Source organism: Henckelia pumila, chromosome 3 (assembly GCF_033568475.1).
Source record: "Henckelia pumila isolate YLH828 chromosome 3, ASM3356847v2, whole genome shotgun sequence".
NCBI classification, from domain to species: domain Eukaryota; kingdom Viridiplantae; phylum Streptophyta; class Magnoliopsida; order Lamiales; family Gesneriaceae; genus Henckelia; species Henckelia pumila.
The window spans coordinates 28,289,469-28,350,416 of record NC_133122.1 but is presented as its reverse complement, the minus strand read 5'-3'; the positions used below and the strand labels follow the sequence as shown (position 1 = coordinate 28,350,416).

At 34.2% G+C, this 60,948-nt stretch overlaps 1 pseudogene; it reads left to right on the top strand.

Annotated features, from left to right (window-relative positions):
* The first annotated feature begins 12,897 nt into the window (after positions 1-12,897).
* Positions 12,898-40,022, top strand: LOC140888336 (uncharacterized; annotated as a pseudogene).
* Positions 40,023-60,948: the final 20,926 nt, after the last annotated feature.

Genomic DNA, 60,948 nt, shown 5'->3' with positions numbered 1-60,948 from the left:
ATTGTTTTAAAACTTTCTTAGAAAATTAATTTTCGATATAAATACAAAATTTTATTTTACATTATTATTATTATTATTATTATTATTATTATTATTATTATTATTATTATTATTATTATTATTATTATTATTATTATTATTATTATTATTATTATTATTATTATTATTATTATATTTGATCTTGGTAAAACACATTTATATATACAATTGAAATAAATATTTTTCCAAGGATTAATCGTGTAATGACCGCATAATAATACTTATTTGAGAACTTAATAATAAAATTGGAATATCAAAATATTTGGATTTGAAAATATATATAGAAAGTGTCGCAAAGCCAAATGTATAAGAGAATAAAAGCATAGTTAAATGGTATAATGGTCTGGTATACTACGTATATAAACCTAATTTACTAAAATCAAAGACTCTTGCAATATCATCTTACGATTTAATTTTGTGACACGAATATCCTATTCTACTCATTAAAAAAAATATTTTTTATACAAAATATTATTTTTCACTTTGTATAAATAGATTCGATCGGTCCCACGAATACTATCTCAGGAGACCTCTAAGATATCAAAAATTTAAGCCTTGAGTTCCTTAATAATACTCTGTCGGAGTTTCTACTCTGTTGGAGTTGAGAAACACACATCTAAATATATAATCACATACAAATTTTCTTTTTGAGTATGATTTTTTTGAAATGTCTCATTATCATATGAGACGGATCCTTAGTTTTATTGGAGTAACTAATTTGATTATTTTAATTGATTTACAAAAAAATACGTTACTTTATTCAGTAAAAGTAATTATAAGACTCTTTTTAGTAAATTCCAAAATAATTAAAGTAGTGTTTGAGATAGTTTATAGGAAGTAACCTCAGCTTTTCCTTCATAAGATTTTAAAATTTTGTTTATGAAAACTGAGAAGTGCTCTCTAAAAGCTATCTCAAACACTACCTAAATGCAAGAGTAAAATCTAAAAATAACTAAATGATTTGTTAAATATTAGCAATCACTTCATTTAAAAAAAAAACTAATTAATCACTTTTAAAAACAAAAGATTTTAAAAACAATTAATCAAATTATAAAAATATATATACGCAGTGACTACCGAAAGTAATGATTTTCGCTGTCCTAAAATGATTTAGGGTACCGTGTGCGCAGGAGATACCCAATCCCTAAACCCTAATTTCATGAGCCAAATCGACATTAGGGTTTAAGTATTCACCACACCTTCGGAGTTCAGTCATGGCGTCAATCGTAGCTGCCCCCACATCCTAGATTCCGCCACACTTGATCGACAAAAATTACGAATTTTTTCTCAATAACTCCCTTCAAGCACTCTTAGCTTCCCTTCAGCTCCCGAATCCCCCAAACTCCTCTGATTTCATCTCCAATTTTCAAGAATTAGTGCAAGCTAAAGTTGACCCTCCACTAGAATCCATCTGGGTTCTTACAACATTGAGCTGTAATGGCGACGTTGCTCCAAAAATTGATTCTTTGAATCGAATTTTAGCCATAAAGGATTTGTTTCAGCTTATAGTTTCTTACACTGCTTCTTGCAATCTAGTAAAGAGTATAGTTTTGGTTGCACCTGTTCTATGCAAGTTGCATTATTGCATACTTGATGTGAAGGACAAACATTTGGGTTCCAAGAAAGAGAGAAAAGCTGATAGAGAGATCAAAAGTCTGGTGGATTCAATCCTTGCATATCTAAATGTTTGCAGTGAAGGGTTGGATAACAAATTTGATGATTTGGAAAGTTTGATTTGCCCACTAGAGGATTTAGTTAGTTTATGGATTTCAGATAATGGGGTGCAGAACCAAAACGTTGATTCTTTGAGAGCTTTTTTTCCTCTCCTGAGCCCTGAGAGTTGAAAGGTGTGGCATTATGGACCTTGCAGGGTTCGTGGTTGCGGAGCCTATTTTGTTAAAGCTGTTCTTGAAAATACAAGAGGAGGGTTTTGGAGAGAAGTTGCAGGATGAGCTCAAATATTGGCTCGTCGACTCCATAACTGGATTTCAAAGCTCATACATATATTGTTTGTGTTAAATAATAGTACTCTCTAATGAAAATTGAGTAGTGACACCCCTCAAGTTTACTCTCACATGCTTGTGTGCAGTGCCTTGAATCTGCGGTTTGCCCTTTTCTGTAATGTATTAGGTTGCCAAGGTCCACAACCACTGGCAGCTAATATCTATGGGTTTCTTGCAACATTTCTTTTGGGTCTCTTGTTACACTAACTGTATTTTTGGGGATAGTTTTATTTTGTTAATCACATCTGGCATAGAGATACTTGATTTCTGGTAAGTGTAGCATCAGTTATTTATGCTTGTGCTTGTAGGAGCCCTGATGATCATGTTGCAGGAGCCAGTGTTTTCTATAACCTCAATTGTGGTTAGTTGGCTTGCCACATATCTGTCCTATTTGTTAATATTAAAACAAGCAAACATTATTGTGTGAGTTTATTTGTTGAGCACAAATCGCTTCTTGTATTTGCTGACCTTTGCTCATGGTACTGGAATTGTTTTTTTTTTTTTAATGAATGAAGAATTCATTATAGGTAAATGGGTATAAGTACAAATACATCGGGCATCTCCGGGTGATTACAATAAACCGAAATGCAACCTAACAAAGCCACAAAGGCAAAACATCATAGTTCGAATACATACAACGTAAAACCAAAGCCTTAATGCGCCGAACCATGTCTTCAACGTCCGGAGTTTCATCTTCAAACCATGCTCTATTACGTGCACTCCATACTTGGTATATGCAAGCTGCCAAACCCATCACTCTCAAGCGGGTCACGACACCCGCACCCCTATAGACTACTCGAAATTCTTTCAAAATTGTAGTAGGTGATCTCATACACTTCCTCATATGAAGCCAATCTCTGATGCGATCCCAAACACGACATGACACACGACACTGAAAGAACAAGTGGCCAATAGACTTATCACAATCCTTACAAAGTCCACAACTCTGATCTTCCATAAAGCCAATTCTATTATAGGTAAGTAATTTCCCGTGAGCAAAGAGCCAAAGTATAACTCTATGTTTTGAAAGAATATACGACTTCTAAACTAGAGGTTTCCATGGCCAAACACCCTGATTTTCCGAGAAGAAACCATACGCCTTCTTCAAACTGCCATTACCCTCAAACCAATCCTCTGACCCACGACAAGCTAACTCAACCGTCCCCATACGATCCACCATAACATCCCGAATAAACAGCAAATTCTTGATCAAAGTGGACTCTTCCTTGTGCCATCTCCAATTCCACACATCTCCAAATACTCGATATTTATGATTCACCCATTTAATCCACAAAGATTCTTTACAAGAATGGATCTTTTAAAGTGTCTCGGCAAGTAAGGCTCGATTTCATATTAAAAGGTTCTGTAATCCCAATCCATCATCCTCTATCGGCTTACACACATCTTTCCAAGCAATCGGCGGCCATTTAGTGTTCCAAATGAATTTCCAGCAAATAACATAGATATCATCAATGATATTGGCCCAAAAAGGCAAATTAGACATCAAAAAACAATCAACCCCTTGGAGAACGGATCTCACCAAATCAATCTTCCCCGCATAAGATAAAGAGTGTGAAGGCCATCGCAACACACGATCTCCAATAGCATCCACGAGCAAACTATAATCCGATGTCCGAAGTCTAGCCGATGCTATCTGTGAGACCTCGATTCTAATCATCTAATCTCAGGATAAACAATAATTAAGCATACAAGATCTAAGAATAAAAGTAAAGAATTTTTTTTTTAAACAGGGCTGCGCTCGATCGCATGTACTCGTGCGATCGAGCGCACCAAAATTTCCTCAAGTTATGCCGGGAATTCAAGCCATGCGCTCGATCGCATGAACTCGTGCGATCGAGCGCATAAGAAAATTTCAATTCTCTGCCTCGACAAAAAGGAGGGCTGCGCTCGATCCAACGTACTAGTGCGATCGAGCGCACCCTCTGCCCAGAAAATAAGAACAGAGCAGGCTTGCTTCCAACTACAACACCATTAAAACTTCAATCTAAAACATGCATTAACAATTTCAACATGCATATAACAACACAAGATAGTTCTAAAGTTATACATCCAGTCCAAACTAATAGAACATGCTCCAATTCTAAGTTCCATAACCGATACAAAATGAGTTCGAAACCAATCTAAGTTCGATTACAAAAATCAACTTCTAAAACGCCAAGGCCTCACTCTATCAACTCGACCACCTATCCACGCGATCTCTGACTCAGTCCTGCCCCACCTGTTGCCAAGCACACATACAAAGACAAGACAACAGCCGGATAATCCGGTGAGAATAACATTTCCAGTAAACGAGACAAACATGCATATCAATTAATATATCACAACATGATATATATATACAAGACAAGCAATTCCAAAAGCATGTCAAAACTCAATTTAAATGCATAAAATGCAATGCATGTCTTTAAAATCTAGGATTATCAAGTCTGGATAATCACAAGGTATGGTTCTCTGCTCTTTTCCTCTATTGGGATCCCGAGGATGAAATATCACACAAATCACACCGACTCTCCCCTCGAGGTGGATAGTGCATATTTCAATCCTATAGACTCTGAAGCAAATATATAGAGTTAAGTCGGTCATTGCAGTAAATCACCTGTCAATGCCCCCTATTATAGTTCTCAGAACGTATAACTCAAAATGAAATAAAATCCATTGGCTCAATATGAATGCAATGCAAATCATAACTCATTCATTAAATTCAAGTAAAACTATTAACATGCAAGTATGTGATTTTCCCTAGGACACTCGAATCAATCCGGATTCGAGTTAATCGTTCTATTCCATTCCAAAGTCATCTTTTACCTCTTTTCAACAACGTTGATGCTCCAAACCTGGAAACAACAACGATTCCTCAATTCAAGATTCAATCAACTTCTTAGTCAATAATAAGAAAGTCGATACTATACCGGTTACAATCTTCAAAGCGATTCAACTCCTGAAATCTCACAACTCAACGGTCTTCGAACGAATATGTATGGAGGCAAGAGAAGATCAGCAATGACGATCAAACTCAATAGTAAAATATCATCAACTCAGAATGGTTCAAAATCCCAATTTTAAACCAACGGCATAACGACTATAATCTGATCAAACCGGAAATGCAGACAGCATAACAACATCTCAAACAACTCAAAGCAATGCTAAAACATCAAAAACAATTCCAATCTAATAAATCTCAAAATCCTCTCTTTTTCAAAAATCACTCCAAAATCATAACAAATCCGAACGACGCTCTATTTCAAAACCGACAGATAATAAACGATCAGAACTCTGTCAAGATCAACATACTCGAATCTCGAACGATTCTAACAACATCCAAAAAATAGAATGAATCTGATCGTAGAAAAACTTACGATAGAACGAAGCTCTCGCAGCCGTGATCGCTAATCTGCCTTCAGAAATAAATTCTAACGGACGGATCGAGCTCGGGGTGAAATCTGGAAAGCTTGGGAGGCATTTTATCGCCTTCAATGGAGGGAGAGACGATGGAGGAGGAAGAAAATGAAGAAAAGGAATCAATCCCAAGTATAAATATCTATTAAAGTCCAAAATTGCGTTTTAGTCCCCAAAAAATTCGAAATTTACAAAAAGGACCCTGATCAAAATCAAGTCGGCTCTTGAACTCTGCAATCTCCAATTATCTCAAATAAAGTCAATTAAGATAAAATCGGGGCGTTACAATTCTCCCCTCTTTAAGAAAAGATTTCGTCCTCGAAATCAAACATGGTTCCAACACGAACTCTGTCTCTCTAATACTCCTTCAAGTCCGTCAAAGCAAAAGTCGACTCATTTTTGTCAGAAATCTTCCTAAGCTCCGTCACAAACGAATCATCTCTGGTTCCAATTCAAGACATAACATCTAAAGTTCGACTCGTCTGATCTGGCTGTCCGTCGTTCTGAGGATATCGAACTGAAAAAGTTGAAATCAGACAAAAAAATCTCATCAAAGTCTATGCCGAAAGAACGAGTGCATCAAGGATCTCTGTTTAAACTAACAAACTTCGGCAAAACAGACATCTGATGACCTCTGACAAGATATCAATCCTCTAGTCTTGACTGAAAGTCATTCTGTACCAAAAACGATAGCAGATTCCAACAATCGGTCAATCGAAGTCATATAGTAGATAAAATAAGAACAAATCAAAACATCAGTTGCTGCATATAATTCCTCAGATAAAGATTCGCAGTCAGAAATCACATACAATCTAATCCTCTTCTCTGTCCTCAAAATCGGTTCCGTCTGCGAAAACAAATACTCCAACTCCTAAGATCAGAACAGATCGCGTGAATTTCCTCATAAGACAATAGAAAACAGATCTTCTAATCAATAAGATCGCTGCGAGTTCAAAGTCCAGATTCAGACATTGAGTCTCGAGCGTCTTCAGCTGTCTCGATGTCTAGACTATAGCGCGATTCCTCTGAATAAGAATACATCCCCAAAATCTCGATAAGAAGAAAATAATGAGCACTGAAAGATCATCCTTACCGAATTCAAGAATACTGGAGTGCTGATCAACAAAAGTCCATCACCAGATCATAAAGTCGAGGAAGACAACTCGATCCAAACATAATTCAGGCATCGAAGAATAACATACAACTGCTTGGTACCACAATCTGCTATACGATTCTCAAAAGCTCTGAAAGATCAATACAATTCTAATTCCAAAAAGATAAGATATCAACGATAAGAATTTGTAGTCTCCACTAATTCTTCTGAAAGATCCGGTTAATAGAAAAAAAAATTAACAACACTACAGGAGTGTTCGTCAATTTGAGCGATTCAACAATTGTTTATAGGCATGATAAACATTAAACAGATTCTTCAATAAGAAGGCAAGAGACTCGCCAGTATCTAACAGCCCAATAAGAATAGAAAACCCAAAATCGAACGTTACCTGATCTGTCAAAATCAGGTGCAGCCTGAGTCTGCGGATCCTCAGACAGAGCAAAAACTCGTGTCTGCTGTCTGGGAGGCTGGCTTGCATACTGATTACCTTCCTGTCTATTCTGCTGCTGAGGCTGAGCTGTCTGTCTCAAAAAACTTCCACTCTGCGCTTGCTCAGGGACACGCTGAGGACATGCTCTGGCAAAGTGCCCCGTCTGGTTACAGATATAGCAGCTTCCAAAAATACCTCTACACTGATCACTGGAGTGAAGACCTCCGCAATTGGCACAAGACATGCCTGACTGACCCGAACTCTATCCCGCTCCAAACTGCCTCGAGCCACTAGAGCTCGAAGAACTGCTTCCGTGCTTCTTAAACTGCTTCCCCTTCGGATGATGGTAATCCTTTCTATTACCTCCACTGCTACCACCTTCAGAACTCGGTGGTTGATACTGAAATTGAAAAGACTGATTCTGGAAATGAGATGGTTGGTTCTGGTATTGAGAAGGTTGTGCCTGAAACTGTCCTTGCTGTTGTTGAGGCACAAACTGACCTCCTCTCTGTCTCCACAAACCTGCTTCAGCTCTTTTTGCGTGATTCATGGAATCCGCAAAATTATCTGGCCTAGCAGTGTTTACCAGTGTGAAGATATCAGGGTTCAGACCATTAATGAACTGGTCGACTTTAGCTTCTTCATTGTCGGCAATGTGCGGTGAAAAACGCAACAAGCTGTCAAACTTGGCTACGTACTCCTCAATGTTCAAGTTCCCTTGCCTCAGATTGGCAAACTCTGCTCCCTTGTCCTTTCGGTACGACACTGGGAAAAACCTCTTATAAAACTCAAACTTAAACAGATTCCAGTTAATAGCCGTACCTTGGTTCTCCATAGATCTCTTCGTCGTGATCCACCAGTTCTTAGCAACACCACGAAGCTGATGAATGACCAACCTGGTTCTGCGGTCATCAGAATAGTCAAGGCAATCAAACAACTGATCAACGTCATCCAACCAACTCTCACAGTCAACTGGATTCTCAGTACCCATCAACAATGACGGATTAAACGACTAAAACCTCTTCAGCAAGGTTTCCATTGGTGTCGCTGTAGCATCCAACTAATCGACTTCCGTACTAGCTTGCTCAGTGGAGTAACTGGTGATGGGTTCCTGTTAATAACTCGTCGAGGACCCATCTGATAATCAAAGGTTAGGACACAAGATATCTCAATCGCTGCAATTCGGTGGCCTTACAACCTCTCAGAATTCCGGGTGCAGGTGAAATACAGTTCATATCTCAAATAATTCATGCTTTATAAATTTAAATCACATAATCATGTAACTCAAATAATTCTCAACAATAAAGCATGCTCGCATGGTATTTAAATACATCAATTTAAATAACTCAATCACATGCGAGAATTCAATTCATGCGGACTCGATCTTCCCCGCTCACTTCTAAATTCAGTCCAAGAATCTTATCTCTCTGATACCACTTAATGTGAGATCTCGGTTCTAATCATCTAATCTCGGGATAAACAATAATTAAGCATACAAGATCTAAGAATAAAAGTAAAGAATTTTTTTTTTAAACAGGGCTGCGCTCGATCGCATGTACTCGTGCGATCGAGCGCACCAAAATTTCATCAAGTTCTGCCGGGAATTCAAGCCATGCGCTCGATCTCATGAACTCGTGCGATCGAGCGCATAAGAAAATTGCAATTCTCTGCCTCGACAAAAAGGAGGGCTGCCTCGATCCGACGTACTCGTGCGATCGAGCGCACCATCTGCCCAGAAAATAAGAACAGAGCAGACTTTTTCCAACTACAGCACCATTCAAACTTCAATCTAAAACATGCATTAACAATTCCAACATGCATATAACAACACAAGATAGTTCTAAAGTTATACATCCAGTCCAAACTAATAGAACATGCTCCAATTCTAAGTTCCATAACCGATACAAAACGAGTTCGAAACAAATCTAAGTTCGATTACAAAAATCAACTTCTAAAACGCCAAGGCCTCACTCTATCAACTCGACCACCTATCCACGCGATCTCTGACTTGGTCCTGCCCCACCTGTTGCCAAGCACACATACAAAGACAAGACAACAGCCGGATAATTCGGTGAGAATAACATTTCCAGTAAAAGAGACAAACATGCATATCAATTAATATATCACAACATGATATATATATACAAGACAAGCAATTCCAAAAGCATGTCAAAACTCAATTCAAATGCATAAAATGCAATGCATGTCTTTAAAATTTGCGATTATCAAGTCCGGGAAATCACAAGGTAAGGTTCTCTGCTCTTTTCCTCTATTGGGATCCCGAGGATGAAATATCACACAAATCACACCGACTCTCCCCTCGAGGTGGATAGTGCATATTTCAATCCTCTAGACTCTAAAGCAACTATATAGAGTTAAGTCGGTCATTGCAGTAAATCGCCTGTCAATGCCCCCTTTTATAGTTCTCAGAACGTCTAACTCAAAATGAAATAAAATCCATTGGCTCAATATGAATGCAATGCAAATCATAACTCATTCAATAAATTCAAGTAAAACAATTAACATGCAAGTATGTGATTTTTCCTAGGACACTCGAATCAATCCGGATTCGAGTTAATCGTCCTATTCCATTCCAAAGTCATCTTTTACCTTTTTTCAACAACGTCGATGCTCCAAACCTGGAAACAACAACGATTCCTCAATTCAAGATTCAATCAACTTCTTAGTCAATAATAAGAAAGTCGATACTATACCGGTTACAATCTTCAAAGCGATTCAACTCCTGAAATCTCACAACTAAACGGTCTTCGAACGAATCTGTACGGAGGCAAGAGAAGATCAACAACGATGATCAAACTCAATAGTCAAATATCATCAACTCAAAACGGTTCAAAATCCCAATTTCAAACCGGCGGCATAACATCTATATTCTGATCAAACCGGAAATTCAGACAGCATAACAACATCTCAAACAACTCAAAGCAATGCTAAAACTTCAACAACAATTCCAATCTAATAAATCTCAAAATCCTCTCTTTTTCGAAAATCACTCCAAAATCATAACAAATCCGAACGACGCTCTATTTCAAAACAAACAGATAATAAACGATCAGAACTCTGCCAAGATCAATATACTCGAATCTCGAACGATTCTAACAACATCCAAAAAATAGAATGAATCTGATCGTAGAAAAACATACGATAGAACGAAGCTCTCGCAGCCGTGATCGCTAATCTGCCTTCAGAAATAAATTCTAACGGACGGATCGAGCTCGGGGTGAAATCTGGAAAGTTTGGGAGGCGTTTTATCGCCTTCAATGGAGGGAGAGACGATGGAGGAGGAAGACAATGAAGAAAAGGAATCAATCCCAAGTATAAATATCTATTAAAGTCCAAAATTGTGTTTTAGTCCCCAAAAAATCCAAAATTTGCAAAAAAAATCCTGATCAAAATCAAGTCGGCTCTTGAACTCTGCAATCTCCGATTATCTCAAATAAAGTCAATTAAGATAAAATCGGGGTGTTACACTATCGGAATCCCAAGGTACCTAAAAGGCAAGGTTCCTTCATTAAAACCCAACAACTCCAAGATTTAAACTTTTTTCGGTGAAATACCCGCCATGAACAGATTAGACTTCAACAGGTTAATCTTCACCCCGTTGTGCCAAGGCTTTTTATTAAGCTTTTCATCCAAAACTTTTTAGCGTTTTCACCACGTTGGAAATCAACTACTGTGCTCCTTAATTAATCTTGTCTTCGTCTAGTATTATTTTACAGAGTACGTCTCCTGTGAAATAGTGTCAATATATACTCTTGACAGGGTTGATCAATCCATACATGTAATGAATATAGTAAAATATTATTTTTTGCATAAAAAATTTTTATGGGTCGGGTCGAATATTCGTTTCACAAAATTGATCCGTTATTTTATTTTCAGAATAGATATTTTTTTAGTTATTAACAAATATAATTAATTAATTAATTCATATATATATATATATATATATATATATATATATATATATATATATATATATATATATATATATATATATAAAACCATTACTCGACGTGCATTCTATGTTCCAGTCTCATTTAATTGTGTCATGTGAACTTTTGACGAAGAAATAAAAGTTCAATCCTTTCAAGCGTTTCTCTTAAGTTAGAAAATCATGACACACTTGTGAAGACTTGATGGGTTCCTCAATATTTGATCAGTGTTCCTCAATTGAGGATCGTAACAATGATCATCACTCACATTCATTCCACGAATATATTATGTTCAAATTAGGATGGCTCATGAATTTTCTTCGAAAATAAAAAATCGCAAATCGGTCCTGTAAATTGGTCATATTGTCGTTTTAGTCCTCCATTTAGTCATGTTTCATATATATATATTTTTTCTAGGAAAAAGAATTGAATGCAAAGGTATGAGGATCAAACTTCTTTGGGCTCTTTTACTTGAAAGGGATTTTGATGAATGGGCTGACTTTTAACCAACACCCATAATTTTTGATAAAGACTTTTAAGCGTTTCTCGGAAGTTAGAAATATTGGAGTCTAGTAAATGCTTGAGCCTTGACTCACTTGCCAAGACTTTTAATTATTTAATATCTTAAACAATAATTGTTATTTTTGTTTCATCTTTTTCTTTCAATTTTTCTACACGAATGATATTTCATTCTTATAGTTTTAAATTTTTTTATTCCCATGTCTCCTTAACTTTTTGTTATATATAACTTAAAATTTAAATCCATTCAAAAATAAAAAAAAAACTTAAAATTTTAAAGGAATTATCTATATTATCTATACTTTTATACTATCTATAGTCTATACTATATTATAATGCATTAACCGAGTAACAAACTTTGTAGTTTAATGTATGGATAAAATTACCCATTCTTTAATCCAATAAAAATATTATAATAATTTCTATTTTATTATATTTGAAAAATAACTAAATTCATGTTCAAAATTTTCTTTTACAAAAAACTTTGAATTTTTTTAAAAATAATTAATTACGTTTAAAATATATGCACACGAATTGCCGTATGCATGAGTTGTTAGTGATATATTATAAAATAGATACAATTACTAACAAAATTTTTATTTATTAAATGTATAGTTTACATATTTGTATACTAGCATTCTTCAAAATAAAAAAACAAAATAAGCACAAATTAATTTTAATATTTAGTGTTTATCTACATGAATACATGCATGATACACGTACATTGAGTTCAAATAAAACCATTATATATCATAAAAACTATGTTGTTTTTTTTTTTTGAAAACTATATTGTTAACACCGAATGATATATTACAAAATAAATTAAAAAGTACAAAATAACAAAAATATCTTAAATTTAGTCTTAAAATTTTTATATATTCTATATTTTACACCAAACTTTAATAAAATTTTGGTTAAATCAAAATTTTCACGTCCAAAATTTTATAAGTTTTTTAAAAAATCTATTAATATTTGTATATCATACTAAAATTTGAAATAGAATATAAATAATTTTAAATTTTAATATAAAAATAAAATATTTTTATTATTTTGTATTTTATTTATACATGATAAAATATGCGACATATTTCTAAAAATATCGAAAATTTTCAGTAGTTAACTACAAAACATATTATATATATATATATTTGCAATCACTGGTGGACAGCTATGTGAACATCGACTGACTTTGTACAATTAATAAATGAATGTCACGTCAACAGAACTTTGTACAATTAATAAATGAATGTCATGTCAACTGATGCTGACGTAGTTGTCCAAAATGTTTGAATATGTATATATGTATATCCAATAATCTAACAATTCATTCAAAATTCCTATATGTTTCTGGAAATGGGCATACAGAGACCTCAGTTTTTTCTTCTAGCAGTGGTTTTATTTCATACACTAATGGCATGTTTGGCCATGGCGTTAACCAACATAACCACCGATCAACATGCGCTTCTTGCATTCAAATCCCAACTCAATTTGGACCCTTCTCATATTTTGTCCCAAAACTGGTCCCATTCTTTCCCAACATGCAAATGGATTGGAGTTACTTGCTGTGATACCCGTGACCAAATTCATGGTATAATAAAGAAAATATATTTAAATATATTTTTGTACCTACTAGTGAAATAAAAAACTAAGATTTTTAATTTCAATTGTTTTGGCTAAATCTCGGTTCTCATATTATACTTATTATTTTACATGTAAAGAAAACTTATTATTTTTATTGATTAGTATTATTTTCAAAATAATGATTTATCTTAATTGTCATGTTGAGGTGGAATTATTTATGTTTAAAATTTTAAAAGTGACATTATATCTAATTATTTTATATAATTATTGTTTGATTATTAATTAGGCTTAATGCCTCAATTGATTGTCTTTTAAAATTCTCAACCATGAAAACACACGTTCAAGTATATATCTTTATCCATTATAAAGTTCATAAAATCCATTTTTGTGTCCAAATTGTCAATATAGATAATTTATTTGTCATGTGTTAAAAATTATTGACTAGTCTTTAAATCAACCATTATACCATACTTACTATTTGTCATAAACCACCATGACTTATCAAATTCCTACCCACTAACCCATGTTTTCCCTCTCAATTTACTACCCACTAAACCAAATTCAATTCCTTACATTTAATGTGACCCTTTGAGTTGCTTGAAATTTTAGTATAAATATACTACACTAGTCACATTCTCATTTCAATCCATAATATTCATAAAAAAAAAAGAGATAAATTATATGGAAGACATGCATATTTCTTCTAAGAGTTAAGTTCTTATGGCATCAAAGAGTTGGGCTTGGCAAAGAGTAGATGAAACTTTTAGAAGAATTTTATATTAGTTATCGATTCAACAAGATTTTCCGTGTAAGTGGGCTTCTACCTTTCTTTTGTGTAATATAAGTTTCTACACTTATATTTATTTTTGTGTGTGAGTTAAGTTTTATAAAATAAATACTTATACTTTTGAAAATTCGATCGGCATGATAATATTCGTTTCACTTTGATATATATTATTTGTTGACTATTCGTGATATTATTTGAAGCATGTTAGAATTATTTGGAAATATTTGAGATGCACTGTTAAGAGTCGATTTAGAAAAGGTTAAGGAATTTCCGACGATTTGATTTGATTTGATTTGATATGGCCCTGATGCGGTGGGTAATAATAACCGTTCCTTTGGCCTCTCCCCTTATAGGAGTAACATATAGGGGACTGATCAGTAGAACCACGGAAAATGAGATAATTAACAGTGCAATATTTGGTTCGTATTTGTTCGAATTCAGCATGCTTATTTTGTTTCGAGATTATAAAATATACATGAGTACATGTAAATATATTTTGGTGTTTATCGTGCTCGATCGGCCCCCACTTGCTGAGTGTTTCCCAAAACACTCACCCCCTTACTTTGCTCCCCAGATAAGAATGAAGATGAGTTAGATGACGAAGAACATAATAAGTTCTGAGGTTGGTGAGGATGGATCAGTTCAAGTTGAAGAAATATTTTTACTTTAAATTTCAGTTTCTCTTCCGCATTGTTGCACTTGTGTTTTTTTTTCTCTGTAAAAACAGTTATGGTTTATGAAATAGACTGGTTTTTGGCAAGACTTGTACTATGAGGCTTGTTGTTTCAATGTTAAATTTTTAAACAACGCCGATGTCAACTAGGCCCGGTTTCGGGGCGTGACAGAAGTGGTATCAAAGCCAAACCAGGTTCATGATCTTGATGGAAAATTAAGATAAAAAATAAGAATGAATCATTTGGGCTCTAGTAAGTAAGATTTAGAATGAGAACAAATCTCTTGGAGACAAGTAAGTAAGATTGAGAATAGGAAAGAACCACTTGGGAACTAATATTATTTTTAAGGTTAGTAGAAATGAGAATTATTACTTAAATTTATGTTCGAATCATTTTGGGACTATTATTTAGGTTACCTAGTCGATAGAAATATTTAAGTTAATTCTGATTTTGGATTTATAAAGAATTATTTGGGAGCTAATGTTTGTCACATTATAGATAAAAATTTTAAGTCATGATTGTCGAAGTTTAAGTTTACTTGACAATATTGGGTTATATATATATGGATGTGATTGGGTTATAGTTTGACTCGAAAGTTTTTATTAGTGTTAAATACTTGGGAAAAAAAATCTAGTTAATAAGAATAAATTTTTTTTTCCATAAGGATCATACTTCCCTACAAATAATTCGAGAAAAAAAAATATTCTCTCTCGTATATTTTGATGAGTCATGTATTAGGTCTATTTGGATCATCAATCCTCATTTCTATTTTTAAAATAAAAATGTCTTCACTTCCTCAAATTAAATCTATCAAGTTATTGAATTTTTATTACATGCTTAATTTTGATTCCTAAACTTTTGTTAAGAAATTTTGTTGAGCTGATTTCAGAAAAATACTATTCATGTTCCTAGTTATAATGCATTAATTTTTTTTTCTCATGTTAAATAAAGAAAAAAAAATTTATTTTGTTAAAATTTTTCTCTGGAATTTTAATTTTTAAATTCCCTTCTCGATAAATATTTTCTTAGCTCATTAAGTTTTCATATATTGAGATAATTTTCTACCATCAACACAAAACAAATCTTGAAATTTTTTTTTTCAAATTTTGTTTGTTTACAAAAATAAAAATATAAATTTCAAGTTTCGAAGACGAAACTTTTTTTTAGGAGGGAAGAATGTGATACCCGTGACCAAATTCATGGTATAATAAAGAAAATATATTTAAATATATTTTTGTACCTACTAGTGAAATAAAAAAACTAAGATTTCTAATTTCAATTGTTTTGGCTAAATCTCGGTTCTCATATTATACTTATTATTTTACATGTAAAGAAAACTTATTATTTTTATTGATTAGTATTATTTTCAAAATAATGATTTATCTCAATTGTCATGTTGAGGTGAAATTATTAATGTTTAAAATTTTAAGAGTGACATTATATCTAATTATTTTATATAATTATTGTTTGATTATTAATTAGACTTAATGCCTCAATTGATTGTCTTTTAAAATTCTCAACCATGAAAACACACGTTCAGGTATATATCTTTATCCATTATAAAGTTCATAAAATCCATTTTTGTGTCCAAATTGTTAATATAGATAATTTATTTGTCATGTGTTAAAAATTATTGACTAGTCTTTAAATCAACCATTATACCATACTTACTATTTGTCATAAACCACCATGACTTATCAAATTCCTACCCACTAACCCATGTTTTCCCTCTCAATTTACTACCCACTAAACCAAATTCAATTCCTTACATTTAATGTGACCCTTTGAGTTGCTTGAAATTTTAGTATAAATATATTACACTAGTCACATTCTCATTTCAATCCATAATATTCATAAAAAGAAAGAGAGATAAATTATATGGAAGACATGCATATTTCTTCTAAGAGTTAAGTTCTTGTGGCATCAAAGAGTTGGGCTTGGCAAAGAGTAGATGAAGCTTTTAGAAGAATTTTATATTAGTTATCGATTCAACAAGATTTTCCGTGTAAGTGGGCTTCTACCTTTCTTTTGTGTAATATAAGTTTCTACACTTATATTTATTTTTGTGTGTGAGTTAAGTTTTATAAAATAAATACTTATACTTTTGAAAATTCGATCGGCATGATAATATTCGTTTCACTTTGATATATATTATTTGTTGACTATTCGTGATATTATTTGAAGCATGTTAGAATTATTTGGAAATATTTGAGATGCACTGTTAAGAGTCGATTTAGAAATGGTTAAGGAATTTTCCGACGATTTGATTTGATTTGATATGGCCCTGATGCGGTGGGTAATAATAACCGTTCCTTTGGCCTCGCCCCTTAGAGGAGTAACATATAGGGGACTGATCAGTAGAACCACGGAAAATGAGATAATTAACAGTGCAATATTTGGTTCGTATTTGTTCGAATTCAGCATGCTTATTTTGTTTCGAGATTATAAAATATACATGAGTACATGTAAATATATTTTGGTGTTTATCGTGCTCGATCGGCCCCCACTTGCTGAGTGTTTCCCAAAACACTCACCCCCTTACTTTGCTCCCCAGATAAGAATGAAGATGAGTTAGATGACGAAGAACATAATAAGTTCTGAGGTTGGTGAGGATGGATCAGTTCAAGTTGAAGAAATATTTTTACTTTAAATTTCAGTTTCGCTTCCGCATTGTTGCACTTGTGTTGTTTTTTCTCTGTAAAAACAGTTATGGTTTATGAAATAGACTGGTTTTTGGCAAGACTTGTACTATGAGACTTGTTGTTTCAATGTTAAATTGTTAAACAACGCCGATGTCAATTAGTCCCGGTTTCGGGGCGTGACACTTGCAGTTCTCGCCACCAAAGAGTGAATACTTTAGATATCTCCTACATGGGACTTGAAGGAAATCTGCCCTCACAACTGGGAAATCTCTCGTTTTTAGTTTCACTCAACTTGAGCGGTAATGGTTTTGATGGCCAACTTCCCCAAGAGTTGGCCCAGTTGCATAGACTCAGATTCTTGGACTTTGGGTTCAACGACTTCACTGGTGACATTCCTTCTTGGTTTGGAACCATGGCTGAAATTCGGTTCTTGAAACTTCGGAACAATAGTTTCACTGGTTCAATCCCGAGTTCCATCACCAATATGTCCAAGCTCGAAGCTTTGGATTTATCGTATAGTCCTTTACAGGGAACCATTCCAGAGGCGATGGGAAGTTTGTTGAACTTGAAAAGATTGGTGTTTCAATATAACAATCTTACTGTTAAGAGTATAACAGAAACTCTGTAACTGTATATGTTGATATGATGTACAAAGGAATTGAATATATACAAGAGTGCCTAACCACGTAATTAAGCTAAAGAAAACGTAAAACAAAGAAATGCGACTTATGACTTATTATAACCAACAGACCCCCCTCAAGCTTGGTATAGATTGCGTATACCAAGCTTGGACAGTAAAAACGAAAACTGATCATATCCTAAAGCCTTGGTGAAAAGATATGCAAGTTGAAGAGAAGTAGGAAGATGCATCGTCTTGATTAAACCGGCTGCAATTTTCTCACGCACCAAATGACAATCAATCTCAATGTGTTTAGTCCGCTCGTGATACATAGGATTAGCTGCAATGTGTATCGCAGCCTGATTATCACAATACATGGTGGCCGGACCAGTCAACTTAACACCCATATCTCCCAGCAAGCCCATAATCCAAACAAGTTCACATGTGGTGGAGGCCATGGCTCGGTACTCTGCCTCAGCAGAAGAACGAGACACAGTGTTCTGCTTCTTTGTTCGCCAGGACAGTAGGGAATCTCCAAGCTTAATGCAGTAGCCCGTAAGAGATCGGCGAGTCATGGGACATGAAGCCCAATCAGAATCACAATACCCAGAAAGCTGGAAAGAATTCTTAGCAGGCAACAAAATGCCCAATCCAGGAGAACCTTTAATATATCGAGTCACTCTTATAGCAGCATCCATGTGTGATGTCTTAGGAGCATGCATAAATTGGCTCAAGTGTTGCACAACATAACATATATCTGGACGAGTAATAGTAAGATAAAGGAGACGTCCAATCAAGCGCCGAAATTTGTCTGGATCTGAGAGTAAAGGATCATCCAACGCATGCTGCTGATCTTGATGTATAAGAGAATCCAGATCATGGCTAGTCAATTTTTTGTGTTGTTCCATGGGTGTAGCAAATGGTTTAGCACCTGAGACACCAACATCGGCAACTAACTCAAGAGCATACTTTCTTTGATTTAAGTAAATTCCTTCTTTAGATCGGGCAATTTCAATACCCAAGAAATACTTCAATGGTCCCATATCTCGAAGCTGTAGTTTAGAATGAAGATACTTCTTCAACTTGGTTATGGCATGTGCATTACTGCCGGTGATGATAATGTCATCAACATATACAATCAAAAGTGTAATATGAGATCCCTCCATGTGAACAAATAAAGAATGATCATGTTGAGATTGATTAAAACCTCCTTCACGCATCACACTTGCAAATTTAATATTCCATTGCCGAGATGCTTGTTTGAGACCATATAAAGATTTGCGTAGCTTGCAAACCTTATTTGAACCAGTCACATTGTAACCTTGTGGCAGACGCATGTAGATGTCCTCATCTAAGTTGCCTTGAAGAAACGCATTTGCGACATCCAGCTGATGCAAAGGCCAACAATACATGGCTGCAAGTGTTAGAAAACATCGGATGGTCACAATTTTTGCAGTCGGAGAAAAAGTGTCATGAAAATCTATTCCAAGCTGTTGTGTATAACCCTTGGCCACCAAACGGGCTTTAAAACGATCCACTTTGCCATCCGGTAAGAACTTAATCTTGTAAACCCACCGACAACCAATTGGCTTTACGTTGGGAGGCAACTCCACTACATCCCATGTATGGTTAGACTCCAAAGCTTCAAGTTCCAGAGCCATTGCCTGTTGCCACCGAGGATCAGTAAGAGCTTCATGGTAAAATCGTGGCTCTTTAACTGAAGAGATGGCAGCTAGAAAACTCTGATAAACGGGAGAAAAATTGAAATATTGAAGGTGGTTGGATATGGGATATAAGCAGGAAGCATGAATACTTGGAGGTAATGTGGGACATGAAAAATCAGTAGTCCAAACAGGTGGTCTAGATATTCTAGAAGACCGTCGTAACTGAGAAGGTGAATTAAGAATAGGAGCAGAAGCCGGGATGTGATTAGTTTCTGGAAAAGAATCAGCAAGAGCATCGGTGTCAATGATGGGAATAGAGGGAGAAAAGATAGGTAAATCAGAAGATGGAGTTGCAAAAGGAAATATATGTTCATGAAACACAATATCTCTTGAAACATAAAACTTGTGAGTGTGTATGTTCATGACTCTATACCCTTTTTGAACATTAGAATATCCCAAGAATACACAAGGGTTAGCACGAGCAGAAAACTTATGCTCAATAACCAATGAAGTAACATAACAAAGACATCCAAAAACTTTGAGGTGGTCAAAAGAGGGTGGTTTATGAAATAGAATTTCAAAAGGTGTTTTATTGTGGAGAAGTGGAGTTGGAGTTCGATTGATTAGATACACTGCGGTTAATACACAGTCACCCCAAAACTTGAGTGGAAGAGAGGATTGAAATCTCAATGATCTAGCTATCTCAAGAATATGTTTATGTTTTCTTTCAACCACCCCATTTTGTTGGGGTGTATATGGACAGGAACTTTGATGAACAATGCCAAGGGAAGAGAGCAAAGTTCTGCACTCAGTTTTGAAAAAATCTGATGCATTATCAGTTCTAATTGTTTGAATATTGGCTTTAAACTGTGTTCGGGCCATGACAAAAAAATTCTTGAGAATTTGAAGTGAGTCTAACTTAGATTGCATAAGATACACCCATGTGCCCCTAGAAAAGTCATCAACAATTGTTAAGAAATATCGTTCCCCATTATAGGTAGGGACTCTAAAGGGCCCCCAAATATCCATATGTAATAAAGCAAAAGAGTGCAAAGCTCGAGACAGAGTTGCTTTAGGAAACACTAATCTGGTTTGTTTTGATAATGGACAAACAACACAGTGATGTAAAGAATCTGTTGTGACAATAAAAGGTAACATACTCATTCTAGAAAGGGACATATGTCCTAAACGTTGATGCCACACATCAATACTAGTGGAATTACAAGAAATATTAACATGAGGTATGAAAGAAGAAGTTTGGCTAACAGTGAACCAAGAAGATTTGGAGAGGAAACTCTTGAGATAGTATAGACCATTGCACTCCTCACCAATCCCCATTATCTTCCCACTCTTGAGGTCCTGAAATAGACAGATATGAGGGAAAAAAATGACAACACAGCTATGCGATTGAGATAGTTTGGAGACAGACAAAAGATTAAATTGGAAGTTAGGAATGTAAAGAACATTATGGAGAATGAGGTTGTCAGAAAAATTGACAGATCCTACACTATTGATTTTGACACGAGCACCATTAGGCAACCTCACTGTACTAGATGGTTCAGGCAAAGATCTGGCACTTTGAAGTAGTGAAATATTACCAGTCATGTGTTCATTTGCCCCTGTATCAAGAATCCAATTTATGCTTCCATTAACAGAAAGACTACCTGCCATATTAGCAATGTGATCATCTTGAGGTTTCAAGAAATTTTGTCCCAACATCTTAAGTATTTCAGCATATTGAGCAGGGGTAAATATAGGATTGGAATTCTCCACTTTAGATGTCTCATCAGTACTTCCTTCAACCACAAATACATCTGTTTGGCCCTTCCTCACCTTGTTAAAATCCCGGTATGGTTTCCTTGGAGCATTTTTAAAATACTGTGGTTTGTAGAGTCGATGTCCAGGAGGATAACCAACAAGCTTATAACAATAAGCCTTAGTATGGCCGGGACCATTACAATGATCACATCGAAGCTCATCCTTTTTAGATTCAGCAGCTCTATTTGGCGCAGAATAAAAACCAGATGGAGGTGCCTCAACAGCAACTCTATGTTGTGCAGAATAAAAAACAGATGGAGATGGTTCTACAGTAGCCAAAGATCGATGTGACTCTTCTTGAGAAATCAAAGAGAAAGCCTGACTAACAGTGGGTAAAGGCATCATCAATAAAATCTGACTCCTCACATGCATAAAACTATCGTTAAGACCCATCAAGAACTGCAAGAGCTTCAGTTGTTGATCATGTTCAATATACTTCCGTGCGGTAACACAGTCACACGAAGGTAATGGAACCAAGGACCCGAACTCATCCCAAAGCTGTTTGAGTCGACTATAATATGTTGAGATAGTGTTGGTACCTTGATGCAATCGGCCGATCTCTCGATGAAGCGCAAAAATCCGAGATCCATTAACCTTATCAAATCGTTCCTTCAAATCAGACCATACGGTAGAAGCCTCACTAGAGTAAACGATCCCGCCAAAAATTTCTTTAGAAACTGTGTTCATAATCCATGACAACACAAGTGCGTTACAGCGCTCCCATTGAGTGAGTGAAAGAGTTCCCAAAGCTGGACGTGGACAAGTTCCATCGATAAAGGAGATCTTATTTTTGGCGCGCAAAGCAATTAGCATAGCGCGACTCCAGATACTGTAATTATCAACACCTATCAATTGCTCATTGATGATATTTATACCTGGAGTATCCGAGGGATGAATGAACAAAGGATCATTCGAATTGGTGTAACCTGCCATTGCAATTTAAAAGCCAAAACAGGGATCGAGCTGCGATTCACACAAAAATCTTGATGTTGATGCAAAACAAAACAGCGATCAAGCTCCAATCTGAAAGTGGATAATAGATCTGAGCTGCAGTAGATCAAACTCGAAGCCGAAGAAGCGGCGAGAAAAAAAATGAAGCATCGCCCAAGACCTAAGCTCTATGATACCATGTTAAGAGTATAACAGAAACTCTGTAACTGTATATGTTGATATGATGTACAAAGGAATTGAATATATACAAGAGTACCTAACCACGTAATTAAGCTAAAGAAAACGTAAAACAAAGAAATGCGACTTATGACTTATTATAACCAACACTTACTGGTGTTATACCATCGTCGGTTTTCAACTTATCCTCCATGGAACTTGTTGGTTTTACGGGGAATAGTTTGACTGGTAATCTACCAGAAGGGATGTGCCGCGGCCTCCCAAATTTGAAAGGCCTTTATCTGTCTTCCAACCAGTTGGAAGGCGCAATACCGGCAAATATTTCTGAATGTTCACAGCTTAGTGTTCTTTCCTTGTCATACAATAAATTTAGTGGCTCCATACCAACAGAAATTGGAAACGCAAGGGCACTTGAAAGATTGTATCTTGGTGTCAACCATTTTACAGGTATATATATGTTTCATTTTGCAGCAAATTAAACTTCACGTAACAGTGTTTTGAGAAGCCAAACTCTTTATGTTTGCTCAAGTACTTTGATGTTTCTCCTGTAGTTCCAACTCAACACTTTTGACGGAGATTTTGAGAGGAGTATCTCTAGATTCATAAGAAACCGGAGATTTGGAGAAATTGTAGCTTGTGTCTCCAAGAAATTTATATTCAATGGTTTATGTTTGCAGGAACAATTCCAGAAGAGACGGGCAACCTTTCCAATTTGCAGCAATTCGACCTGGCATGGAATAATTTAACTGGTAATATCTAAGGAGAAATCTTCATCATCTTAACGTACACTACAAATGATGTTTCATAGAATTAACTTGTGGGCCACTTTCCATCGATGTTTTGAACAAGGTCCACAAAATAAAAGGATCCATTGCTCTACACATTACAGAATTTGAATGAAATAGTGGTGATAAAATCTCTGGTTCTATCTCTGACTGCATAGGAAATCTTATTTCTCGCACCCTATATATATTTCTGAATGTTCACTGCTTAGTCTTCTTTCCTTATAATTCAATATATTTAGAGGCTCGAGGGCACTTGATACATTCTATCTCGGTTCCAACTATTTTATGTTGGCCATCTTCTATTGGGACGTGGAAATTCGTCAAAAACAAAGGTCTTTTGGGTTAATAGATCCTAGTACCCAAATCACGCGTCCAATGGTCTTTTGGCTCATGTTTCTCCTATGGTTGGAAACTCTGGAACCACTAGAATCCTAACAACGAGATTTCAATTGAACAGTGCGTGCTTATGAATGCTTTTCTTTTCCAGGAAAAATTCCAAAAGAGATGGGCAATCTTTATAATTTGGACTACTTGGGCCTGGAAAGCAATAATTTAAATGGCAATATCCCGGAAAAAATCTTCAACATCTCTACATTAAAATTGCTTTCTGTTACATCGAATCAATTTTCAGGTCACCTTTCATCGCTTTGGAATGAAGGGCTACCTAATCTCCAAAAACTCTACCTGGAAGCCAATTTTTTCTGGAGAGAAATCCCTGATTCTATCTCGAATTCATCTAAACTCCCCACTTTCTCCATTTCTTCCAACAGTTTCAGCGGAAAAATTCCCAACTCCTTTGGCAAGTTGAATCTTTTGGAAACTTTACGAATTGGGAGGAACAATTTTGTTAGTGAAACACCAGAGCTAAGCTTCATCACAACATTGAAAAACTGCAGCCATCTAAGAGAGTTAATATTTGCAGAGAATCCTTTCAATGGAATTCTTCCTGCCTCTATTGGGAATATGTCGGCCTCTATTCAATATATTTACGCCGACAAATGTGGTCTTAGAGGTAGCATCCCCGAGGGAATTGGAAATCTTGAAAATTTAGTTACTCTAAGCCTCTTTGGTAATGATCTCACGGGAGCTACCCCGAATACTTTTGTCAACTTCAAAAAACTTCAAGGACTTGATCTTTCGGATAACAAACTTAGCGGATCTATTCCTAACATTCTCTGCACATTACAGAATTCCAATGTAATATTGCTTCGCCAGAATCGGATCACTGGTTCTATCCCTGAATGCATCGGAAACATTACTTCTCTTAGGAAACTATACTTGGGGAATAACAGATTAAATTCTGTAATACCCACAAGCCTATGGAATCTCAGTGATCTTCTCGAGTTGGATTTAGCTTCTAATCTTTTAACGGGTTTTCTACCTCCGGATATTGGAAATCTTAAAGCTGCAGTCCATTTTGATGTGTCAGAAAATCAACTATCAGGCATCATTCCTAGCTCTATTGAAGGCTTACATAGCGTTGTTGATCTCATTTTGGCACGAAACAGATTTGAAGGCTCTATTCCCGACTCAGTTGGTAAGTTGGTGAGTTTGGAAATGCTAGATCTTTCACACAACGATCTTTCTGGAACCATTCCAAAGTCATTAGAACAACTTCAGTATCTCAAGTACTTCAATGTTTCTTTCAACGGGTTAACCGGTTCAATCCCTGCTGGTGGCCCCTTTAAATCCTTTTCAAGCCAGTTCTTCATGTCTAATGGAGGACTTTGTGGTGATCCTAGATATGAAGTTCCACCTTGTCACGAAAAAACCGTGTCTGTGTTGAAAAGAAAGAAAGTGATTCTTCGTTTCGTATTCATTTTCTTGGGGATCTCCATGCTAGTTTTCGTGTTAGCGTTGTCATATATACTTGCAAGGTACCGCAAGAAAAACAAGACAGAAACTCCAGCAGATATTTCATTGAATACAGCACCATCACGAGTCCCGTATCACGAACTTTTAAGGGCGACTGAAGGGTACAATGAGAGTCATTTACTTGGAACAGGAAGTTATGGTTCGGTCTACAAAGCGAGGCTTCAGAATGGAGACGATGTGGCGGTAAAAGTGTTCAACTTTCAGTCAGAAGGTGGATTCAAGAGTTTTGACACCGAATGCAAAGTACTAGGCAGGCTTCGCCATAGAAATCTCTGCAAAGTCATTGGTAGTTGCTCGAATGAAGAGTTCAAGTCATTGGTTCTCGAATATATGCCGAATGGAAGCCTCGAGAAGTTGCTATATTTGGAAAACAACTTCTTGAATATGGTGCAGAGAATGAAGATAATGATAGATGTAGCATGTGCATTAGAATATCTACACCATGATTACTCGACACCTATAGTTCACTGTGATTTAAAGCCAAGCAATGTGCTTTTGGATGATGCTATGGTTGCCCATTTGAGCGATTTTGGAATCGCTAAGCTATTGAGCGATGGAGTTAGCATTACTGTCACAAGGACTCTTGCAACATTAGGCTACATAGCCCCAGGTAAACATGTCATTAATATTTTCCATCAGCCTAGCACAGTTTTTGGTTTCACTTGCTATATCTTTGTTGAACTTCTTTGTTTTCATGTTTTATAGAATATGGTTTGGAAGGATTGGTGTCGGTAAGATGTGACGTTTACAGCTATGGCATAATGTTGATGGAAGTTTTCACGAGAACGAAGCCGAATGATACAAAATTTACAGGGGATTTAAGCCTAAGGAGGTGGGTGAATGATTCGATGCCTAATGCAATTGAAGAGGTGATAGATTCAGAATTGTTGAGTGGAGATGAAAGATATTTGGACGAAAAGATGGAATGTTTGGTGTCAATAATGGAGATTAGCTTTGAAATGTTCGATGGAGAATCCAAGTGAAAGGATAATTAACATGAAATCTGTTGTTGTAGCACTGAAAAAGATCATGTCTGAGCTCCTTCGATATACTCCGCAACAAGTAGGCAGCTAGCGTTTGAAATTGGAGTTGTACTATTTTGTATGAAATAAATGAAATGGATTATGCTACATATACAACAATTATATAGTTTCGTAATTTTAAACGTATTTTATATTTCAATGTATAAGTCTCATTGTAATTTCAAATGCAATTTATAACTCTTTTTGAACATATATCATTTTCCAAAATAAAAATACTGCGGTAATGATCCTATAGTATTAGTACTCTTCTTTTTTATTTTTTAAATTTTTTTCAAGTAATTCGCTTTTATTTGACAAATTATACGTTTATTATAATAGTAAGTAAAACGTATGTTGCACGTAGATACACCGTGGTAACATTAAATTTTTTAACCTAATGAAAATTTGATATTTATATAGATTTATTTGCAAAGAAGAGATGCGTAATATGTGAAATTTAGATATTTATATAGACTTATTTAGGAAAACAAAAGATTAATTCTTCATTGAAATTTAAATATTGAAAAGCATAGTGTTCACTCTAAACTCTTGATATTAAAAAACATTATTAGTTCTTCTCTTGCTTAATTTTTACTTTTTGGCTCATGTCCTTGTTGTTTTGTTTCATATTCTTCATCCTTATATTAAAATCAACAATATTTTCATCATCTTGAATGTCTATGATATCTTTTTTGGAAGATGATTGGCTTATATTTGTTTTCTATGGTTTTGCCATTTTCTTCGCACTTTGTCTCTTTTAATCACAATTTTCTATCTCTTTGATCATCCGAATATTTCTTTTCTTATTATCTGTAACGTTTCTCTTGACCTCTCCTGGTTTCTCGAAACCATCACCTATTATTGTTAATATTTCATTCTTGTCTAGACAGACTTGTCTATTGGAAAGGTTTGCTTAAGTGATAAAGTATGTTTACATGTTCAAAAGTACTTTGTTGCTTCAATATAAATAATGTAATCATTGGAAGTATAATAAGATAAATACAATAATATCGAAATAAACATGTCGGTGTATTTCTCAACAAAGCAACCAAAAAAATATCGTTGCAACTTCTTTAAACAATATCACTCTAGGCGTTTTTTATTATTTTTTATCTTGGATGATTAGTGTTATTCGGTATCTAGAAAATCAATCGTGAGAGAGTATTCACATTATGTAAAGGTTTTTAATTAAACATCTACAATTGAGTATACTTGAGTACCTTTGGACGATATTTATATTGAACTTCACGCAATTTGTGCAATTTAATCCTTAAATAGTTTTGGTAACAAATTTGTAACAGTTACCGCGAGTATCGTATCACAAGTACGATTTATTTTCAATTTCTTTGATGCTTGCTTTGATGTAGAAATACTTATTGCTAATTTACTAATTATATAATTTTTTTTAAAAAAAATTATATTAGTTTTGGTCTATTTTAACCCAATATATTTATGATCTTAACTCAATTGTTACCCTTATATTTTATATACCTAATTATATTAAGCAATTTTTTCCACAAACGCACATATCAGTCTCATGTATTACTACATGTTAATTATTTTTATCATGTTTAATTTTGAATCCATTATCTAAAATTAAGCTCTCAAACACAAATTTACAATTAATTAGACAACACACAAAATTAAAGACTAATTAAAACACATATGTAATTTATTTATTTAACACAATAAATAAAAAAGATAAGAGGACAACACAAATTTAACACAATGAATATAAGGGTAAAATGGACATTACATGATTCAACTCACCCTTTGATCCACTCAAATCGAATTGCACCGCGTCATATTTGTAATTTATTGAAAAAAATCGTGATTAAAAAAAAATCTTAAACCACACCACATTATATGACGCGGTGCCATTTTTTTATAAAATAATATCGACCACACCGTTTATTTTATTATTAATTTATAATTTGTATTGATATTCATATCTATTTAGTATTTCGTAATGTATTTATAAATTATTAAATATATAAATGAGAGATTCCTAATTTACTGATTATATAATTTTTTTAAAAAAAATAATAATATAATTGGTCTATTTTAATTCATTTTATTTATGACATTTAACTCAATTGTTAGCCATTGTATTTTTTGACATCTATCATATTAAGCAATTTTTCCAAAGACGCATATAATTAATATCATGTATTATTACATGTTAATTATTTTATCATGCTTACTTTTGAATGCATCATCTAAAATTAAGATCTCCAACATAAATTTACAATTAAATAGTTTACACACAAAAGACTAAATAAACATATATTAAATTTATTTATTTAACACAATAAATGAAAAAGATAAGATGACAAACATATATTTAACACAATTACAATATGAATACAAGGAAAAAATGGGCAATACACAATTCAACCATTGAACCACTTAATCCAAATTGAACTGCACCGATATTTGTAATTTGTGTAAGAAAATCATGATTAAAATTAAATCTTATACCGCAACACATTATATGATGTGGTGTATTTTTTTTTTATAAAATCGCATTGACCACACAACTTATCTAATTATTATTTTATAATTTGTAATTATATTTATATCTATTTAGTATTTCATGATGCATTTATTAATTGTTAAATATATAAGAGATTGCTAATTTACTAATTATATAATTTTTTTAAAAAAATACTATCAGTTTGGTCTATTTTTATTCAATTTATTTATGATGTTTAACTCAATTGTTAGTCATTGTATTTATATATATATATATATATATATATATATATATGTATATCATATTAAGCAATTTTTCCATAGAAATATCATTATCATGGATTATTACGTGTTAATTACTTTATCAAGCTTAATTTTGAATGCACTATCTAAAATTAAAGTCTTATGTTATTAGGAAAAATACACTCGATTTAATACTGTTGTTTGATACATTTTTCTAACCACACAAAGTGAATTGTACCGCACCGATATTTGGAATTTATTTTATAAAACCATGATTAAATAATAAATCTTAAACTAATTATATAATTTTTTTAAAAAATATTATTATCAATTTGGTCTATTTTTACCCAATTTATTTATGATATTTAACTCAATTGTTAGCCTTGTATTTTGTATAGGGTTTTTTAAATAAATATAATAAATTTTAAAAAGACTTAAACAAATATAACAAATTTTAAAACTTTTAAAAAATATAATAACGTGGGGTTTGAAACCCCACTTCCTTGAAGAGTTGGGGTTTGAGACCCCGACTCCTCACTTGTTATTTTCGAGGAGTCGAGGTTTGAAACCCCTACTCCTCATAACCTATTATATATATATATATATATATATATATATATATATATATATATATATGTAATATTAATTCTTTTCATTAGTATTTTTTAGTTTTATATTTACAGATTTAATTGTTTTTGCATGTTAAAAAACGATTATTATGATTAAAAAAATTTTAGTTGTTTAAAATTTTTATAATACAGTTGAACTTTTATAAATTAATAATATAACGACGATGATATTTTATTAATTTAAAAATGCATTAATTAATTGATAAATTAATAAATTATTATTTATAGAGTATTGTTGATTCAAAATGAATATATAGATTACTTATATAAGAAAATTGTGTTTTATTAATTTTCATAGATTTATATAAGAGTCTTCTAAATCGAGTTTGAAAAAATTATTATTTTCATAATTAATAATTATAAAAAGTATTTTTAAAGTTTTATATGCATATATGTTTTTCCTATTATAAATTTAGAATGAAATAAAATGATAAAATAAACTATCATAAATTTAATTTTTATAAAAAATAAATTTGTTCAATCTCGACTTGGATTGATATGTTAAATTAATAGTTTTAATAAATTAATAAGATTATAATTTTTTTAAAAAAACTATTATAAAAATCTATGAAAATAAACATATATAACCAAAAGCACGTTCATTCAATCAAAAAATAATTTTTAAAATAATAATTTATTAATTTAGCGGTTAATTGATATCTTTCTAAAATTGAATATCATTGATCAAATATTATTAATTTATAGAAGTTCTACATTATGATAAAATTCCAAACATCTAAAATATTACTAACTTTTGTTTTTTAAAAAATACTATTAACCATACTCGTTACTTTTCAAACATTTAATTAATAAATTGAAAAAAAAAAAATAAACAAATGTCTATCTACCAATTTCAGGAGTAACAAATATATTTTTTAAAATAATAATTTGTTAATTCATCGATTAATTAAAACTTCTCTAAATTATTATTATTATTATTATTATTATTATTATTATTATTATTATTATTATTATTATTATTATTATTATTATTATTATTATTATTATTATTATTATTATTATTTAAAGAATTTTCCCGTAGACGTCATATTTTCATTACCGAGATTGATCTTATGTGTTATAAATATTACATTTTTATTTTTATTAGTTTTTTTCTAAAATTTTGATATTTCAAATTTTTATATTTTTCTCAACTAAACACTATAGATAAGATAAATGATAAATAAATTTTATATTTATTTTTTATATTATTTTATAAATAAACAAATAAATTTAAATATTATCGAAAAAAAATATTTATACATAACATATAATATTAAATATATTATATGATTTTATACATACACAACGTGTGTGTGCGATTATGCTAGTTATTTTATAAAGAGAATATAGTCAAAATGTTCTTGTATATTTACTCATTTTGTGTTTTGGTCATTTAAGTATTTAATTTTGGATATGGTACTATAAGTTAAATTATATTTTGGTTTTTAGTATTTTCTTCATGGATTATCGACGTGAAATCAGAAAATGATGACGTGCGAATTAAAAAGTTTTCATGACATTGAAAAATGATGATGTATTTGTTGTGGCGTCAATACTTGAATGTCATGTTTTCAAAATCAGATTGGACCGATCGGTTCAACCGGTTCGACCAGGAATCGGTCACCGGTGTGGTCTAAAACACTCCAAAAAACCGTTTTAACCGTTCAACAGACCAGAATCGGTCAAGAATCGACTAAGAACCAAAAAATCGATTTTTTGATTTTTTTTTAAAAATAGTTTTTTATTTTAAAACTTTAATTTAATATTTTATTATATATACATGGTTATTTGAAATTTTTTCTTCGTTAAAAATATTATTAAATTAATATTAGTGTTTTTTAATTAATTTATTTATTTTATAAAATATATATAATTATAACTAATATTTTGAATATATTTATATATTTATTTATTTTTCAAATGACTATAAATACATTTTTTTCTATTTATATAATTTTTTTGGTTTTTATAATTTAAAATATATTATTAATTATATTAAATTATATAAACGGTTTTTTGGTCCGACTGTGCGGTAAAAAAAAATTGACCGATTAGATCGTTTTTTAAGTTAGACCGGTTCGATCACTGACCTGGTTATAAAAATATTGTTTAAATTAAAAAGGACTAAATACAAAAACATAACTTAACTTACAAGGCCAAAATCCAAAATTGAATACTTACATGACCAAATCACAAAACAAAAAAACTTACAAGACTATTCTAACTATTATTCCTTTTATAAAAGTTCGATTATATTACAAACTTTTTTTCCAAACATGTAGAACAACTATAGATGCAAATATAAAACCAAAAAATAATAATAGTAAAATTGAATATATATATATATATATATATAAATATATAAATAAAATATAAATGTATATACAATGAAGAGTTGGGGTTTCAAACCCCGACTCCTTGAAAATAACAAATGAGGAGTCGGGGTCTCAAACCCCAACTCCTCAATGAAGCGGGGTCTAAAACCACATGTAATTATATTTTTTTAAATTTTTTAAATTTGTTATATTTGTTAAAAAAAATTAAAATTTATTATATTTATTTAAATAACCCATTTTGTATATCTATCATATTAAATGATTTATTTCATAGACACACATATAAATCTCATATATCACTACGTGTTAATTATTTTTATCATGCTTAATTTTGATTGCACTGTCTAAAATTAAAATCTCAAACACAAATTTACAATTAATTATTTAACACACATAAAAACTAAATAAAATACAAATTTAATTAATTTATTTAACTGAATTATACTACACAGATATTTGTAATTAATTAAGAAAATTGTGATTAAAAAACAAATCTTAGACCTTACAACAATATACAACGCGGTGCCATTTTTTCTATATATAAAATCACATCGACCGCACAACTTATTTTATTATTATTTTATAATTTATTATTATATTTATATCTATTTAGTATTTCATGGAGTATTTATTAATTATTAAATATATAAATAATAGATTGCTAATTTACTAATTAAATAATTTTTTAAAAAAGAATACTAATATCAGTTGGGTATATATTTATCCAATTTGTTTATGATATTTAACTCAATTGTTAGCCCTTGTATTTTATATATCTATTGTATTAATCAATTTCTTCCATAGACACATATCAATCTCATAATCATTACATGTTAATTATTTTATCATGTTTAATTTTGAGTGCACTATTTAAAATTAAGATCTTATGTAATTATTAGGAAAAATACACTTGATCTAGTACTGTTGTCCGATATATTTTTCGAACTTCCCAAACTGCATTTCACCGCATCGATATTTGTAATTTATTTTAAAAAATTGTGAATAAAAAATAAATATGATGATCGAGTTGCCAACTATTTTTTTTTTATATAAAATCTCATCTACCACACACCGCTTATTTAATAATTATTTTATATATTATAATTTATAGTTATATTAATATCTATTCAGTATTTCATTGGCTATTTATATTTATTATTAATTATTTAATACATAAATAAGAGATTGCTAATTTACTAAACATATATTTTTTTTAAAAAAATACAATCATTTTTGTCTATTTTAACCTAATTTATTTATGATGTTTATCTCAATTTTTAGCTCTTGTATTTTATATTTCTACCATATTAAGTAATTTCTTCGATAGACATTTACATCAATCTCATGTATCACTGCATGGTAATTATTTTATGATGCTTAATTTTTAATGCACTATCTAAAATTAAAATTTATTTTTATTTATGATCTTAACTTAATTGTTTTCCCTTATATTTTATACGTCTATCCTATTAAGCAATTTATTCCATAAACACTGCATGTTAATTATTTTTCATGCTTAATTTTGAATAACTATCTAAAATTAAGATCTTAAACATAAATTTACAATTAATTAGTTAACACACAAAAAGACTAAATAAAACACATATTTAATTTATTTATTTAACACAATAAATGAAAAAATAAGAGGGAAATACAAATTTAACTCAATTGCAATATTAATATAAACAAAATGGACATTAAATATAAGGACACTATTACAACACATATTTAATTAATTAATTTAACACAATAAATAAATGAAAAAGATAAGAGAACAATACAAATTTAATACAATCATAATATGATTATAAGGTCAAATTGGATATTACACAATTCAACTCATCCTTTTTAATAGGATATTAGATAGATTAGATTAACACAATAAATAAATGAAAAAGATAAGAGAACAATACAAATTTAATACAATCATAATATGATTATAAGGTCAAAATGGATATTACACAATTCAACTCATCCTTTTTAATAGGATATTAGATTAGATTAGATAGATTTAATTTTTTATCCCATAAAGAATACAATCTCGAATCTTATAATTGCTCAATAATTAATATAAAATCAGGCCCCTAAATATTTCTTAAATGTTATTACCCAAATAACAAACTAATTGATTTATTCCTAAAACTAGTACGTAGTTTCCTTAATTTCTGACCAGCTTGCATGCGATGGGTGATAAAATTTATATCTATTATATTATATTATATTATATTATCTATCTATAAATATAAATATGCACGTGGCTTTCATTGTGAATTTACTTGAATGTCTTTATTAATTTTTTTCTTAATTGTTTTTTTTCATTTCCTTATTAATTATTTTGTACTTTTTTTTGTTTTTTTTTCACCACACTTTATTTTTAATTGTGTTGATTATTTAAAAAATAAGGCTAGAACTTATGTGCTTAAATATTATATTATACTAGTATTTCGCTGCACGCGTTGCTCGCACATTTCGTTTTTTTAACGAAAAAATAAATAATAAATTTTAAATTAAAAAATAATAAAAATATAACGTTTTCCTAAACAAATATTCACAATATATATATATATATATATATATATATATATCTTATAAAATGAGTGTCATTTTTGTAAATAAAATAATATCAAATGACACAAAATGAGCTTTTAATGGCTAGAAAAGAGTAAACCGTATAAAATGACTATTTTGCCCAATAATTTTGGTTTTATTGAAAATTAAGTTAGAAGATAATGGTAATTTTAAATCAACCTTCACCAATTAATTGAAAGTTTGTTAATTAGAGGGTCTCTACTTTAATAAGATAGTAAGATTATATATGTATATATATATGATTTTTATTGTGAATTTACTTGAATGCTCTTATTAATTATTTTTCTTAATTTTTTTTTTCATTTTCTCATTAATTATTTTGTGCATTTATGTTTATTTTTTCACCACACTTTATATTTAAGTATATTATTTTTTTTTATAAAGAGCTTATGTGCTTAAATTTAAAAAAAAAAAAAAAATTCAACCCGTAATTTTTTTTTTTGTTTACATTTATAAACTACTTGAACAAAGCCTGCTAAAATATCATTTTTATATTTCTTTTCTTTTAGTTTTTAATTTTTTAATTTATAATCATTTATCTGTAGCGTTGTCTAAAACTATATGTTTTTTTAAAAAATTAATGCAACCAAAATTTTTTCTGTTACATTTATATATTAATTAAATAAACTGTGATAAAAAGATTATTGCGATACAATTTTTTTAAAAATTTTAAGATTCTATAATACAACTTGCTCAATTAGCCATAATTATATGTTTAAATAAAAGTTATATGCCTTTTTTCAGAGCTTCTACTTTTCTAATTTCTTTATTCTACTTGTGGTCATTAATAAAAAATTATATGTTCAAATTATATATTTAAACAAATTAAATATCCACAATATTATGTGGCTTGATTTTCTATATCTAATTTTTTTAAATTTTTTTTATGATTTTTATTTTATTACTACTTAAATAATTATTTCGAAAAAAAAGAAGAACTACTTAAATAATATATGATCAAATAATTAATGTGATATACTTTTTTATTTTTTAAATTTTAAATTTTTAAATCCATTTACTTGTTATCCTACCCGGATCCACAACTAATCACTTGACATATAAACAAGTGTCCAACGTCCATAAAATAGCCGTGCAAAAATTTCCAAAAATAACCGACAATAATGGGGATCTTAACACATGTCTGTCTTCTTTTTTAAAAATAGTGCAGTGGCACTGATGTTATTTGGACGGTAGCAAAATACAAAAATCAACGGCTCTTTTAATTTTTTTGTCTTTAATGAGAATATTTTGAACAATCCTTGAGTACATCAGATCGAATGTTAGACGCAATATTTGTCTGTTCAGAATGGTTTGCTTATGCAGCAAGACTTTGTAACAACTTATGAGTCTTAAAATGCTGAAAGTAAGTAACTCACTTGTATTTCGCTCATTTATTAAAATATTTCATCTGTTCCTGAATTTGGTTTTCAACCACTTGGAGATTCAGATTGATTGAAGTTTGGGCAAGAGCGGAGCCAGAAAATAAATAAGGGGTGGCTAAAATTTTTGAAACCCCTCTTTTGCCTCATGTCTCGCACGTTTCTGAATGAAAGACACAAACTAGAGGTTCTGTGTTTTGCGGAAGATATAAAAATTATGTTTGGGCTGGGCTATTTTTAGTTTGAGCTAAATACTATATATATATATATATATATATATATATATATATATATATATATATATTATCTAATTGGGCCAAAGCAGTAGCTCAGGTTTGCCACCCCTAGAGCCGTCAATTTGGGTTAGGCCCGCCGGGTTGGCCCGATCCGCCACATAATTTAAGTGGGTTTCAACCCAACAAAAGGTGGGCCTAGATGGGCCAACCCGTCAAGGCCCGCGACCCGCGCGGGTTGACCCACCGCGGGCCTGGGTTGGCCCGCGGGCCTAGAGAATTAATAATATATTTTTATTTTTATTGTGATATATGTATTTTTTAATAAAAGTTTTGAATTTGTTTTGTTTTAATTACTTTATATAAAATTTACACACATGAAATCAATAATTAAAATTTTTATTAATGTGTTTCTATTAATATTTATTTATGAAATGATATTTATAATTAATTATAATATTTTTTTATTTATTTTTATTTGTCGTGGCCAACCCGCGGGCCGGTCCGTCTAACCCGCAACCCATCTTGAGTTGGGTTGGGTTGAGGATTTCCAGCCCGCCAAAAGGTGGGTTTTTGGTGGGCTGGCCCGCCCCGCCGCGGGTTGGCCCGTTTGACTGCTCTAGCCACCCCTCTGAGTTTGGGTATTGGAATGAACCACAGTTTCAGTTTTGTGTGACTGATCTTGTATTCAGTCCAATTCATGAAAAAAATATTATATTTTATGTCAAAAGTACTTCATTATAAACATGAGTCGCATTGATCCATCTTACAGATATATATGTAAAACCGTCTCATATAAGAACTACTAATATTATAATATATAATATTCTTTATATAAAAATGTGATTAGAAGAACATTTTTTTCATTGTAAATTTTCTACTTTACCTAAAAATTAAAAACGGAACCAAAACCTTGATCTAAATCGTCTACAATTGAATTGTAATCAAAACCGTAAATAAATATTAAATTTTATGTGATCTTGTGTATACATAATTTATATATATACTTTAACTCATTATTCATGAAAATATCCATAGTATTTTATAATACAACGGTTAATCTTAACTAGTTTTATTACGTACAACAGAAATCGTACTATTCATTTTTCACATACCATCGAGTACAAAAAACCAGAACTGGAACCATTTAAAACCAGAGAATTAACTAATCGATATCCAAGTAGTTCGATTCCAGTTTCACCTTTATAAATTGGAAATGAAATTGGTTTAAAAACATATATGTTAAGCTGACAATTGAAAATCTTCTCAAGAAATAATTCCAATATCTGTTCTCAATCATAAATTATAATTATTATTATTATTTTTTAAAATAAACAATGTGCATTCATATATAACATTAAGTGATTTCGTAGAAAAGTAGCTCCTTTTAATTTTGTGGTATTAAATGGTCTAATAGACTTCCAAGTCTTTGAAGTCAACAGATGCACGTAAGAATCACGGTTGGCATTTATCAATTCAACATCACCGACACAATGGTCAAATCTCCTTCAACATCCAATCCAAAACATTATAAAAGCATTAATTTTCGTCAGTTGGAAAATACGAAACGTCTTGATCAACGACAATGACAATATATATATATATATATATATATATATATATATATATATATATATATATGTGATATAATTAATAATCTAACAAAATAAAATTATTTCTTAAATTTGAATTTGAGTTCTAGACGAGGAAAATCGATTTTATGATATTTTATATATTTTGTAGTCATTTGTAAATATGTGGTAAATTAAAGATATCATGGTAATTGTTAATGTACAATAGGGGAGCATGAAAATTAATTAATTTTTCAAGCAACAATATGTAATTATATTTCTATCCCAATGACATACCTTGTAGTGACCCACACCGTGATCACCTACTAATCAAGAGATTAAGCATGCATTTAAACTTAATCAAGAACAATCAGATAACTGGAAACTAATAAAAAGATACAAACCCAAAATAATTAAATCTTAAATACAACCAAATCGAATAAATACCGGATAAAATCTTAATATAGAACCCCTCTGGTGACCCCTTCTACCAAGGCTTGTGTTGGAACTTACTTGGTTTTGGTGTAGACAAAACTATACAAGATAAATACTGAAGTAAACTACTCTGCCCAATAGCTAAACCGAATACACAAACTGGACAAGGTAACTAGACTGAGCTAACCAAGCTAAACTAGATTCAGTTTAGGGAGCTAAACTGAATCAGTCTCCCATAGCTAAAACGGTTCCAGCAAGCCAAAATGAAATCACCAAAACTGAACAGTTACTCAACTGTCCAAGACTATTTTTATGGATAGAGTTTTCCGTACATGGCTGATGTCACAAAGCTACAGAGCACCACAATGTACCTTCGTGTTAAAATTACGAGGCAACAAACATGAAGAGATAACGACTACTATTTGAATTCAAATTAGAGCCGTTGTAAGAGAACATATAAATAGAGATCAAAGGACGCATGAAGACACATCTGGCTCCAAGAAGAACTCACAAACATATTCAAGTCATCAAGAGGTAAACTGAACATTTTCAGTCTACCAACAGATATTCATTCGAGGGGTTCAAAGCTTACATTAAACAATAAGTCAAAGAGCCAAAGAACACAAGCACACGCATCAAGAATAATCAGATCAGTGAGGATCATTGTTGTGCTAAGTGTTGAAACTGTAACGAGAGAAATCAGTTGAGGTGCTGCAAACCTCATTAAGTAAAAAAATAGTAGCGAACTCTGTTCTTGTAACTAGGAGTTCTGAGATAGGCAGTGGGTAAGTCCTAGTCGCAAATTGCTTGTAATAGTCAAAGTCTTCTAGAGGATCTTTACGAGGTGAAATAAGGGGTGATGTAGGAGTGATTGAAATCTCCGAACATCCAGAAACAAACTCTTGTGCCTCTTATTTTCAGTCAATCATGCACTCTCACCCACTCACCAAGTCATTTGATCATTAGTTCAGAATCTATTATTTGGCATCATTCCGCACAATATCTTGTTTGCCGATTACTATCGACACCGAGAAAGGAAAAACTCAGTTGACCAACCTCAACTGAACATAATGTAGCAGTTTAAGAGGTAAACTGCTACAGTAATCAAACTGATTCCCTGTCAATTGCAACATCAAAACAGTTTATCTACTCAATTTATCGATCCTAACAAGTGGCATCAGAGAAAGGTTCTTTCTCGTCTCTGAACGAAATCAAAATGGCTACATTTGGGAATCTGGATAAGAGCTTCTGCAACACCACTATGTAAAACTGCACTGTCAAAACCATAGAGACTTGTTCTACAGTAAAGAACATTTGACAGCATTTAATCAAGCTAAGCGAAGAAGAAGTGAGAACTGAAGATAGTAGGAGTCAATTGGCTGATTCTACTGAAGAATTTTGTGACTCAGATAGCCCTGCAACTTCAAAAATCGAAGAAAAATACAGTTGTCTTATGGCTCATGATGAACAATATTCTATTCAAGAACAAGTGCAAGAATTTGATCTACCAAATGTAAGCAAACATGTATTTGACTTTAACTCTGAAAAATTCACTCGGGAAGAGTTAGCTGAATCACTACATGAGATGACAAATGATTATCAGAGACTCTGCTTGGTAATTGAAGAAATTAAGACTGAGAAAAGTAATCTGCTGGACTGCTCAACTGAATTAGGTTGGCAAATGTCAGTTGATAAAATTAATCTCGAAGAAGAAACTGCAAAGCTCAGAATCCAAAATAAAGAGCTATATGCTGAAAATCAACAACTAAAAGCAGAAAATCAGAGGATGACTGAAAAAATCCAAACATGGAATAAGTCATCAGCTCTGTTGAATGAATTGCATGAGACACAGAAACCCAATGGAGACAAAACTGGTCTAGGATTTAGCAAAAATTGCAAACCTACTACGGGTGAAAATCAACTCAGACCAGATATGAGCAAAGGAAAGTACATTCATTTCATCAAGTCCAGTTTAGGAAATACGATTCGACAGAATGAAGAAACTGTCAAAGGCTACAGTAATGTTCAATGGAATTGGATATATGCCGGAAAAATCTTATAAACAAAACTGCGAATCAAGTCAAACTGAGCATATCTCATCAACAGAGAGTTGCAACTACAGAACCTACCAACAATAAGATTCAAAGTGGAACAGAAGAACCATTACAAGGGCAGGTTAAAAACTCACACTAACTGTCCAGAACACTCACAAACACATCATTCACTACCAAATGCACATTATTTATGTCACAAGCACACAATGCACAAATCGCAAATCTTGTGGGATCCATTCAAAAATCGATCAGTTAAAGTGATCCAGGTATGGATTCCTAAAGGACTAATCACTTAAGGACCCACGAGAAATGGGTATCATAGTCGAGTTTGATTTTGTGACTGCAGGAAATAAAATACATATGGCTATTTTAGCTCATATTAGCTAAAATGACAGTCCAACCTGAACGTTAAAGAGAGGATTCATGAAAGAGTGGGTGCCCGGTGAGCCAACTTGTGGCTAAGGGCTTTGATGACTCTTTGTATAAACAATCTTTTGTTTAATATAATTTACACTTTTATTAATGGCAATGACTTTATCTTTCTTCATATTATTATATTGTGAAATACTATTGTTGTTTTGATAAAGACCTTGAATATACTATAGTGTATGTAAGATGTGGTAGAACATGGGGATGTCTATCATGAAACACATCTTATAGTCACTATATATTCTAAACTGTTCCTATTCGATTGAGCCGTCCGATAATAAGGATAAGGATCGCTCGAGTTTGAGACTAGCATTTGCGATGCAGAGTACCACGTTTCATTGGTAAGGAACATAGAGATGTTCGAAGCATGCGAATGGATATTCATATGATGAATGATCGAACTACCCTATTCGGACTTTCCAAGTGGTTATCACTTATCGAGTGGATAAAGTCCGCGGTTTTGGTTGTACACCATTAGTCCTTACTACTTGAAACATCATTGAGACTCTATATGCTAGTACTGTGCTTTGACTCGTTTACCAACTCTATTGGGGTCATCAGGTGTCGGGATTGGGTACAGTTACAACACATATAGGAGTTGATGCTTTGTTGTCAAGGATTCACCACATACTTGCGAGTGTGGATATCCTATGCGATCTAAGGAGATATTAGTGTGACGAATCTCTGGCCAGAGTACATGATGTGATTTAAGAAATGGTTTCTTAGTAGCACATGCGATGTCACTATTTGATCTTCAAGATGTGTTGCATAGTTATCGAATCTTGAGCGACTCTCGATATACCAATGGTTGTTGATTCGATCGGGATATATGGATGAAGGGACCGTACTGTACGCTAACCAAAATCTATTGGTTCTTGTAGGCACTATCAGTGATACCTAGGGAATCATGGGGCGATGTTGCTAGGCGCTCTTACCGTGATTCGATGGGCAAGTCGGAAATTGTTGTTCCGAGTCACAAGGAGTTGTGAGCCCACGGCTAGCTGTATCCCTGAACCATTGAGGGTCACACAGTGTAATGGATTTTTAATCCCCGTTGAGATAGTTAAATTTAAAGAGTTAAATTTAATGAAAAAAGAAGTTGGACTTCTTAATTATGAGTAGAGGAGTAAGATTTCCTAAAATGACATAGGGATGGACATTTTTGGAAATCACTGAATTCGGATTCAGAAAAATTTATCTTGACTTTAAAAGGTGCAGAAATGGTTTCTGTGCACATTGGTAAAATCGGTTTATCAATCGGAGTCACGATGAATTTTATATTAATTTCTGAACATGCGGGCTTTGCTTGTCGGGCTTGAACTTATGACTAATGGGCCCTAAGCTGTTAGTGGCCTACATTATAAATAAGTTATTGCAGTACAGAAATTACACACAACAGGTCATAAAATAATTTTCGAAAAACCCTAATTTTTATTGTTGTGGCCGCCGCCCCCTCTCCCTCTGCTTGAGAAAAATCCAGCCTGTGATTTTGAATTACAGTCTGGTTTAACGGATCAAATTCGTTAATCTCTTCGTAGAAAACTTCTGATAGATTTTCTAGTGCAATCTATCAGAGGGATTAAATATCTGTTCGTGGACCTGATTGAAGAACAGTTCATCCATCAGTTCCAGGGATATACAACAAGAGCAGAGAAATCTGTTGGTGTCCAAAATCTCGATTCGAGATTAAAGGTAAAAATTTTATAATTGTTATTTAATTTTTACACACACAATTTAATCGTAAGGTTGATACCCATTATGGAATCGTTCCATATTAAAAATTTTAAACTTCCGCTGCACCGGGTATCAATCCTAATTGATCTGATAGCCGCGTTTTCCAACAGTGGTATCAGAGCCAGGTTGCTCAGATCAAGCGATTAAATTAATCTATTGTACAAAAATTTTTGAGCCTCGGTTTTTGAAACAAAATAAATATTTAAAAATAAAAAAAAAAAATTTTTCCGGGCAAAAACCCGGGCAGCGATTGGATCGCTGCCCGGGAGGGGCAGCGATGGTCGCTGCCCATGGGCAGCGATGTGATCGCTGCCCTAGGGGCAGCCGGGTTGCCCGGCCCGAGCCCTACGGGGCGCGGGCAGCCCGGGAAAGTCCCGGGCGGCCCGCGGAAAAATTAAATTTTAATTTTTAAATTAAATTTTAATATGTTAAAATTCTATTTTTGGTCCGATCGAAAATCGTTTTTGATTGGTCCACGAGGCGTCGGATCGAATTGTTCGAGTTCGAAAATTTTAAAATTGATTTTTGGATAAATTTGAATTTTTGGAAAATTTTAATATTTTATCCTTTAATTGAATTTTGAAATTAATTATTTTTGGTACAATTGATGATAAGATATGATCTTATGGATATATTGAGTAAAATATGATTTTATGTATAAAATTGGATTTTATAGATAAAATATGATTTTATTTGATAAAAAGATAAAATATGATTTTGTATGTAAAATAAGATTTTATGTATGAAATATGATTTTATCCTTTTAAATTTAAATTGCCATTGCATGTTATCCAATAAATTAATTTTGAATTAAATGTTATTGGATAAGGATGATCGATTGCCATGACCAATTTTGTAGGTGTATGTTAGGAATTTACATTTGTTTTTATTGTTGTTGGTTTTATTAATGGTCCTGGTTTATGGCCCAATATGAATGTCATATGTAATAAAAGTGGGCTTGGTTTATGGCCCGTTCCCACCCCTTAAAAATGTATACCCTACTTGTCATTGTTATTTATTGTAAATACATTAGATTTAGTGGGAGATCAAGATTTGAAGATGGAGGTGGGCCCAGCAGACAATAAAGACAGAAGAAATGTAAATTGGAAGCAAATGTAATAGGATTGCATTGCATACTGCATATTACCTAGGATTGGACTAAGACTCGTGATTGGCAACCACGGGTCGATTAGAAATGGAATCGATCATCCTATATAATATGTGATATTATAGTTGTATGCATGTTTTAGACATAATTGTGTAAATCCGGCAAGCATATAAAATTTTAAAAATGATGAGACAAATTTTTATAATTAAAAAACCCTCATTTTAAATATGATTTAAAATTGATATCAAGATAAATAAAGGAAATTTAAATTTGTTTTAATGTTCCTACCTTCCATCAACGATCAATTTATGAGATGCTACCCGCGGATACGGTCCGGCTCATATTATTGGGGGGGGCCCGTTCGTCGGAAAGCTGTACATTGGATCGACACATGTTGTAAGTTGGGTGGAACTCCCATGGGATCGGCTCATATTATTGGGGGATCCACATGACGACCGTCCATCACAACTTAATATTGATGGGTTATCTTGACATGTCACAATAAACGGCGTCATATTATTGGGCTCTTATTGGACATGAGGTAAATACATGGAGGTTGCTTTGGAAGCAATTGGGCTCTACCTTTTGAAAATTATGGTTGGCTGATATTATTCGGGACCATAAGTTTGTCAATTGGACTCCATGTTCTCACTAAGGAAAAAGTTTTCCGTTTTCACTAGAGGGTAGTGAAATCGTTAAAATAGTGGGAGTGAGATTCATAAAATAAATTTCGCCTATTTTATGTCTTAGTAAATTGCTTAAACAATCACTGATATTTGTCTGTTTCTTTTCAGTATTTCATAAGATGAATTCGCGTAATCCACTTTTCTCGATCCTCGAACAAAATAAGTTGACTGGCGCAAACTATACGGAATGGTTCCGTAAGTTGAAGATTATCTTGACTTCGGAGAAGATGCTCTACGTGTTAGAGAAATCTTCTCCGAAGGAAGCACCAGCTGACGTAAGTCCGGAGGAGTTAGCCAAACTTGATACATGGTGGGACCATGATATCAAGACCAAATGCTATATGCAAGCCTCGATGTCTGATGAACTCCAGAGGCGATTTGAGGACACCGTGAATGCTGCTGACATTCACGTTCAACTCAAGGAACTTTTTGGGGCTCAATCGAGGGCTGAAAGGTTCGCTACTGTAAAGGAGCTAATGACGTGTCGCATGCGTGAAGGGACTTCGGTCCGTGATCATGGGGTACGAGTGATTTGGCTCATACAGAAGTTGGTAACCCTTGATTTGGTGTTGGAGCATGAACTCAACGTGGACTTACTACTTCTGTCTCTTCCTTCTTCGTTTGACGGATTTGTGGTGAATTTCAATATGAACAAGATAGAGGCCTCCCTTGAAGAGATGGTCAATATGCTTGTGACATATGAATCCACATTAAAGAAGGATAAACCGGCTTTCTTGGTGGGCTCCTCTTCTTCAGCTAAGAAGGGGCCAAGTACAAAGGGTAAGAAACGTTCTGCCCCACCCAAGAAAATCGAACCCGAGAAGAAGTACAAGACAAAGGCTTCAAACATGGAAAAATCCAAGGATGTTTGCCATTACTGCAAGAAGCCCGGTCATTGGAAGCGTAACTGCAAGGAATATCTAGAGCAGTTGCGAACTGCGAAGGGTATGTTCTATATTGAAATAAATGTTTCACTTAATACTACTTCTTGGGTATTGGATACCGGATGTGGATCTCACATTTGCAATGATTTGCAGGTGATGACAAGAAGTCGCAGGCTTAGGATGGGTGAGACCCAGCTGAGGCTCGGAAATGGTTCCAGAGTTGAAGCAAAAGCCGTGGGAGATGTTTATTTAATTTTGCAGAACGGTTTTAAGTTACTTTTAAGAGATGTTTTATTTGTTCCGGATTTGATTAAAAACATTATTTCTGTTTCTATGCTTGATAGAGATGGTTATTCTTGCAATTTTGTGAATGAGATTTGCAATATTTACAAGAATGAATGTTTAATTGGAAATGGACAACTTGAAAACGATCTATACAACTTAAAACTAAAAGACGTTCCAATAAATTATGTTGATAAACCGGCAACAACAAACAAAAGGAAAATCGATAGCCAAAACCCGGCAAACCTTTGGCACGCTAGGCTAGGTCATATTTCCTCAAGGAGGATGAACAAGCTAGTGGGAGAGGGCATGTTTGATATGTCTGATATTAACTCTCTACCTACTTGTGAATCCTGCCTAAAAGGAAAAATGACTAAATCTCCTTTTAAGGGGAAACCTGAGCGTAGTCAAAATCTGTTGGATTTGATCCATACAGATGTTTGTGGTCCATTTAGAGTTGGTACTCAATATGGCCACACCTACTTCATTACCTTTACTGACGATTATTCGAGGTATGGGTATTTGTATTTAATGAAATATAAGTCTGAAGCATTTGAAAAGTTCAAAGAATTCAAGGCTGAAGTAGAAAACAAGCTAGGTAAAAGTATTAAAGCACTTCGATCGGATCGAGGTGGAGAATACTTGAGTACCGAGTTTTTGGACTATCTGAAAGAGAATGGGATTCTCTCTCAGTGGACTCCTCCTATGACACCACAGCTGAATGGTGTATCGGAGCGTCGTAATCGAACTTTGTTGGACATGGTTCGATCCATGATGAGCTTCACTGAGCTTTCACCTTCGTTTTGGGGCTATGCGCTTGAAACAGCGGTATTGTTGTTGAACAACGTCCATACTAAAGCAGTGGACAAAACACCATACGAGTTATGGAATGGCAAAGCTCCTAAGTATTCGTACTTGAGGATTTGGGGATGTCTTGCTTACGTGAAGCGGACAGTGGGAGATAAGTTGGATAGTCGATCCAGCTTATGTTATTTTGTAGGGTATCCGAAGAATTCAATTGGATATTATTTCTATTATCCTGCTGAAACAAAGGTGTTTGTTTCAAGGAATGCCACCTTCTTGGAGAAGGAGTTCTTATTGGATAAGAAAGGCGAGATGATGGAACTCGAAGAAATTCGAGAAGAACCCAAAATACAAAATAATGATCCTACACCTCAGGAACCATTGATAGACACGCCTGTACCTAGAAGATCCGAGAGGACCTCTAGACCTCCTATTCGATATGGTCTTCTTCTTGAATGGGATCAAGATGAACCCGATGTTGGATGTGATCCAAGAAACTTCAAGGAAGCAATTTCTGATGCGGATTCAAATTTATGGCTTGAAGCTATGCAGTCGGAAATAGATTCGATGCATACAAACCAAGTTTGGTCTTTAGTAGATCCTCCCGATGGAATTGTTCCAATAGGGTGTAAATGGATCTACAAGAGAAAGCTTGGGCCTGATGGTAAGGTATTGACCTACAAGGCGCGATTGGTGGCAAAAGGTTATACTCAAAGACAAGAAGTTGACTATGATGAAACCTTTTCGCCAGTTGCAATGTTCAAGTCCATAAGAATCCTTATTGCCATAGCTGCATGGTATGATTATGAGATATGACAAATGGATGTGAAGACTGCTTTTCTTAATGGAGACATTAAGGAAGAAATCTATATGAAGCAGCCTGAGGGGTACACATCCATGGGAAGCGAGCATAAGATATGCAAGCTTCAGAGATCAATTTATGGTCTAAAACAAGCATCAAGAAGTTGGAACCAGAAATTTGATGAAACAATAAAGGATTTTGGTTTCATCAAGAACCCGAAGGAACCATGCGTGTACAAGAAAGTAGTTAAGGATGCTGTGACATTCTTCGTACTTTATGTTGATGACATCCTACTCATTGGGAATGATGTAGGGATGTTGCAGTCAACAAAGATATGGTTACCAGGTAGATTCTCGATGAAGGATTTGGGTGAGGCATCCTATATTCTAGGGATACAGATCTATAGAGATAGATCTAAGAGAATGATAGGACTCACTCAATCAACCTACATCGACACCATATTGAAACGGTTTTCAATGGATGGGTCCAAGAGAGGACATCTACCCATGTGTCATGGAGTTTTTCTATCCAAGTCTGTGTCCCAAGACGGATGAAGAGATAGAGAAAATGACACATGTACCATATGCGTCAGCCATAGGTAGTATCATGTATGGGATGATATCTACCAGACCGGATGTAGCATTTGCTCTGAGTGTCACGAGCAAATATCAAGCTAATCCCGGTCAAATGCATTGGAAAGCCGTGAAGGACATTCTTAAGTACTTACGAAGGACTAAGAATATGTTCATGGTGTATGGAGGAAGAGAACTAAAATTGGAAGGCTATACCGACTCTAGCTTCCAAAGTGACGTGGATGACTCGAAGTCAACCTCTGGATTTGTGTTCATGCTCAATGGCGGTGCTGTCTCTTGGAAGAGTTCCAAGCAGGAAACCACAGCGGATTCCACCACTGAAGCAGAATACATTGCAGCATCAGCTGCTGCTAAAGAGGCCGTTTGGATGAGGAATTTCGTCCAAGAGTTGGGCGTCATTCCTGAAGTTGTTGGTCCAGTCCCGGTGTACTATGACAACACGGGTGCCGTTGCTCAGGCAAAGGAACCAAGGTCTCATCAAAGATCCAAACACGTACTGAGGAAATACCACATCATCCGGAAGATTGTGGAAAGAGGAGACATCACTGTCGAAAGAGTGGCCTCTGCAGACAATATCGCTGATCCACTTACTAAGCCCTTGCCAGGACCATTATTTGACAAACATCGCGAAGCATTGGGTCTACGTAGTATGACTAGTTGGCTATAGGGCAAGTGGGAGATTGAAAGAGTGGGTGCCCGGTGAGCCAACTTGTGGCTAAGGGCTTTGATGACTCTTTGTATAAACAATCTTTTGTTTAATATAATTTACACTTTTATTATTGGCAATGACTTTATCTTTCTTCATATTATTATATTGTGATATACTATTGTTGTTTTGATAAAGACCTTGAATATACTATAGTGTATGTAAGATGTGGTAGAACATGGGGATGTCTATCATGAAACACATCTTATAGTCACTGTATATTCTAAACTGTTCCTAGTCGATTGAGCCGTCCGATAATAAGGATAAGGATCGCTCGAGTTTGAGACTAGCATTTGCGATGCAGAGTACCACGTTTCATTGGTAAGGAACATAGAGATGTTCGAAGCATGCGAATGGATATTCATATGATGAATGATCGAACTACCCTATCCGGACTTTCCAAGTGGTTATCACTTATCGAGTGGATAAAGTCCGCGGTTTTGGTTGTACACCATTAGTCCTTACTACTTGAAACATCATTGAGACTCTATATGCTAGTACTGTGCTTTGACTCGTTTACCGACTCTATTGGGGTCATCAGGTGTCGGGATTGGGTACAGTTACAACACATATAGGAGTTGATGCTTTGTTGTCAAGGATTCACCACATACTTGCGAGTGTGGATATCCTATGCGATCTGAGGAGATATTAGTGTGACGAATCTCTGGCCAGAGTACATGATGTGATTTAAGAAATGGTTTCTTAGTAGCACATGCGATGTCACTATTTGATCTTCAAGATGTGTTGCATAGTTATCGAATCTTGAGCGACTCTCGATATACCAATGGTTGTTGATTCGATCGGGATATATGGATGAAGGGACCGTACTGTATGCTAACCAAAATCTATTGGTTCTTGTAGGCACTATCAGTGATACCTAGGGAATCATGGGGCGATGTTGCTAGGCGCTCTTACCGTGATTCGATGGGCAAGTCGGAAATTGTTGTTCCGAGTCACAAGGATTTGTGAGCCCACGGCTAGCTGTATCCCTGAACCATTGAGGGTCACACAGTGTAATGGATTTTTAATCCCCGTTGAGATAGTTAAATTTAAAGAGTTAAATTTAATGAACAAAGAAGTTGGACTTCTTAATTATGAGTAGAGGAGTAAGATTTCCTAAAATGACATATGGATGGACATTTTTGGAAATCACTGAATTCGGATTCAAAAAAATTTATCTTGACTTTAAAAGGTGCAGAAATGGTTTCTGTGCACATTGGTGAAATCGGTTTATCAATCGGAGTCACGATGAATTTTATATTAATTTCTGAACATGCGGGCTTTGCTTGTCGGGCTTGAACTTATGACTAATGGGCCCTAAGCTGTTAGTGTCCTACATTATAAATAAGTTATTGCAGTACAGAAATTACACACAACAGGTCATAAAATAATTTTCGAAAAACCCTAATTTTTATTGTTGTGGCCGCCGCCCCCTCTCCCTCTGCTTGAGAAAAATCCAGCCTGTGATTTTGAATTACAGTCTGGTTTAACGGATCAAATTCGTTAATCTCTTCGTAGAAAACTTCTGATAGATTTTTTAGTGCAATCTATCAGAGGGATTAAATATCTGTTCGTGGACCTGATTGAAGAACAGTTCGTCCATCAGTTCCAGGGATATACAACAAGAGTAGAGAAATCTGTTGGTGTCCAAAATCTCGATTCGAGATTAAAGGTAAAAATTTTATAATTGTTATTTAATTTTTACACACACAATTTAATCGTAAGGTTGATACCCATTATGGAATCGTTCCATATTAAAAATTTTAAACTTCCGCTGCACCGGGTATCAATCCTAATTGATCTGATCGCCGCGTTCTCCAACAATTCAGTCTACCACAACCAAAATTGATCAACTGATAAAAAATCAGTTCAGAAGAAAATTCTCAAAATGAGGAGGAATTCCAGTTGCGATAACTCAACTAATGACAACATCAACTGAATCTCTCAAACAGACTAAGCCATTTCTTCTCAAAACTCTTATTTATTCATTTCCTGTATTTTATTAAATATTTGATTAAAAAGATAAACCAAGTTCTTCATAGGATTAAACATTTTTTTACTTGTTACTTAGTTATCTTTTTATGCACATTAGTGGTTAAAAACAAAATACATAAAATTAAAAGAATGCAAATTTGATAATTTTTTACATATCACATAGTAAGGGGGAACATAAACTAACTTCTTTATTTAATAAAGTTAAATAAAAAGAGTCTAGAAATTATCCACCCTCAGCAATGATTATTGCTCTCCGAACCGCATCAATCCACATGTTAATAAAGATACCTAGATCACTTTCTGAAAATCGTTAATGTCGCTGATAAGTAGTGATCTTTCGCAAAGCTCTTAATTATTTCTTAAGGCATAAAAGGTGTATACCATCAGGACTGAACACATCTTTAGCTCTAGATGTACCAAGCTGTCTCATATACTTCTCTAGTTGATAACTTCTTTCCTAAGGATACGTAGTCACAAACACACGTAGTAAATTTATTCTAGCCCTCAGCAGCTGAACCTTTGTTATAACTTCATCTTCAAAAATACGCTTTAGAACCTCCATTGTCTATCCAAGACAATGAAAAACACTACTTATATATAAATAAAATTTGTTGGTACTCCCGTCGCATTCATGTATATATAAAATGGGGAGGCAATAAATGCAGCAATTAATTCCAAGAAAAAGGAAAGTTGCTACAAAAATCAAGGAGTCAGTAAAAGTAAAAAGACGTACATAAAAAGAGTTTATTGTCTCTTAATAATATATATTTCTCTTAAAAGAGAAGTTTTCCAAGACTCAATCCATAAACTTAAAGCAACATCTTGATAATCAGGATCCCTGTCTAGTTTACATAAGGTACTGTATCGCTTCATAAGTGAGAGTAGATGTATTCCCTCAGAACTAAAAACATCATCCAAATTGGCTGCATTGAGACGATGCTTGTACTTTTTCAAATTGTAGTGCCTATCCTTGGGATAAACATAGAAACAATTTTTAGCAAATTGTATTCTAAGCTCCAGAAGATCAACTTTAAGTTCTACAATACAGAACCTTGTTGATCTTATCACAACAATGAATCTCAAATAAAGGTTGATATTTATAATGATAAATGAAAATAATTTAATTTTGTGCAGGTACCAATGAAAGGAAATTAAATATTGCAATAAATACCCAAGACTGAAAAAGGAAAAACCTGTTATAGAGAGAAAACTGTTCATCTACATCAAGTTACAAGGAAAAGGAAATAAGTACAATGACAGAAAAGCTGCAAAAAGCTGCACTGATGATGTACGATGGAACTAAAATGATCATCAAGATTCCAGCCTAAACCGAACAAATCACAAGCTACAATCAACATTATCTTGATCTTGATTCGTCCTCAACAAACACCTGAAACAATTCCAAAAGTTAAGCAAAATCAAAGAAACAAGAAGAAGACGGTTGCTAAAATTAATCTACTGATTCAAAGCCAAGCTCAGTAAACTGTTGAACCAAACTGTCACTATTAAGAAAGGAATTTCTATACTGACAATCAAAATACGGGAGAATTTAAGATATCTCGTAAATTATCAAAAAGAGGAAATGATTGAAAGAAAATCAAGTCAAGGGGAATACGAGTTCTCCCAAAGCTACTCATCAGTTGAAGGGGAATGAAGAAAATTAAGCAGACCCAAGAACATATCAGTCATGGCACGAACAAGTAATATCACATGAGTCTACCAACAAGTGACATATAGAGAAAGAGGATCAGTTGACAGATGATTAACGATAGAAGAATATCAGTCAGGGTAGATGATACATTCAGTCTAATTCTTACATTTGGATCAGTGAGACATCACCCATTAAGGGGGAATGCTATACTCAAAAATGAAGTAAGCTATGATAAAAACAGCCAAAAGAATGAAGATACAAAGAAGAAGAAACCTTTTTAAAGGAAGAGCTAAAGAGTAGTCAAGCACTAAACTTTTCGATAATCGTATATGAAAGCTACATGTCAAAGAGTTTTACCAACACCAAAAAGGGGGAAATTGTTGGAACTTACTTGGTTTTGGTGTTGACAAAACTATACAAGATAAATACTCAAGTAAACTTCTCTGTCCAATAGCTAAACCAAATACACAAACTGGACAAGGTAACTAGACTGAGCTAACCAAGCTAAACTGGATTCAGTTTAGGGAGCTAAACTGAATCAGTCTCCCATAGCTAAAATGGTTCCAGCAAGCCAAAATAAAATCACCAAAATTGAACAGTTACTCAACTGTCCAAGACTACTTTTATGGATAGAGTTTTCCGTACATGGCTGACGTCACAAAGCTATAGAGCGCCACAGTGTACCTTCGTGTTAAAAGTACGAGGCAACGGACATGAAGAGATAACAACTACTATTTGAATTCAAATTAGAGCCGTTGTAAGAGAACCTATAAATAGAGATCAAAGGATGCACGAAGACACATCTGGATCCAAGAAGAACTCACAAACATATTCAAGTCATCAAGAGATAAACTAAACATTTTCAATCTACCAACAGATATTCATTCGAGGGGTTCAAAGCTTACATTAAAGAATAAGTCAAAGAGCCAAAGAACACAAGCACACACATCAAGCATAATTAGATCAGTGATGATCATTGTTGTGCTGAGTGTTGAACTTGTAACGAGAGAAATCAGTTGAGGTGTTGCAAACCTCATTAAGTAAAGAAACAGTAGCGGACTCTGTCCTTGTAACTAGGAGTTCTGAGATAGGCAGTGGGTAAGTCATAGTCTTGGATCGGGCTCTTGCAAATTTCTTGTAATAGTCAAAGTCTTCTAGTGGATTCTTCCGAGGTGGAAGAAGAAGTAACGTAGGAGTGATTGAAATCTCCGAACATCTAGAAACAAACTCTTGTGCATCTTTTTTTTAGTCAATCAATCTCACCCACTCACCAAGTCATTTGATCATTAGTTCAGAATCTATTATTGGAATCATTCCGCACAATATCTTGTTTGCCGATTACTATCGACACCGAGAAAGGAAAAACTCAGTTGACCAACCTCAACTGAACATAACGTAGAAGTTTAAGAGGTAAACTGCTACAGTAATCAAACTGAATCCCTGTTAAGCAACATCAAAACAGTTTATCTACTTATTTAATCTATCCTAACACCCTGGTCACCAACCAACCACTGATCTCGCTCCTGGTCCACCTAAAAACCTACCTCGTCGAATGGGGTGTCCGAGATAAAAGCAAGGACGTGAGCGCTAATTCCCAGTACGTAAATATCGAATATGCAAGTCTATATGATGCATGAAACATGAAACATGAAACATGAATGCTCTGGGTAAACTGGGATCATATCTGGAAATCATGCTCAGTACATAGGCGCCTCCAGTATGTGCACGCTGCTCCGAAGATTCAGTGGGTGCCACACATACTAAACTCAATCTTGGACTATCACCGTCCTGGGTAAACTGCACACGCTGCCCTATCGGTTCAGTAGGTGTCACACGATACCCAATTGTACAACAAAACAACCCTAAGGCTGAGCGACCCTAGAACAACTGGCTATCTCAAAGGATAACATGCTCAACATGGTATGCAAATGCCGAATACAAATTGTGAACAATATATCATGCATATGATGATAGATAATAATGAAACACATAATAAAGCAACACATATACATGTATATTCAGCTGGCTATCTCAGTCTCTACTTACGTACCTTAGTTCTACTAGGCAAGCTAAACCAGCTCTAATGTCCAAGCCTATAGTCCGCACTACAATGAAAAATACTCATGCATCATAACCTTATTCTAAAAGTCTTAACTAAACTATAGCATACTCCCTATTTACTATAAGGAGCCAAAGCTATACCTGCTTCCGTCGTCAGCCCGCTGATGACGACTATCCCAAAACTTGGTCACCTCTCTGCCGCAACCCCGGAATGCCTCACCAACTCCCGAAACGAGCCTAGGATGGCTAGAAATTACCTAGAAAGCCTAGAGACCGAGAGAGAAACTTGAGAAATTGTGAGATAAAATGAGGCCTCTGATGGCCTATTTATAGGCGAAGTTCGGACAGTCCGATCAGGGACTTCGGACGGTCCGATCCTTGCATGCGTAACACGTCACTTCATGCACAGTTTGGACGCTCCGATCCCCCTTCGGAGGCTCCAAACTTGCTACGTGTTTGGTCAGTCATGACATCTCACACATGCATGGCCTAACTGCCTTCGGACGGTCCGATCCCTATATAGCCTCCGATCCTTGGTCATGCCTCCGAAGTAGTTCGGATCCTCCGATCCTACTTCGGATGCTCCGAACGCACCTTGGTCAAATTTTTATAAATTATCCAATTAATTTCAAATTAAGCCCTTAATCCATGCTTAACCATTTTTACTTAATTAATCTTGAAAAATGGCATCGGGCTACTACATTCTCCCCCTACTTAAGATATTTAATCCTCGAATAATCTTAAGTACTGAATGAAGAATGAATAAACATCTTTTATTCAAATTGGAAAAATTTCAAAATACATCTGAAATGCAGCTCTTCAAAATAACTCTGTACGCATACGAATCTCAAGTTCCCAAGTGGCTTACTCAGTGACTCGACGCTGCCACTGAACTAGAACAAGAGGAATGATCTTGTTGCATAACACCTTATCCTTATGACCTATGATACACAAAGGTCTGCGCTTGACATTCATATAGCTTAATTCACTTCTTATTCTGTCCAACAATATCAACAGTCTGCTGGACTAACTCTGATCTCTCTACCTGTCGCTCCCCCACTTCTTCCCAGAACAGTGGAGTACGACACTGTCACCCGTACAATGCCTCAAATGGAGTCATCCCAATACTGCAATGGTAACTGTTGTTGTACGCGAACTCAATCAATGGCAACTGATCTTGCCATGTTGGACCAAAATCCAAAGAACATGCTCGCAACATGTCTTCAAGAGTACTAATTGTAGTGACCCTAACCCGGATCCACTGCTGATCAGAGTTTAAAGCTTAATTAATCATGAAATAAACATAATCAGAGATAAGCTGCGGAAAGCTTAAAATAAATGCTGAACCGGCAGAATAAAACCATAAATAAAATCTCAACAATAAAACCCAATTGAAGTAAATCACTAGCTACTACTCCTGTAGCTCCGCTTGGTCACCACCTAATCCCAAGTCCTGATGGATCACCTGCAACTGCCCCGTCTAATGGGGTGTCCAGACACATAGAAAAATACTGGACGTGAGCACTAGAGCTCAGTAAGAGAGTACGAATATACACATGCTATAAATGCAAATATAAATGTATATGAATGTGTACTGGGAACCTATCAGAGATACAACTCTGCTCAGTCAAAGGCGCCATGGTATGTAGAACGCTGGGCCGTCGCATCAGGAGGTGACTCTCATACCATATAACTGTGGATATAACCGACTCCAAATCTATGGGAATCCATCCACTAAAATACACGGTGCTGAGCGACCCCTACTATGGTTATGCAATCAAGGCATAAATTTAATGATTGCTTCAATAATTAAATATTGTATAATTTTTAGTTTAGTGTTGCGTTATTTTCTTCGCTCGCAAGCGTAAGGGTCAAGTTTTAATAAAGATGAGTAAAATATCGTCCCACAGAGACTGAATATTTAATATTACACTGAATATTTGTAACTAACATGAATTAATCCTATTTAAAGCTATGAATTTTCAAGGTTTTATAAAACTAAAAATATTTCAATAAAATAAGGAGATAAATCACTAGCAGCGAACAATTATGGAGAGAATTCTAGAGGTGCGACTTCGTTCAACCTTCCACCATGTTTAGTTTCTAAGCTATCTATATTATTAACTCTTCAATTTATTAGCCTAGAATTCAACTATTATCTATCCATTTTCCAAGTTATGATAGATATTAATTATCTAATATAGATCACAATATTCCTATTAACAATCTAATATTAAATAATGTGATTGGCATAAGATTCTTCAAGGCTTCGATAGAGTTATACGCCTTCCAGCAATATAAACACTAACGATGTGTTTTTCTATGTCTTGTTTGTGATTCCCTCTCCCGAGTGATGAATTTAAACATATAAATCTATCAACCTATGACCAGTAGAGTTGAAAGGCATTCAAATCAGAAAAACACAAATAAATTAAATGAAGAATTCAATTAATAACATCAAAAATCCTAAACATGGTTTTTGGTATCACTACATCGTCCATCTAGATGAGAGAATTAGTTCATGATGAATTTAAATAAATCCTCAAACATGTTCTGAAAATAATCCATCAAAATAGATAAATATGAAAGGAAATAAACGAGGATGAAGATTGAAGAGTGTTCTCCGTTCCCGGATTGATGCGTCTTGTAATTTTCTCCAACCTTCAATCTTTTTCAACTTTCTTCCTCGCGTGTTCAGCCGCCTCCCTCTCCTCTTTCTGATCGTAATTCCCTTTCTAGATGAGAGAAGATCTCCTTTTAAATCTTCAGAATCCAAGAATCTAAAAATTCCTTATTTAAATGGCGTCTCCACGCCCAAAACCTGCGCAGCTGCACTTCATATTTTGATTTTCTCTCGATGTGCAGCGTGAAAGAATATATAAGTGGTGCAGGGGCGCAATATAAGAGTGCAGGTGCACGTGCTCTTCTGTTTTCTTTCTTTGTTCAGCGCTACATTGCTTGGACAGGTGCAAGGGCGCCTCTTTTCCGCGCAAGTGCACTAGGCGTGCTGCCCCATAAAATCTACAGCTTCTATTTTCTCCTTTGTTGCACTTTTCACACCATATTTGATTCTTTTATGCTCCAAGATGCGACATAAAACATTATAATCGCCTCACTTCCTACAAGCAACAAAAACACAACCAAAACACATAGCACCACTCCATAAACTATAAAATCCAAGATAAAACTATGAAATATAAGTGCAATAAATTGCAATTATCATTTAGTCCCTGGAATTCTCAAAACTGCAATTCAGTCCCTGCTAAATTTTCAAACTTCAATTCAGTCCTTCAATTTATCAAACTCGGAATTTAAATCTAAAATTCCGTAAATTCTCAAATTAAATATTTTTGGGGCATTACAATTCCTCTCCTCTAATAAAAGATTTCTTCCTCGAAATCTCATTTACATCTCAACACTTGCAAAAACAGACTGAATTAAAATTGAAACAAATTTTATTTCAAACAAAGAGTTATGGATATCTCTGCCTCATATCCTGCACTATCTCTCAAGTTTCTTTTTCAACACCGTGCCTACTCCATTGTACTTTAACTAACTGAACTGACTTGTTTCTGAGTTTCTTATCTTTTCTGTCAAGAATCTTAACTGGTCGTTCAAAGTACCTCAAATTTTCATCCAGTTCTGCCTCATCTGGTTGTAGTACATGGGAAGCATCTGGCTGATACTTTCTCAACACAGACACGTGGAAAACATCATGAATACTTGATAGAGCTGGAGGGAGAGATAATCTATAAGCAAGATCACCAATTCTGTCTAGAATCTCATACGGCCAAATATATCTCGGTGACAACTTACCTCTCTTTTCGAATCGGAATGTTCCCTGGAAAGAATATATCTTCATGAACACGCGGTCACCTTTCTCAAAACTCAGAGGTCTTTGCCTCACATTAGCATATTTGGCATGTATGTCTTGCGCTGCTTTCATTCTAGACTGAATCAACTTTACTTTATCTTTAATTTCTCTGATCGTATCTAGCCCACTAACTAGTGCTTTTGAAAGATCATCCCAAAACAATGGATATCTGAACTTCCTACCATATAAAGCTTCAAAAAGAGCCACTTCAATGCTCACTTGATAGCTGTTATTGTAGAAAAACTCAACAACTGGCAAAGAATCCCACCAGCTAGTACCAAAATCAAGAACAACAGCTCTCAACATATCCTATAGTGTCTGGATAGTCCGCTCTGACTGTCCGTTAGTCTGAGGATGGTACGCTGTACTCAAATGCAAATGAGTACCAAGAGATTCTTGCAAACTATGCCAAAAGTGAGAAGTAAATCTAGGATCTCCATCAGACACAATAGACTTCGGCCCGCCATGCAATCTCACAACATCTCTGACACTAATACTGGCCATCTGATCATGCGGTATGTCATCTGGTAAGGAATAAAGCGAGCAGACTTAGTCTGTCTGTCAACAACTACCCATATTGTGTCGCATCCTCTCGAAGAATTCGGTAGTTTTGTAACAAAATCCATAGTTATATGATCCCATTTCCGCTCTGGAAATGCCAAACTATGCAATAGACCACCTGGTCGCTTTCTTTTTGCTTTCACTTGCTGACAGTTAAGACATTTGGATACAAATTCTGTCACATCTGCTTTAATTTTTTTCCACCAAAATTGACTCTTCAAGTCATTATACATCTTTCTACCACCTGGATGGACACTAAACTTACTACAATGTGCCTTTCTCAGAATCTTCTCTCTCAATTCAGAAACATCTGGCACAACAATACAGTTATTCACAAACAAAATTCTATCATCACTGGCCTGATACTCTGACTGATATCCAGATCTGACTTTCTTGACTCAACCCTGAATGCTTTGATCGGATTTCTGCGCTTCTTTAATTCTCATAAGCAATTTTGGTTCAGCTTTAATTGCAAAAATCCTGATCGGCTGAATATCTGTCTCAAAATTCAAACCAGAAGTGAAGCAATCCTCAATCAATTTAGATACACTCATCGTAGACAAGGAAAAATTGCGTATCTTTCTACTTAGTGCGTCGGCAGCTACGTTAGACTTACTTGGACAATACTTAATCTCACAGTCAAAATTTTTCAGCAAGTCTAACCAACGCCTTTGTCTCATATTCAGTTCAGCCTGAGAAAATAGATATTTCAAACTCATATGGTCAGATAATATCTCAAAGGTCTCACCGTATAAATAATGACGCCAAATCTTTAGAGCAAAGACAATGGCAGCAAGCTCAAGATCGTGTACGGGATATCGGGTCTCATGTGGCTTCAATTGTCTTAAAGCACAGGCTATCACGTGGCCTCGTTGCATAAGCACACAACCCACACCTCTGTGAGAAGCATCGGTATAAACAGTAAAACCACCTGTACCTGATGGAATATTCAATACAGGAGCACTGGTCAGTCGCTTCTTTAACTCAATAAAGCTCGTCTCACAGGAATCAGTCCAAAAATAATGAGCATTCTTCTGGGTTAATTGGGTAATCATTTTCGCAATGCTCGAGAACCCTTCGATAAATCTGCGATTATACCCTGCTAAACCCATAAAATTTCTTATCTCAGGAACAGAAGTAGGTCTAGGCCAGTTACTCACTACCTCAACCTTGCTGGGATCGACTGCAATTCCGTCTCCTGAAATAAAATGGCCAAGAAACACAACTCTATCCAGCCAAAACTCGCATTTAGACAACTTGACATACAATTGCTCTGTTTTCAAAATCTGTAAAATAATTCTCAAGTGCTCGGCATGCTCAATCTCATTCTTAGAATAAATCAGAATATCATCAATAAATATCACAACAAACTCATCGATATATCTCTGAATTTTTTTTCCATTAAGTTCATGAACACTGCAGGAGCATTCGTCACTCCGAACGGCATAACCAAAAATTCAAAATGGCCATACCTGGTTCAAAATTCGGTTTTAAGCACATCTGCCTCTCTGACCCTCAATTGATGATATACAGATTGTAAATCAATCTTTGAATAGACAGAAGAACCCTGCAATTGGTCAAACAAATTGTCTATTCCAGGCAAAAGATACTTATTCTTTATTGTGGCTTTATTCAATTGTCGATAGTCGATACACAATCTCATCGACCCATCTTTCTTCCTCACAAATAGCGCCGGAGCACCCCAAGGTGACACATTCGGTATAACAACCCAACCCGGATCCACTACCTAATCAGAGTTAAAGCTTAATTAAGCATATAATTAACATTAATCTGAAATACGCTGCGGAAAACTTAAATAAATGCTGGTCGGCGGAATACAACCAACTAAATAAATCCAATATACAATCCAATTGAATAGTCTTATAAAAAATAAAACCTACAGTTAATCCTGATGTCTTCTTTGGTCACCGAATACTCCAAGTTGCTGGGTGTACTACCTATACATGCATCTTCTCCGTCGAATGGGGTGTCCAAACATACAGAAAATACTGGACGTGAGCGACTACGCTCAGTACAAAAGAAATGATATATAAAATATATGCATCACATAAGTGACTTTAAAACATGGGTAAAACAGTCTGCTCAGGGGCGCCAATGAATACACAGTATCATGCTAAGAGAGCGACTATGCGGGGTACTCGTATATTCTCCTATCAACTATAGCGTCTACTCCACCTTCGTGGTCGCTCCTAGTGATAGAAAAATCGGGGGCTGAGCCTCCCCAGATATGAGTCCATAAGGATTAAATCATCACCGTTGAAAACTGTCATGATTAACATCGTACTGGATGCAGTCTCATGTAAAATCATGCATGTGCTAAAGCAGTAAAACATGGTAAACACATAGCACATACAAATGCAACACATATATCATATATCATTTTGGCTATCTCGGTCAGTACTTACGTACCTTACTAAAGGCAATCCTAGAAGTCCCAATCTAGGTTCCTAGCCTATCATCAGCTCTTCGTCCGTCGTCAACTCTCCGATGGCGATAGTCCCAAAACTTAGGCACAACTCCGCTACTAGCCCCGTAGCGCCTAGCCACTTGTGGCTCGCCAATAGGACGCCTAGAAAATCCCTAAAAAGATAAAAGACTACTAAGAAGAATAGAGGAAAAGGGAAATGTGCGATTTGAAAATGGGCTCAGCACCCCCTTATATAGACAGAGATTAGAGCATCCGATCTCACGTTCGGAGCCTTCGGTCCCAATTGGAACGTCCGATCCCTGCATTCAAACTCTC